Source organism: Cheilinus undulatus, linkage group 16 (assembly GCF_018320785.1).
Source record: "Cheilinus undulatus linkage group 16, ASM1832078v1, whole genome shotgun sequence".
In the NCBI taxonomy this organism is placed as follows: domain Eukaryota; kingdom Metazoa; phylum Chordata; class Actinopteri; order Labriformes; family Labridae; genus Cheilinus; species Cheilinus undulatus.
In genome coordinates, this window is record NC_054880.1 from 8,528,982 (window position 1) to 8,601,070 (window position 72,089).

The 72,089-nt window shown below is 39.5% G+C and overlaps 2 protein-coding genes across 4 annotated transcripts in view; both read left to right on the top strand.

Moving 5' to 3' along the window:
• Window positions 1-160, top strand: part of LOC121523225 (coiled-coil domain-containing protein 106-like) — a 4,685-nt gene extending 4,525 nt beyond the window's left edge. For all 3 annotated transcript variants that reach the window (XM_041808015.1, XM_041808013.1, XM_041808014.1), the window contains exon 8: window positions 1-160. This exon is cut by the window's left edge and continues 646 nt beyond it. The gene's annotated coding sequence lies outside the window, so the exon portion shown is untranslated.
• Window positions 161-4,992: 4,832 nt separating this feature from the next.
• Window positions 4,993-54,903, top strand: LOC121523986 (CCR4-NOT transcription complex subunit 3-like). Its single transcript, XM_041809120.1, has 19 exons — window positions 4,993-5,127; window positions 11,486-11,548; window positions 18,249-18,316; window positions 18,614-18,688; window positions 20,617-20,706; window positions 25,177-25,305; window positions 27,296-27,391; window positions 30,360-30,488; window positions 31,918-32,008; window positions 32,257-32,390; window positions 33,279-33,335; window positions 33,553-34,540; window positions 36,693-36,798; window positions 37,060-37,207; window positions 39,309-39,405; window positions 39,642-39,843; window positions 45,380-45,512; window positions 45,700-45,825; window positions 48,450-54,903. The coding sequence occupies exons 2-19, from the start codon at window positions 11,524-11,526 to the stop codon at window positions 48,546-48,548; spliced, it is 2,793 nt and encodes a 930-aa protein (XP_041665054.1). The 5' UTR covers window positions 4,993-5,127; window positions 11,486-11,523; the 3' UTR covers window positions 48,549-54,903.
• The last annotated feature ends 17,186 nt before the right edge of the window (window positions 54,904-72,089 follow it).

Genomic DNA, 72,089 nt, shown 5'->3' on the forward strand with positions numbered 1-72,089 from the left:
AAAAAAAGTGTCTTTGTTCTAAAATCTCTGGGTTGTGCAGTACAATGAAGTTATCGAGATTATTGTTTGTGTTGATGTTGAAGACTTCTGATTTGTTAAAAAAAAAAAAAGTTGGACATTTCACTTCAAACTGGAAATTAAATTAGTTTGAATCTCTAAATATTGTGCATTTTTTTCTGCCAGAGGTTTTATGTTTTACGTCGTCATCATTCCAGGCCGTTCTTGTGAACGTAATATCCCAACACAGCTTTGAGGGATTTTCTTCAAACTTTGGACTATTGTCCACTCTGACTCTGATTAGATTTTAACGATACAAGGTTAAAGGTCAGAGTGATGCCAAATCTTGTGAGCACACTATATATTAAGGATGCATTTTTTGTCAAATTTGGCTCAAACCTAAAGGTAGGTAGGTAATTCGATAGATTTTGGAGGTCACTAGCTGATGTGTCAATTTGACCCCGTCCACTTTAGCACCTCTGCACTGTTTTATTTTTACCTTGTGGAGGCAGCTAGAAGCCAGAAGGTTGTGATTTCTTTGTGTATTTAAGCAACTGTGAAAAACCATCATAGAGCATGTACTAATACTAGCGCAGTGGTTCCCAAACTTTTCCTGTGGGGCCCATCTTTAATAGTTGAAAATATTCTCATGCCCCCCTTACCCCTCACCATACAGATCAACATATAAAAGAATGTACAGGAAATACTCTGTCAGCCACGAAATTTGCTAAGAAATTTCCTTTTTTATTAGAATTTACTACAAAAAATGTAACCTCAAAATTTTGTAGCAAAAACAGCGACCATCCCCACACACAGGGATTTAAAAATCTGACTGAAGATGAACAATTCCCAGAAAATAATGAAAACTTAATAAACATCTTTAAACTGTATACTCTCAATCCTGCATATTTTCACTGACTATCGTGGGCTTATTTGGTGCTAAAGATCTTCTTGAGTCTTGGGTGCAGCTGTGACTCAGTTAAATTTTATTACTCAGCATTGTTTTTGTCTTGATTGAGGCAACAGCAGATAAACCTTCACAGGTAGGATGATTGTAGAGAGCTGTCAGGGCTCTTCTGCCTAGCAGGGGTACTCCCTTTCCACTCCTTTCCATAATGTGGACTATATCTTAGACTTGAACTGCCACTGCATTGTTGATTTGCAACGGCCCACTTTGGGAACCACAGTGTGTTCATTCAGGAGCACTTTTATGAATTTTCTCTGCACAGCAGCTTGCAGACTGTGGCGCCATCCAGTGGTATAGAGACATCATGAACATGATGCTTTGATACAGTGAGGTTGTTACTGGCAGGACTATGAAGGACTATGTATGAAAACCCAAGCTTACAAAGATAAAATGGACTTTAAGGGGATAAAAGATCCTGAAAGAAATATGATAGGAAACTGTAAAGTAAAACATTGTATACCTGATTATTCTGAGACAAAAGTGTTTTTTCCTTCTAAGAAAGGTTTCACAGAGGTAGGGTTCGTCTTTATTTTAAAGGTTTTAGCAATCAAGTCTATCAAGCCTTAAAATGTGAGGAAAACAGAACTTCCGGATGTTTGATGGATTAAACTTCTTGTCTTGTCTGATTAAAAATAATAATACTGTTAAAAATGGATTGCAATGCATCTTTAAAAACTGCACCAATCACATGTGTTAAACCAGGAGTTCCCTACCTTTCAGCTCAAGATCCCTAAAAAAACACTCTTGGAGACAGGGAACCCCCCACTGTCTCTGATGGTGGTTAAAACATGATATTATGCAGAGCCATGCACACTTGCGAATAGGCCTTTCCCATCACTGACATAAGAAAAACACAAACCTTAATTTTATTTTACGAATGGTAGTAATTTATTGTAGGAAAGGCTAGAAGCAGAATAAAATTAATTGCCATAATGAGATCATAGCACCGGGCAGACTAAGCAATTGTAATAACAGTGATGTCTGCACATCGTGCAAGAGCAGCAGACCTTTGCAGCATTGCTGTAAAATGAAAACTTGCTTTTACACAGCACCTTCATATGAACAGAAATTTATATCCTAATTTTATGTTAATATTTTAACAATAAAGGGTTGAATATACCCACAAAATCATTGTACATATTTCTTTGTTTTTAGGTAGGCATCTCGCAACCCCCAACTTTGGGAACCACTGCTCTAAACTGGTTAAATAGTCATTTTTAGCTTTGTGAACACTGACGAAACAGTTTGGAACATTTTGTCCTTAAAGAGAAACCACAGAGCACATATGTGCAACTGCAGACAGTGCAGCTGAACTGGGGCTCATGCTGTTATTAAGGCCAGTGATGCAAAGAGGCTCCGTCAGTTGGAAAGTGGCAGCGCTGCAGTGCTCCTACTGTGTGTTTGTGGTTGTGTCATTCATGATAGATGATGGAGTTTGCACCAAATGTATGGCATGCTGTCCTCCATAATGTGCAGGCATGTGAATGCTTTTCTTCATGACTGTTTAATCTCAATCAATGCTGGCAAGTGTAGCTGCCTAGTGCAGTGCTTTTGAATGTTTGGTAGTTAAATTCAACCAGGCTGAGACAGGCTGTTGGATCACAGACTGTTTTTGATGACATTTTATGAGATTTTTCTGCATGCTGACGTTTATCACCTGTCGTGGGTTTGTCTAGAATGGTATTGTGTGAGTGTTTCTGCGAGCATGCATTTTTTTGTTTAAGGCAAGGGAGGGCCCATGAAATATATTTTCTCCAGGGCCTGGCTCAAAAATTGTTACGCCACTGGCAGGGCAGCTCAGAGAGCGTGATCTGCAGAAACCACTGAGGAGAGTCTGGGTCAGTGGATCAGTCATCAGCACAGAAACCTTTACACTCTGATCAATAAGTGGCCATTTTCATCGATCACAATAACATCTGCCTGACGGGGTCAAATACAAAGATGTGACTTTCACAAATCATAATGAGGGTCAGAGACTGCAGGTTCAAAACCAAAACGACTGACACTGAAACCTCTCCTAAATGACTCTATTATTTCTCATGATAATGCTGATGACGTGTCTCTACGGACAGACGGACAGAGTCTATCTTTGTTTGTTTCTAACATTAATCATGATTAAATGAAAAGAACTGCATGAATAAGATATTAACATACAGCTAGAACTACAAACACCTACTCCAAAAAGGTTTAATGTTGGTGAAAGGTAAATTAAAACCTTTAAATCAAATCAAATCATTTTCAGCCTTAAAGGTACAGTGTGTAAAAATGGGACTATCAACATCTAACAGTCAATTCTGGAGTGTGATGCTCATTTCTCTGGTGATAACTGTGGGAACCAGTGAAGTTTAAAAATCAATACACGTTTAACTGTTATTTGGTTCCTTCTATGGTGCCATAGAAACAGGCAAAATGCAAAAATCCAAGATGGCAGCTTCCTTGGAGGGGACCCTCCCTATGTATGAATAAAAGGCTTATTCTGAGTTAATGTAAAACATAAATTTAAAAAATGTGTCATCAGATGTCAACACTAATTTAGATCAATCTACTTATAAATGTTATGTTTCATTTTAACCAAGCTTGTTTAGCTAAATGCTAATAGGCTAAATATGCTGATAACAGCACAAAGACAAGATACATAATGTTCCAAAAACGTTGGCACAGGGGCAAGAAAAGACGGGGAGAGTTGAGGAATGCTCAGAAAACACCTGGAACATTGCACAAGTGAGTAGGTTAACTGATACCAGGTGGTCATGATGATTGGATATAACAGGAGCATTCCTGAAAGGCTCAGCTGTTCACAGTCAACAATGGCACAAGGCTCTTTGTTAAAGACTGCATGGGCAAATAGTCCAACAGTTTTTGAACAATGCTCAACAACATGCAGTTACAAGAAATATAGAGTATTCACCATCTACTGTCTAAAATGTCAGCAAAAGATTCAGAGAATCTGAAGAAATCTCTGCACAAAAGGGGCAAGACTGAAAATCAATACTGAATGCTTGTGACCTTCCACCCCTTAGATGGCACTACATTAAAACCTGTCATCATTCTGAGATGGGTACTACAATGATGGCTCGGGAACGTTTAAAAATTTGAAAAGCATCAGTGATGGTCTGGGGGTGTATTAGTGCCCATGGCATGGGTCACTTGCACACCTGTGGAGACACCGTTAATACTGAGAGGTACATGCAGGTTTTGGATCAACAAATGCTCCCATCCCGATGACAGCTTTTTCAGGGACTCCTCTGCTTATTTCAACAAGACATCAAGCCACACTCTACACAAGTTATAACAGCATGGCTCCACAATAAATGAGTTAGAGAGCTAGACTGGCCTGCATATGAGTCCAGGACTGTGTGCCATTAAAAATGTATGGTGCAATATGAAGTGCAAATTATGGCAATGGAAACCCCTACGCACTGTTGTGCAACTTAAATTTTTTCCAAGAAAGAATGGGAAGAATTGCACTTTCAGTACTTCAACAATTAATGTCTTCAGGGTGTCGTTAGAGGAAAAGGTGATGTAGCACAGTGGTAAATATATGCTCCTGTCCCAACTTTTTTGGAGGATGTTGCCAGTATCAAATCCAGAACCTTTGTATTTTTCTCCAAAAGCACTAAATTTTTTCAGTTTGAACAATAAATATCTCATCTTTTTGTTGTATTCGAGGTTGAAAAGTATTTTAAAATCCCTTCATTCCGTTTTATTCACATTTTACACCGCGTCCCAACTTTTCTGCAATGGGGTGGGGGTTGTATTTGCCTGATTAAAATGAAGCAGATGTGAACTCAATTTCCCATAATTCTCTACGGACAGAGACGACAAAACCCAGTTTGCTCTTTCACCTTTCGCATCAGTCCAATCAAAACGGGAGTTATACAGGAAGTTGTAAAACAAGACCCTCTTGACTGACAATATACTTTAACGAATGGAAGTACGTGAGCGGCCTCGGTGGGCCAATCACAGACGAGGTGGGCGGGCCTAGTGTCCAACAGGGCATCGGAGGAGGAGGTGTTCCTGGTAGCCATCTTGGATGTGCGGAGTGATTGTTTAGCGAGAAGAATTGACATTTTTAAAAGAAAAAATAGCTTGTGTACATATAAATAGAAGATTTTAAGGACTGAGGCGACCGTGGAAAGGAATCGGAACCCGGAAAAATCCAGGTAAATTAAATAGCAGACCCAGAGGTGATGAATTTTGGTGCTTTCCCCCCTTTCTCTCTTTGGCTCTCTCCCCTTTCCAAATTGTGTCTCCCACATCAAATAGCTGAGCCGGTGGGAAGCTGAGGCTCTCTGCTCTGACATCCCAACAACTTGTAGTCCGTGTGTTAGCTCTGAATTCAGGAAAACACAACTTTGTGTGCAGATACGCCGCTGGAGCTGGAGTTTGGAGTTTGTTTTGAGTGTATCTGCTCGGATGTTGGCAGCACTTAGGATGCCGTTATTGTTTATAAACATCCCGGGTTGCCCTCTCGTGTCCATCGGTTCTCTAAAACAGCATGGATGTTCCGCTTAGCAGGTCTATAAACTGTTTAAAATGTATAAATTTGACTTTGGTTTGTCTCAAAAGAGAGAAAAGTCGCTCCAGTTGGTCCAGACTAAGGTTGTCAAAAATGTTCAATTCTTCGGTACTGGTCGATGCGATTAATCGGTGCAATATCAGTAATTTTACTTATCAGAAGTATCGATAAGTTTAACAGCTTTTAAAACTTACATCTAATCAGTGTGGCAGATGTGTTGGAGAGGGGTGAATCCCTAAAGATTTCCGGTCAGCACCTATCAAATATGGGCCTACTGACACATTTCAGTACTGAGGTTGTCAACATGTATGCAGCCTGGACAGTCAGCGTGTAGTTCTTGCATTTTCCCCCTGTACCATAGTCTGTTATTTTCCTGTGAAGCTGAAACACACTGTGAAAATGGGGCTGCACAGTTTCTGATCACTGTGATTATACCGGACAATATCGCGATTTGTGATTGCAATCAACAAAAAATCCATAAATGTTTTATAGGGATGAGTATCGAAGCCTGATACAGATATGATACAGGTACCAGTACATCCAGTATCGACCAGACTGACTTACAGCACAGATAATGATGCTTCATTTTGGTACCCCTCCACCTCAAAGCAAGCCCCCACTCCAAATGAAAGGCTAAATTACAGTATGAAATGTTTGTACTTAATTTGCACTCACTTTATTTCAACAGAGCATGAACTTTTATTTATTTTGCTGCCTGGAGTAATGTTGCTGCTCTGCTCGTGTTTGGCATCATGACATTGACCGACACATTAACTTTTTAGGTTTTCTCTGAATGCATGCAAACATTGCTCGATCCTCTTACAGAAGTTAAACCCATATCCTTTTCTTATCACATGTTCAACAGGCATCCTTTTAAAATTTCTCTGAATCATTTCTGATATCTAGAAAGCTTTTATTCACCCGCTGACTTTCAATACCCTCTTTTCCCTGAAAAGTATTGATCCAGGCACTGTTTGGGCATAAAAGGATTGATTTTGCCCCAAATCAGAAAAAAACAAATGATACCAAACCCCTAATGGTATCATGAGTCTGCAGAGAATAAAGATAGTTATGAAGTGTGTCTATTAGGTGTCATAGAAAATACAAAACCCGAAGATCTTATAGTACTGCTTTCAAAGTAACTGAATATCTAAAGAAAATGTAAAACTTTTTTTCAAAGGTACTTCTACAAAGTGCAATAGTGGCACTGTTGTAAACTTAAAGGTCTTTCTACAGGCATTTTTGTAATCATGTCAAGTACTACTTAATACAAAAACAATTGCAGCCTTTTATGCAATTATTAAATTATAACCTGACATCACGATTGCAGTTAGATTAATTGTGCAGCACTATCATGAACTGACCAATACGGACATGTAGTATCACAGCAGTATGAATGTGACAACATCTGTGGAAGGAACTGGTTTACATTGGGGCCTGCATACTTACATTTTGGGCCAGTGTTGGATTATACAGTAGTAAGGAAGAGCACTGGTTTTAAAGAGGCAGACTTGGCTTTGGAGGAGACTGCGCTGAAAATGGACATAAAAAAGCTGAAGTGTTTGAGGAGGTGACGAGTCACTTCTGAATGCACATTAGAGCATGATTGACATTTCTAGCTGCAGTTGTGTTAGACAATCATTAGCCTTCATTGAGCTACAACAATGCTGGAGACAATGTTTGGGATTTGATGCTGTCGCAGACTTTCACAGAGTACGCTGAGTTTTATTTTGGTGATGTTTACAGTGACATAATGACATAGCTGGCAGTCAGTTCTTAAATTAAACCAGCTCTGAACCAGCTCCAGCTCTAGCACTGGAACTGGCCTGGTGGAAAAAGGATAGATGGTGGAAATGCACCGTGAGAACATCTTTAGTGTTTAATTAGCAACCAGGGCATAGACTATTAGAGACATAAATGTAATTTTTTTTGTCTTTTTGATACTCCAAAAGAACTCCAAAAGAGAAGACTTCTGAGTTTAAATGGACCACGGAGCTTTCTATGTCTTTCTTGGCAGCTATTGGTCAGAACCAGGATTGAAGCGTTTAAGTTTGTTATGCTTCAGTACTTTTAAATCCTATTGTTCATTAAATAATCAAACATGCAGTATTGCAAAGTGTTGACATTTGGACAGCCTAGGATGGTGGTTCTCAACTGGGTGACACGCAGGACCCACCATCAGCTCCTCAAGGAGAATTGCAACTCAAATTTTGGAGATTTTTTTTAGATCAATCAGATGTATTCAATAAAAACTAGTAGAGCTTGGGCCTAAGATAGTACAAAAGGTGTAACAAAACACTGAAACAAGACAAAACGTACATGTTTTATAGAGTCTCATGGAAAATTTGGCACAATTTTTTTCCTAGGCACGCATCCGCAACCCACTTTTGGGTCCTGACCCACCAGTTGGACTAGTACATACATTTTTGGTTGTGTTGGTATCAAAACACATATTGACCAGATATTGTCTGATCAATAACGGTGTGTTAGTAGGATTATGGGTTTCAGTTGTGTGTATGTTTGCACCTTCAGGCTGATTCTTGCTGTTTAATATTCAGGTGAGCTCTGTGCCAGGCTTTGCTGTGCACATGTGCGTATCAGTTTCATTTCTCTACTCAGCCATGAGGAAATGTCATTAAGTTGATATTTTGTTTCAGAGAGCTCAAGTATTAAGTTGTCAAAACAGAAGACAAAAACTACTGTCAAGACACAAAAAGGAGCTTAATCCACAGATTTTGGGCTGAATATTGTAATTCAATTTAACACAGCTTCCGAAAATTAATTCATCCCAGTGGTATAGAGCACTTCAACACCAAAATAATGAGAACACAGTTATTTCGGCTGACTTTGACCAGGCATGCAGTAATTCCATGGCCAGTTTCTTAATTATTTAGTCGGGTCGATTTCTGACCAAAGACAGACATTGAAGTGGTGTTTACATTTCTTTTTATTCAAGTCTGTTAATATTTAAGGTTGGCAAAATGTGCGATACTAATATTCTTTTTGATACGGCATGTTTTAAAACAAGCAGTCTCTGTCATTTTAATAATTAATGGTATTTAACAGTACTGAAGCTTTTTTAACGGCAGCAGATCTTCAGCGGTATTGTTAACCAAAAGCTTCTACAAGGATGGATGTTTGCAGTTTGGACGTTGTGCAGGAGTTTGGTTGCAATTTTGATTAAAATAAATGAGATCATCCATATTGAGCGCTTGTAGCTTCTATTTTTGTAGCTCTGAATGTCAAATAGATATCACTCACATTTCTTTTCTATTGTTGTTAAAAGTTACAGAATAATGACATCCCTACAAGCACTACAAGCCTCTAATCCAGACTCAACTACTGGCTCTTTACACATGATAACAGACATTTCTATGGTGGCCCTAAAGTTCAAAACACTGCAACTAGAATTCAGTTGAAGTAGACATCTTTCATGCCATGTACAGTTGTTTATCTAATGTCTCTAACTGAATTATTTTTGGAGTGAATCGTACCATTTTATGACATCATATTAAATGTAGTAAAGTCTTATCCAAATCAAAAGGTAAATAATTTAATCTGGGAAGCACTATAATGGAGCAGTAATAAAATGAATATTAAATTAAATGAATATAAAAAGAAGAAAACAGGCATGTATATTTGAAGCAGTTATTCTAGTGTAAAAATCACATTATGTTGTAGTCTGAACCCTAGCTTTAGGAGTCACATGCATGCTATTATAAAACTTACAAAGCATATAAAATGATGCTTTAACAACCAAACAGAGGAAGGAGCAGCGAGTAGAGAAAACAAAAACACGCCCAGACATGCCCGTTGTTGAACACAGAAAGGGAGAGGGGCTATGTTATAGCTCATTTCCAACTCTTATTCTGGATAAGTGACTTCATTTATTAATAAGTCACTGTGTTTTATTATGATTTAGCCTTTCTTTTTTATCTACACATTTCCTCTGGTTATTAGACTGGCACTTCATTCATAAAACCTTGAAAAGTAGAACATTTAACAATGCTGATCTAGTCTGTTAAAGGGCTCTAGGATGTTTTCTTTATTTTATTGTGATGTAAACAAAAGAAGAAAACTCTACCGAAACAAATCACAGCACAGATTTCAGTGCTTCAGTTACTCCTTGAACTTCGACACAACCCCCTGTCAGGCCAAATGAAAGTAAAATATTGACTTTCTGTGATTTATATGGACTCACTTTATTTCAGAAGAGCATGGTTTGATTGTTTTTCTGTCCAGAATAACGCCTCTACTCTGCTCGTGTTTTTTCCTGGGGACACAGTAACACTGACTTAAAGGGGACATATTATGCAAAGATCACTTTTTCAGGCTTTTCTAACAAAAATGTGTGCTCTTGGCCTGTCCACAATTCCCTCAAGTACCAGAAAAATACATTCCCTCCACCCCTCTCTTTCTCCACCTTTCAAAAAAAGGTGTGCTGAAACAAGCCGTTCTCAGACTTTCCCCTTATGATGTCATGTGGGGAGTTAGGCCCCCCCCCCCCCGGGTCCGGTTGGCCCTCCCTACTTGGAAGAAAGTCCAGCCTTCATCCTGAGATCAGGAGAGCTACATCCATTAAGCCACATCCATTTCCAGAGAGGGGTGTGGTCAGGGGCGGAGTCAGACAGCTCAGTGAAACTTAAAGCTACAGACACAGAAACAGCTCAATCTGAGCAGGGCTGAAACAGAGGAGTTTTTAGACATGCAAAAATCCAATACTGGAATGTTTTTTCGGCAAAAGACTTCACAGGCATGTTTTGGGGACCTCTGAGACCAATATACACTTGTCTTAAAGGGGTAAAATATGTCCCCTTTAACAGACATAGCAAAGACAGGAATCCAGGGAATTAAAGATGAACTTCAAAAACTGGAGAAAACAGAGTCAAACAAGAAATCAGAGCAAACTGCATCAAATAATTGTGTATTTCAAGCAGCTTCTCTGATCAAAACATACAGGGATACAAACATACTCAGATTAATCACAACATAAACCAGACTGGTGGAGGTCGGGGCCACTTTTTAACTGCTTTTCTCACACATTAAGTTATAATCCTACATAAAAAGAAAGCAGGGGCAACCTGTAAAGTAAATGAATCTTGTGGAGCTATGGCTTGATAGAAATGGGTGTGAAATTTATGAACATAGAGCCTGTCAAGTTTTACAACAATCACTGCAGACAGAGAGCTCATCAACAGTTTTATAACTGCTTTAGGAGAAGCAGGGGTGGAAAGAGTACCAAAATGTTGTTGCCATCAGAAAGAGCAGCACAGAAACGGCTCAGTTTAGACTTTGCTAAACACAGACAAAATTGTCATACAGTAGGACAGTTTTCCTCTGGAATAGTAGCAGGGAATAGCTGCTATGATTCCCCAAAAGTCATTTTTGTTATTGTTTTGATTGGGAGCCCCCTGGAGGAGTGATTTACGCACTGTGCATTTAAATACAGTTGAAATACATTCAAACAATAACCATAAATGCTATAGCAGCCATTCTTTTTACAAGAGAAAGCTAAAGCTGGTGTTGTTTACAGCATGAAGTTCCACTCTTGTATGTGATTTCATTACATCTGGTTATGGAAAACAGGGAAATTTGGCTTTCCTGAACTGTCTAAGGGTAAAAACTACATCTTCATGTTTAAAAGAATCCAAATTAAAAACTAGAACCGTTCAGAATGCTAACTCTTATGACTATGTAGACTGTATTATAACATAAAAGGGCGAATTATCCAAGAAATGTCGACCTATAAGCAAAAATAACCACCAGATAACCACCTGAATTATGGTTCTTCCTCTCTGTCTTTAATTCCTCCCTTTTCAGTTCTTGTCTTTATTGTTTCTGCAGCATTTTTGCTTGAATTCCTTATTTTACACTGTGCCTTCTGTGCAGAATCTGTGGCTAAGAAGTGACTATTAAAGCTGTGTTTTTAAAGTAATCTATCCATGTTTAAATGCACTTATTAACGCATAAATTAACATATTTCCATCTGTGTTTCCCTGCAGTGAAAGAAGGCATGAAGACATCATCTTAGTCATTAGTCATGGCCGATAAAAGGAAACTTCAAGGTGAGATCTCTGACTGTGTGCGTCTGTGTGTGCCATCAAACATCCGAGTTGATGTAAGTAAGCAGAAGGATTTGTTGTGGTTTGATCTGCTGCCAGGTGGGTGAGGTTTACAGCAAATGATATAATAGAGGGAGACTCAGAATCACAGTGGAGCTTCAGCGTTAGTGTTTGATTTCTGCTGCTGTGATTGGAAACTCCCCTGATGGCTTCTTTGAGATAAACTCCTCCCATCAGTCTCTCTGAGAAGGTTCAAACAAAAGTCGAAAAGCTGACTTCCTTTAGTGCATTATGCCATGTGATGTAAAATTAGAGGAAAAAGTAGTGCTGCACTGCTTGTAAACAAAAGTCACGTGCAGTCACGAGTATCTTGTTTGCTATAATCCTGCCAGGTTTTGGGTTTTTGGTTTCAAAGGGAGTCAAACATAAATCAGGTTTTCATTTCTGTAGCTTCAGCTCAAACATGATGGATTAACCCGAGCTCTATCTGTCTCTTTCTGCGCCTCTGTTGGGTTTTAAGTACTTTGCAGTGTTGCTTTTTTGGCTGTTTTATGCAGTAAGATTGGATTATATTCTTAGCTTCAACAAAGTGCTGCATAGTGAGAGCAGAAGTGGACAGAAACTAGCTTTTTTAGTGTACAATGAGAGGCTCATCATATGTTCTTAACCTCTAAAAAGCCAGAGCTAAGGTTGAAAAAGTCAAGTTTAAATTCTTAATTTCTATTTTAGATTCTTGATACAAATCTAGAATAGCTACACACCAGTCTGACTTGTATGACAAGTGTTCGGATTTAGGTTTTTAGTTTGTTTTTAGTCCAAAGTGTTGACCAAACTTGTTTCAGCCTGTGATATTTGCAAAGCAACCTGGCATACAGCAGGAAGGAAGTGCCACTTTTAAACAGCTTTTCTCCCTCATTAATTACAACTCATCCATGAAACAAACAGTGGTTTACTTTTAAGTAAACGCACCTTATGGAATACAGTTTTTGTTAAAAGACCACTCCCATTAAAAAAAAAAAGGTGGGGAGAGCTAAGCAGCATGTCTCACCTTGACTTTCTAGTGGGGCCACACCTTTCAGGAGTTCAGGGGTGGAGTTGTGCATTGCAGGACAGCCTGTGCATTGGAACAAGCAGGTATTGGCAGAGGATGATCGTGAGAGAAAACTGAGCAGTCAGCACACAAAAATGCACCTATAGGGTCTTTAATTTTGGGGTAGTTGCAGCACACTGACCATGATTAATGCATTAGCATGTAACTTTTGTTTGCATCGTAAGCTGAGGACACTACAATGTTAAAGTGTCATTTTGGAGACGCTTTTGTCCAAAGTGATTCAAGAATAAGTACAGGGTGCTGCCATGCAGTGTTAAAGACAATGCACACAATTTATAAAGGATTGCAAAAGAAATTGCATCAGTGCAAGCGCTGTTCAAACATGTTTGATTTGCTCTGCCCCTTTGTTCTGTCATCAGAGTTCCTCATTGCACTACTTTTCATCAAATAAATCTGATAAGATGAATTTGAGTCACCATGTCTCGATATGAGTTAGTGGTAGGTCCTAGACTGATGACCAACTTGAGACCAGTAAAGAACCACTAATGCAGGCTACTCTTGTGCTACATAAGGTGCAAACAAATGATAATTATAACTAGGGATTAGAGCTGGGTGATTTATCAAAAAATAATAGAAACCAACATTTAGAGCCTATAACCGACATAAACCTGCTGTCAGTTATTTAATTTTTTTCCGTTGTAATTCTCTCTCTTCTAATGTACCACCCCCTTGAAAACAAACTACTGGCTAAGTAGTCATGTGATAGGTAGCCAGGTGTTGCAAGGCATGTAGCCTGCTGGAAACCCAAGAAAAGAAGCACTAGTCGTACGCTCATCCCCATCCAGTCCACTAAAACTCAAACACGGAGCTGACTGTGTAATGTGACCAGCACAGTTATTTTCCACCTTTTATACAACAGCATAAAACTAATTTACGTTGTTAACAAGAAATACAAGTTGTTTATTTTCCACTTTGCTTGGAAAATTTGACTTTGTACAAAAAGATTTTCAGATCAACAGAGGAGGAGGTTGAGGGTCAATCATAATCGAGGTAAAGAGTTCAATTGATCATGATGTTGATTTTTGCCATAATCGCCCAGCCCTACTGGGGGTGCACAATAATGTTTTTTTTTCCAATATGCCAATTTTTCCAAACTGATTTGGATGATTTAAATATATTTACACCTGTTTTTATAGTAAAGAAAACATATCTCCACTCTCCTGTGCAGAGAGGCTGAGTCAAGCAGAGCTGAGAGGAGTGGGGAAGTAGACAGTCTGGTGATTCATTCAAAATGTTCAGGGATCAGAGTGGACCTCCCTGAACGTGTGGCACACTAGTAAACCACCTGAAATGATATTCAGTTTTTTAAGTTAATATCTGCTGATGCTAATATCATGCAGGTGATATTATGCTGACTAAGAAAGTCAAAAACAGGTCTTCCAATCTTTCACATGTCAATATTAGGGTGTATTTATATATTTGTATTTATATTTATCAGTTTAACCAGGATATCAGGAGGTATTAGCCCTTTTGAAAAACATCAGCTATGGGCTAATAATGCAGGCATAAACCAATGTCAGTAGCAGATGTTTATCTGTCATGTTGGATCAAATAGTGGTCAAACATTAGAGAAAGTTATGCCCCCACAGAAGTAAGGAAGAAAACATCAGCATCAGCCCTCTCTGGTTACAGATTAGAAACCTGATTTCAGCCCTGACCATCAAACAGACTGATAAGTGGTCGACTCAATCATTAATTTTTTAAAATTTGTGTAGACATTTCTGGTCAAAATTCTTGGTATCAACAAAGCTCTGGATTTTTGCTGCTACTGCTCCACATGCAAGGCAGATAGTAATATAATTCTTGTTGTAGGAGGATTTGTTTGTGTTTTTTCCACAGTTGTCTTTGGTGAATGTGATCCTGACTTCTCTCAGAGGTGACTGTGCGTCCAAATGTATCAGCTGTCATCTGTGTTAAAATCTGACACACTTTTCACTGTCAGCAGAGCGTTTTCCAGACTCCTCTGCTGCTCGTCTCGTCTCCTCTCTGACTTTTATTTTAAATTTTAAAGAGTCTGCCTGTCGGTGAAGCTGAAGCTGACTGATTAGCGGAACAGCTCTCAGGACTCTGATGTTAATGCATCCTAAGCTTTAGAGAGCCGTGTAACCTGATCCAGACCTTTGTGTAAAGACAGAAAAACCTCGAGGCTTCGTCTCTCTCAAACTTCACTCTCAGTCCTTTCGCTTCTTTTCAACTGACGTGAATCACCTCAGGATGAAAACACAGACTCTGACAGGACTCACGATCCCCTGTCGTCGTCTCTTCTTGTGCGCTTTTGTGACTCCTCCAACTTAAACACTGTCATATTAAAAACAAAACACAGACACATACATGTATCCTCCTCTGAAATCTCTCCGCTAAAAAGATCAAACATAAGCCCAAATGCAGCTCTGTCAAAATGTAATGTATTATTACCGAGGAGGTAGACTTTCATCTAAAAATAACACACCCGCAGCAGAATCTTCACATCAAGGCAGTTTAAGGTCAGACTCAAACTACGGTGTGTTCATACGACTCAGTCAGAGCCGCTGTGTGTTCTTGGATACTCACAGCGCGACATGGTTTCTCTCAAGGCCCTGCTTCTGCGTCAGAATCAGCACCATCAAAAAGAAAAAATCTAGAAGAAAAAGGTCTAAATCTAAAGAGCAGCTGCTTTTCCTTTAATCAGATTTTTGATGCCTTGTATTTCAAATGTCATAACGCCCATAAATTTAAATTCAACAAGATTTCAGTAGTCCAGTCACGTTGTATTCATTTAGTTTGCCATGAATCTGATTGTAACAATAATTCAAACAGGCACAGGTTCTTCTTTGACCTCCTTGTTGTCATCTTCATCTTTATTTTTCTTCCCCATCCTCTTTTTCTTCTTCTCATTTGTCTCTTTATCATTTCAGTATTCTTTAGCTCCAATTTTTTTTTTTTCATTCAGAAGAGTTACGGACAGTTTTCATCTTTTTAAAGTCACATTTGAAGACACGGTATGACTTTATCTTCCGCTAGCAGTCGTTTTACCAACTAGACTTTAAGCACAACATAATAACAGCTAGCATAAGTTAGCTGACAAGGCTTTAATCTGCTGAGAGGATACCTGGGGCATGGGATGGTCATCAGGAGGCCAGACCAGTACAGCACCCAGCAAAGGGCTGAAATTATAGTGAATTTTACTGCAAAATATTAAGATAAGAATAATACAGGGGGCTGCATCACAGGCTCTCTCTATCTCTCTCCATAATGCTCTATTCAGGCAGCATGACGTGATCACTGAACAGCCTGCCATTGGTTGAGAAACTCATACAAAGGGTAAACAATATTGCGATTAGCATTCAAGCTAATGGTAATTAGGGCTGAACGATTTGTGAGAATAGTCTTATTGCATTTTTTTCCCAATATTGCCACTGCAATTTAATATGCAATTATTTTTGGATTCTTCAAATTATGTATTGCTCAAAAAAGCAATAATTCATTCTTTATTATTTCCAGAACAATGTTAGATAAATTAAACTGGGATCAAAGATTTGATGAAGTGATCTCATTGCGATTTTGGCTCATATAGTGTATTTTATATCAGTTGCTATTCTGAGGGGGTTAATAATTTTTTGAAAAGGATAAGTAAGATTTTTGTAAAGTATTCTAAAATAGGCATTTAAATGTATGCATAATGTGTAGAGCAAACAAATACATACCGAGAAAAAATGTCACAAAGCCTCCAAACTTTGCTTCGTCTTTGCTGCTTTGAAAACGGTAGCCTGGGGGTGCAGGTGGCAGGGTGGTTAAGGCACGCCCCATGTACGCGGACAGCGCGGGCTCGAATCCAGCCTGAGGCCCTGTACAGCATGTCTCTCCCCTGCTCTTGTCCCTGTTTCTGAATCTGTCCACTGTCCTCCTCTATCAAATGAAGGCACAAAAAATGCCCAAAATAACCTTTTAAAAAAAAGAAAGAAAGAAAACAGTAGCTTGTGCATGCCGTGTTTTCTGCCAGCAAAGAAGAATTGATGTCAGGTTTATAGTGCGAACATTTAGCAAGGCTAAATGAAGTAAAATGTAAAGTTAAATAAAACTGTATCGGATTTGTGCGTTAAATTGTGTACTTGTCGATACTAATACCTGCATTTTAAGCGATGTCAGACAAATATCTAATACTGGTATCGGAATGGGAACAACTCTTCTTTAAGGGCTCTAGTTTTGGTCTAAAATAGATATTTACATATCAGTATTGGATTGAATGTCTAATACTGGCATATCGGATATTGGCATCCCTTAGATCAGCCTATATGGACTGTTATTGTTGGTTCTATGTACAGATACGTTTGTTGAGTTCGAGGCTAGACCAGCAGACCTACATTAGTTGTAGTATTTTCTTTCTAAAGTTTGTTTCTTTGTTTATCCTTAAATTTCAAAATGTGGTCCTGGGTGCCAAGTATGCAATGAGCTGGATCAGGCCCAGGCCAGCAAGCCAGGTCCCCATAGAGGCACAGCTGACGCCCCTGTATCCAACAGCTGAAGTTTGGGAAATTTAAACACAACTGCTTCACGTCTGATAAGGATGCCGGAGCAAGTCAGAGCAGCAGAAACAACAATAGCAGAAGTCAGAGTATTAACCATTGCATCAGTGTCTCCCAGCATTGTTATTCAAGCATGTTGTCTAATAGATATTGACCAATCTTTTCTATCCTTAGATACCACCCTACTGTTGTACATTGTCTTCTCCTTTTTGTCCTCCTGCTGCTCCTCCTTTTTCTTCTTATTGCTTCATCCTTTTTACACTCCTTTGTTTATGTCTCCTTCCTTTTCTCCCTCATCTTCTATTTTTTTGTCTGTCTTCGTTTTTTTGGGATCCTCTCCTGCTTAACCGCTACCTTTTTTTGTCCTCACAGTCATTCTCTCTTTGTCCTTGTTATGCTGATGATGGAGTTTGTATTTGTATACGGAAAACAGAGAAATAGTAGATTTATGTGTGCCCTCCCTGGGTTTCTGTTCAGTAATGCTTTGTTGCATCTTAGGTCAAAACTGAAACTTCTTTCATTAAATGAACTTAAATGGTTGAAATTTTTCTAAAACTCGGGGTCACTATTTCTCCTTAAAGAGCTGGCGGTTAGTCCTGAGGCTAAACCAGTGGAGAACCACTGATTTGAACAACACTATAAATAAAGCATTAACTTAAGGGCTGCTGTAGTTTTCCCCAGGTGTACCAAATAAAGTGGCAGCTGAGACTAAGTGTGTGCTATCAGAGGAGTTGTGCTTATGTGTTACCTCTCCTTTCCTACAATAATGCACCTTTTATAACATGCATATTTCATGAGATGTCAGACACAGCTTGTAAACGCCCTGCTGTTATACACCATGTTGTTTTTTTAGTGTGTGATATAAAAGGAAGTATAATAGTGGTGTGTTTTAAAGAAGTGGGTCCTCTATGTTAAAACGTAACTTTAACAACAAAACCCTCTGTTTTCAGAGCACAAAGTGACTCTTAATCCTGTGTTTGTACTTGAAATAATTTGTCAATCTGCATTAAAGTGGCTCTGCCTGTTTTAACATGCTTGTATCGACTCAGGTAATGAGTGCACTCTCCTCTGCTCCTCCCGTCCCCTTTAGGTGAAATAGATCGATGTCTGAAAAAAGTAGCGGAGGGCGTGGAACAGTTTGAAGATATCTGGCAAAAGGTAAGAAAGAGTCCTCATTTGGAGCTCAGTTAGAGGTTATTCTCATGGGTTTATTGTTTATTGCAAATCCTCTCTAGTAAAAATGCTCTGGGCTTTTGGGAGTATAAAAACTTTATTTCTCTTAGCATTTTCACAGATGTCCTCAGTTTTTGACAAAAATATTAATCAATTATTGCAGCTCTAACTTCTTAAGATACCTTTATGTATAGGTGAAGTATGCATGTTAAAGTCTTCTAGGAAGGATTTCATCACTTTGCTCAAGAATATTTTTAATTTCTTCTCCCTTTTTCTCTGCAGCTTCACAATGCAGCCAACGCAAATCAGAAGGAGAAATATGAAGCAGACCTCAAGAAAGAGATTAAAAAGCTACAGGTAAAAAACAGAAGAATGCACAGAGATATTGAGACCTGCCTCTCTCTCTCTATCTGTTTCAATATCACACTCAAAAACAAAATCACCATCTGTGTCAGCTGGAGGTCCTAGAATTGGAACATTTTCTACTCGTTTATTTCTTTTATGTTTTGTTCTTTTTATGTCTTTAGAAAGTCATTCCTGCTATGTTTATGGTGGTTTAGGACATCATCTGGCAGTTTACAAGGGACAAAATTCCACAAAAGTTGAGAATTCTGATCTCCTCGCTCTGTGGGAGTTTGTGCAGTTGTGCAACCAAAATATCAAACATGCCAGAAATTAACTCGGGAGAAGCTGGTTGGGACGTAGACAGGTCATGGGCGGCCGTCAAAATGACACACAATCTGCCTGAAAGTTGGTGCAACTTCCAAGTTAGGTGTGAACTCAATATTTTTGTCTAAATCCTGAATCAGAGGACAGTGTATGCCCGGCTTGACACTAGGCCCAGTTGCCCTGTACCGTCCTGAACCACAATTGTCAGCCCTCCCCAGCCCCTTGCTGGCCTGCCCTCATGTTGCTCCAAGCCCAAGTGGGCCTAAACACAGAGACATTATGTTGTAATATGACAGGCAGTGATGGCTGAATGTTTCATTTCATTAGAACAGCATGACATTGTTTTTCTTTTAGCAATGTGCGAAACATTTTGGATTAAAAAAATGGACTCAGGCCTTTAGGGCTGACTTAGACCAGGCCCAGCTATCCTGTACCATGCTGAAGCACCATTGCCCTCCCCTCAGTCTCCTGCAGGCCTGAGCATGCCTGCCTGTTGCACATACATCATCACACTGTAATTTGACACACATATAGCTTTGTTTACATGAAGCACAGCCTCAGAGTCAGCACAATGGAAAACAACACAGAAATGTCAGCTTTACTGACTTTGCATCTTATTTTGAGTCGCTTTGGTCTGAAGCAGCTCTAATGTGCTCCTGGATTTCTCTGCTATGCAAGGCGGTGTATTGATACCTATCAGTTATACCTCACATCCATCTTGCATATTGTACTTGTGCATGAGCAACCCTACTGTCCTGAAGTCCACCTCTTCCATCCTTGCCAGAGCCAAGAAAGTGTGCCTGAGCACAGTACAGAGCCAAACAAACTGGACTTTTGTTGTGTAAACATGCCTGGGCATCACCTAGTGTGAATTGACCTTGCCTCTTTCACCTGTGCTCTGCAATCCTGAACATTTCCTGACATTGTCCAGGTAGATGATAACAGCTAAATCTGCTCACACCATCTTTATCCAGCCTTTCCCTGCAACCTGGGTTAAAAGTTGGTTTGAAGCAGGATGGAATGATGTGCAAATGCAAATTTTAGGACCTTAATTTCCTGATTTTGTCCAGAAAATGCCAGAAATTAATTTATGAAATTGTTTAGGTGGAAAAAATTCTGTTTGCATGTCAAGTCAAAGACAAAAATGTACTTTCACACACAAATTTCCACAATTGTACCCTGTTACTTTGCCAAGTATTATATATTTCTACCAGGTGTAATTAGCCAATCAAATTAGACTTAAAAAGTCAACTGTAAGGGTTGATATCTTTGATTTTTGACCCTGAAAATTAATGAAATCTGAGACATTGATTGTTCTGTGATGCTATACTGCTTTAACTGCTTATAAATAGACCTGTGTTGGTGTATGTGTTTGCGTGTGGAGTATTAAATTTCATCAGTCAGCCAGAGAGATTTTTATCTGTGAGCTTATTCTGGTTGTTACCATGAAAACCAAACTCCAAGCCAAGCCTGTTTGCTTCGTACAGACGCCAAGTTCAACATCCATGACTCGACATGTGGTCACTGATGAAGCTTTATCTCTCCCTCCCTCTCTACTTCGCTGTCTTTCTCTCTCTCCTCTTCCTCTCCTCCTTCTTCTTCTCCTGGTCCCTCAGCGTCTTCGAGACCAGATCAAGACGTGGGTGGCATCCAACGAGATCAAAGACAAAAGGCAGCTAGTAGAGAACCGCAAACTCATAGAAACGGTGAGTAGGAGCCAAACAGAGGAGAGGTAACGTTCATTATAACACTCCCTGCAGGACTCCAGTTTGCTCTGGAGGATTGTGTTTGAGTTAAACTCTGGAAAGTGTTGAAAAAGTCTAAAAAATGGATTTTGCAAACTCCAGGTCTCATAGAGGATTGAATTTTATTTTGTTTAGGCAGTTTCACAGATTTATCAGGCAGCAGGGACACATAGATTACCACACTTTACACTGTTCTGGTAAAAATAAAATCCGTGTGAAATGTCCTTTTTCCTCTAGGTAGTTCTGTTTTAACCTAAAACAAAGGAAAAATGTAACTGAAGAGCTGTTCTTCTGCTTGCCTCTTTCTTCTATCATGGCCAAGGAGCTTACATTTTTTAAAGGATTAGAAAGAGCAAACACTGGAAAAAAAAACACTTTTTTAGCACCCTGAAAAAGAAGCAGATGAAGACAAGAGTGGATTTGAACTATCTAAACACATAAAGAACTGCATGGATGCAGATATTTTAAAGCTTATTGTTCACAATGTCAAATTGAGTCCCTAAATCCCCCACAGGCACCGAGCATCAAGCTGTAAAAATGTTTTAAAGAAAGACTTAAAAAGGGACACTCATGACTTTATCATCGGATTCTTTTGGCAACAAAAGGTACAGTTCTTACTGATTTTTGATCATATCAATATCATATATATCAATATTGATAGCTCTTACTGTCAGCTATCGATTTTGGCAGATGTGTTGATTTCTGCTGATTTACAGCCAATAAACTGGCCGTAAAAAAGCAGAACCAAAAAAAAGCCTGTCCATGGCTCTATTCGCATGGGATTAGTATTACCTAGTGACCTCTGGTAATTTGTGATAATCACACGGGACATCTGTGTTTTTAATCCCTTGCAAATCGACCGTGTCTGTTATTTGGAGTGTAAAAATTCAAGTGCAGATTACCCTCTATACTTCAGTACATAATTATGTCCACGGGTAAGACTAATCCCATGCGAATCGCATCTCTGTAATTTAGGGTGGTAGGTATGTGTTTTTTATGGTCGGTGATGCTTTCTCTGCCCCCTTTTTTCTGTTTGAAAAAATAATAGTCGCTGCAAAGGAGATTGTCTACTGAATTTTGACACATATGGGCTACTACAGGGCTTTTCTTTCAGTTCGTTTCACTTTATGTTGACAAATGACTTCATTTTGCCTGATTTATTAATTAAACTGTACTTTCCAAGAGCACTTGTGCACACCACTGCTCTCTTAATATTCACAGGGCTTCTGCTCTGCCTCTGACAGCTTCTCTTTTACCTTGCCTGATCTTATATCAGTATTGTTTCCTATGAAACAAGTCTCCTCTGAAAAATATATAATTGTGGTAAAAACTGTGACAGAGCCAAAGGTTTGTTTCTGGTTATAAAATGACTGGACAAAAAAGATACCAGTGGGCTGCAGGGTGGGAAATTAACAACTGTCACCAGCCAATTTAGGGAATTCGCTCAACTTACTGACCACTGGGGCAGGTAAATATAGCCTATAGTAGCCTGACCCAAAAGAGTTATTTTGTTAGAGTAAACGGCATAAATTAAACCTCTTTTTTCTGCTTGCTCTATCTGCTTTCATGAGCAAAGCTGAGCATCATATAAGAGTAATTCTGTTGTGCAGCGGGTGTATCTGCTAAAGATGTGATTGAGGTATTATTTTGTTGAAAGTCAGAGAAAAAATAAAGCCTGCATTTGGACTGCAGTACATTTGCAAAGAATATTAAGTACTAGTGGGTTTAAAACTTCTGATAAAGGAAAATACATGAGTTTACACCCTACTTTATCATCTTTGTAGGAAGTACAGCAAGTGTTTGCAGGGTCAAGTCAAACTGATCAAAAAATGCAGATAAAAATGAGCAATGACTGGGATTATTTTTGCAACAGCTCCCTCTTATTGAATCGCCTATAACTTGAATACTGTAAGACTTGTTATTGATGTTATACTTCATTAAATAATGCTGCTTGTTAGTATAGAGTGTTTGGTAAAAAATATTTATAGCTGGTAGATATTTGAATGTGAAAGTTAAATTCCAACTCTGATAGGCTGTTAGACATTCAAGATCAATGATGCTTCCCCTACTCTGGGTCTTATCTGTCCGTCACAATTCAAGCTAGAGAGAGGGGAGATGTGTGCGCTGCAGGCACAGAGCAAGGGGACCAATGCTTGTATGTCTGCATCAGTTAAAGACACAACAACAAGCATTAATGAGCTTAGGATAGCTTAGCCAAGCAGTAAGTTACAAAGGGTTATAAAATCAATCATGTTGAAGGCTAAGGCTTCCCTTCATGACCATTACATTTCCAAAGATGTTGCAGCATACTGAACCGGGTCTCACCCAAAACAGCTGATGTTTTCAGTGGGTTTTGTGTCTTCATAGTGTTGTATGAAGCAGCAAAGACCTCCACAGTCCTTTCCTGTTCATCAGCGTAGAATGGGAGCAACTTTGTGTGCATGAGAAGCATGTAAAAAGTCCACTTAGTACCGTATAATGCCAGCACAAGACAGTTATGTCTGCTGTGGCCATGAAAACGTGACACACCTGTGGCATAAAACAGAGGAGAAACTGACAAACTCTGGGACACTGCAAGTCCAAAACTCAGCTTTCCCTGTCTACAAATGAATGCATAAGTTTCTAGAGCTCTTCACCCTGGATGGAGTTGGCATTTTCAGTGACCTAAAACACCATTTGTTTGTGTACAAAAGGTCAAAACACACAGAAATGCCTCCAGTTTGTAGAGCAGCCGCCTACATGTGGACTAGGTGAGAAGGTCATGATCTTTCACTGAGGTCCTGAAATGGGATCAGATGAGAACAACTGACTTTGAGAGAGTTTTTTTCTTGCCTGGATTTGGAGATCAGGACCAGATTGTCCAGGTAACTTTTATCCTGGTTCTCAAAGTAAAGTTTGATAGCTCATTTATAGTCTTGAGTTTAATGCGTTATGTTTCAAGTTGAAGATGGTTTATGGAAGTGATTCAGTAACTTCTCAGAACTAAAAGGAAATAAAATAAGCAGCTCTGACGTGAAAACCATTCATAAAAAAACTCAAACATCATTGATATAAAATGTTGTCAAGTTGCAGAAAAAGCAAAATAATTTCTCAGATCAGCCCTTGGAATGAGAAATTGCTCTCTAGAGGAGCTTGATTTGTCTTTCTTCACAGAGAGCAGGGCATCATGGGAGCCGGTCCGATGTCTAACACCTGCTCTTTAGCGTAGCCTCCCCGCCCGTCAGCCTTTGATGAGGGTTATTGAGATGGACTGAATGTGAGCCACCTGCCTGCACAATGAGCCACGAGAGTGACTCTCCAGCTCCCTCTGATCCTGATGAGCTGGTTTTTTATCCCCGAGCTGCTCTTCAGCGCTTCCTCTGGGTTTTCATGGTCGACCTGAAATTATACGTTCAGTCTCAGAAATCCTGCAGGAAACATCTGTGGTTTGTGAGAAGCAGCTCATCTCGGCCAAAACATGAAAAAGAAACATCACAGATTTGGTTAGAGCCTCGTCCTTGAGGCTTTTGGTATGCCTGAATACTGTTCTGGTGTTGAAATTGCACTTTATTTTTATACATGTGGGAACAAACTGCTACAACCTTCAGTAACAGACGGCAGGTAGCATTGTCCTGACTTTAAAATAATATTCAGTGCCTCTCTAAGTGCAGGATTTCCCTTTATTTTCCTCCTATTTTTAGGGTAATATATTTTTTAACTTAAATGCAGGTTTTAACAGGACGTTATCAAATTCCTTCACTTAATTTATTCACCCAACCCCATTAATACTTTTTTTGGCTTAATGGACAAAACAGGAAATAAAGTTAAAATAGAGCTGTGATTTTCAGACATTTTTAGCTCAAGGCACACCCTATTCATTTCCATGCAAAATCATATCTTTAGTTGTAGTTTGAAGCATGATTGAAGCCCAGTGCACACTTAGACATGCCTCACTCCACCATATAGAGACAACTAAATTACATAAATAAATGCTAAAATGTATGCTTTTGCATTTTAGCCAAACTAGCCCTATTTCTCCAAAGTGGAATCAGTTCATCCTTGAGTCAGGGTGGACGTTTCTGCCAAGTTTGATAAAAATCCATGAGAGCATTCTGGAGGTTTTGCATTCACAAAAATTGCCCAGGGTGATGGTCAACCTTAAACCAGGATGCTTCCAGCCTCAGCTAGCGCTAACACAGACATGGCATATGGCATAAAAATACCATAAAAACATAAGTAATACCAAAAAAGTACGAGGTACATTCCCTGATATAAAACCGTTGAGAGGAGTCAGTCAGTACCACATAGTGCAAAAGCACCCTTATTTTATTAAAACAGTCAACTAGTTTTATTCTCTTGGCTCTAGCTTTATCGGTCCATCTGTTTATATCTCTTCTTACTTTTCTTTTTAACATTTTTGTCTATGTCATTTACTTTTTTGTGTGTTTGCAGCAAATGGAGCGGTTCAAAGTGGTGGAGAGGGAAACAAAGACGAAAGCGTACTCTAAAGAAGGGCTCGGTCTGGCTCAGAAGGTCGACCCAGCTCAGAGGGAAAAGGAGGAGGTCGGCACGTGGTTAACGGTGAGCTCCACTTTAACACGACCTTAAAAACAGTGTCAGCTTTATTTAGAGGCTTAAGCTCCACAAAGGAAACGTTTCTTTTGGCTTTGGGGCTGTGTGTGATAGCGCCAACATGTTTCCTACCATCTGATTTACTCTAATCATGCAAACATATGCCATTTCACTCATAAGGTTCTGTTTTCCAGTCAGTCATTTATTGATTGACTGATAAACAGTCTACATTTATAGATGTAGAATTTTGAAAGATATATTTTAGGGCTTTTTATGCCTTTATTTAATGGGACAGGGATTAGGGAATTGGGTAAGACATGCTGGAAAGAAGCCACAGGCCGAACTTGAGCCCAGGCTGCCTGCATGCATGCAGTGCAACCGTACTGCTCAGCCATCTGCACCCCACAGATGTAAAATGTTTAAAAAGTATAACCTTCTTAAAGTTAAACATCAGGTAGAGCACATTTATATACAGTTAGAAAAAGTAGAGTATTTTGTAAATTTGTCTAGAACTGGAATTTCAAAGTGCATGTGAATATGTTAGTGAGGGGTGTTTTTCTCCTCAAAATAACACAATATAAGTCTCACAGGCTGCAAGATCTGTGTGTGTCTGCTAGTCCAGGAGAAAAATGAGTTAAATAAAATTGCAAAGTTAAACAAAAAACAGAATTTTTCATGTTATAATGTCTTCTTAATAATTCTTGAATTTTTAGTTTGCATGTCAGTTAGACATTTCACTCCTCTTGCTGGGAATAAAACAGGCTGTAGATGCTGTGATAATGAAATATTTAACCGAGTTGTGATTGACAAAACTGTTCATTTAATATTCAGGCCTTTTCTTACTACTCTGGTGTTAGCTTCTTAGCTAAATTTTGGCTGTGCTGTCTCAGCAGGCTAGGTTTTTATGCTGCCATTTTACTTAACCTCGAAAGTGTTCAGACATTAGGTTCACATAACTTTATTCTTGAGGTGGAGAACTGCAAGATACTTTGGTGATGCTCCGATCCACCTAGCTACCTAGCAGGCGCCTACCTTTGACTTAAGTCCTGTGGAAAGGTTGTTGCAAGTCTAGCAAGACTGAATGCACCAAGCTAGAGTATGCATAACAAGCAGCAGAGTCTGGATAAACGTTAAAACCGGGCAACTGACTGATCGATGTTGCCTTTTTACTTCTCTAGAGCGATGCTTTCAGATCTAAAACATCAGCATTGGTTTTCAGTTCAGATGAGGTTGTCTTTATTACAGCTCACACCACTAATTCAACTGAAATCATTCTAAACTGATTTCTCTGAGTCGGACAAACACATGATGTTTGCCTGACTCAGATAATGCGTTTGGAGATCAGTTGCTGCACAAATGCTAAGCACAGCAGAAGACACATCGAACCAGAAGGGTCACAATATCTATAAAGCGTCTTTTCACGATCTACCATTGCAGAGTCGGACATGCTTATGTCAATAAAATGATTCTCCCACTGTGATTACATACTGGGACAGAGACAGCTGTCCAGTTAAACTGTAGCTGAGCTGTAACTATACCTCAACTACACTATGCATGAAAATGCCCAGTGTGCCACTAACAAGTGGGTTTCAAACAATACAAACTGGACATTTTACAGCTGAAAATACTAAATGAGATTGCTTCTTCTCTGACTTGATCATCCTTTTTTTCCTAAACTCTGTTGTTGGATTTGAACCAACCCAGTAGCTCTGAATATTTCAGATTACTTCAGAACAACTGGAGCTCTTCTTATTTCCTTCCTTGTAGGACAGCTGCAAACTCAAGAGCGATGAGTCACAGTTTAATTTGTGCCATCCTATCTGGTGTTGCGTTTCACATCAAACCAATTTGAAATTGTTTGCCCTTATAAAGCCACTTAACTCCACTTGAAAAAGCTCCTCAATAGCAGAGTTATCACAGTTAACATCATAAATAAGGTTATGTCTAGTAAATTTGTCATCTGTACTTAATCTCCTCTCTTTCTCTCTTTCTTCCACAGAATACGATAGACACGTTAAACATGCAGGTGGACCAGTTTGAGAGCGAAGTGGAGTCTCTTTCAGTCCAGACGAGAAAAAAGAAAGGAGACAAGGAGGTCAGTGTGTTCTCATCTCTCATCCTTTCACTCTCTTTTATTCTCTCAGCCTGCTTTATTCCTCCTGATTCTCCTTCTCTGGTTGTATCTGACATACAGCTCGCTCGCTCAGTCCTTCAGCCTCTAATCTCACTCTCTCGTCTTCGGTGCAGAGGTCATATAGTGCGTCCTCCATTTATCTTCTGTGTCTGACTGGACGATGATGACCTTGCTGACCACTTCTTTTACTCTCTCTCTCTCTCTCATTCTCCCTTTAAAGCCCTCTCCAGAGGCCTCATTTAGAGAAAACCTCTTTGACTTTATCCTCGATGAGCAGACATTTTTTTCAGAGAACCAGAGGACAAGCAAGTCCAGCCATCGTACCGCAAACTTACTTGCAGTTTCAGGGAAATTACTTTAGACTCACCGGTTACCCCGTCTGCATGCCTAAATGCATCAGTTGCTGCCTTGTGATTTTCTGTTTAGCTATTCTCATTAATGAGCACTTGAACAGGTGTACCTTGTTAAGTGTCAGGTAAGTTTAAATCTCAAATGAGGACTTTTAGAATATAAAATGAGCAGAAATGCATTTGTCTAATGAAGTTATCTAGGCTGTAAGTGTTGCTGGAGCTTTCTGCTTCCTTCAGTACTTTGTTCCTCCTCCATGCACCTTGAAAGTCAGTAAAGTTGTGCCAGAAATATCTACTAAATGACATAAATCTGGACAGTAGTTTGGCATTTGCTACATTTTTATAATAACTTTCTTAGTTTTGCTGGAATATTTCACTCCTTCAGGGCCCAAAAGTAGCTTTAAAATTACTAATGTTAATATTTTTGCACTTTAAATACACTGAGGCAGAAGAGCAAAGGAGCTAAAGCTTGCATTAAATAGTGCCAAACACAGCGGCTCTCTGGGTGAAAAATGAAAAGCTATAAAAATGCCGTGTACTGTGTAGCATACAGATGGCCCAGCATCGTTTTTAGGACAATTTTTTACCTTAACTCACTTAGTTACATCGAAACATTTTAACCGTGAACAGCGCTATATAGCCTAGCTTCTCAAAGCATAAAGAGGGAAGGCTCACTGAAATCTCTGGAGACTAATAGCACTACTATGGCCAAACACCTCATACAACCCAACTTCAAAAAATATGAAATATTCCTTTATCGCATTACCGCCCAACTTAAACTCACATTTACATGCAGTTTCAAAGTCACAAATGAACTGTAATTCCATATTAGCATACTGAGTAAAATACTAAATACAGAAACTAATACCTCAGGTAAACTAATCCAAATATAAAGCTTTTTTAAAGATTTATTATCTGATTTTTCATGTCTTTATGTCATTGAGTCCCAACCTTTTTTTTCTGGAGTCCCCCTTACTTTATCTTAGACCCACATGAACTAAAAAGTTATTGATTACTGTCAAAAATCAACATCAGTTTGAATTGCTCCATAGACAAAACCCAAAGAAAATAGGTTTAATGTACCAAAAGGCATTTGTATAAAATGTCTAAGTAAAGTTTTGCCATGCTCTTATCTAATATACGCCAGTCTAATCTTGACAAGCTCAGAGCACCTGAGCAAACATGATAAAGCAGTTAATAGCAGTTTATACCAAGATCTTTTGATAAGGAAAGCATGCACAGGCCTTTTTTTTAGGTTTTATCATTGAAAGAATTAAAATTGGTGTTGATTTTTGGTGGCGGTGTGTCACTTTTTCTTCTCTCTTGGATCCTGTGAGGGGCTCTGCTTTTCTTAGGTACATGTAGGTGGGGCTCCAAGGAAAAATGGTTTGGAAAAACTGATCTAAAGCGACTGTGAGAAACAAAATGTGGATTTTGGATGATAGTATGGACAGAGTTTGTAGTTTTCATTCCCATTTAGAGTCTGGTACCGCTCCTTAAAAGTTTTAATTTGGATTAAGTTGCTCTAATCCAGTCTTTCTCATAATAAAGAGACAAAAGTAATCTGGATTACCTCATCCTGGGTATCAGAAAGTACATTCTGATCAGGTTCATTCTCAGAGTAAACCTTTTAAATGTCTTAAACGATCCTGATGAATCCTTTAACAACCATCTTAGCCCACACCGTCTCCTTTTGTTCCTCGGTGCTTAGTTTTGGACGTGCCGTCACATTTCCAGTCCAGATTTGTCCATCAGAGCGTGTTTGCACTCAGCACAGAGACCTGCTCATGTCTCCAGCATGTGCTGCTCCACCATTAATATGTTCTCTGATGAAACACATAATTCCGTTCCACTCTGCTGCCTCCTCTAATGCAGCCCAACAACATGCATCTAAAGTGTTCCTAACAGCCTCAGTGTTTTTTCTAATCACATCAGTCCAGCCAAGCATGCAGAAACACGTGTGTGCCTCTGTGTTCAGAACATTAACACCAAAAACAGAGGTCTGTTTAGAGATGAGTGTTGTCCAGAAATAAACTGGAACACCTTTAAAACTAGAAAAGTGAAATAAACAACAATGAAACATAAAAGGAACAGCCTGTAAGTGCTTTACATGATCTATGAATTAACGGTGTGGAAGAAGAATTAAATATTGACATCAGAGGCGCTGCTGTGACTGTGTTGCATGATGCATAAAACCATAAAGTGCACATGTAGCTGCTGCTGAACATTTCATGTGTTTCATCACTCCTGTGTGTTTTATTTTAAAGTTTTATCAGGCTTTTTCTACAGGTATTAACAGGTTTTCCATCAAAATGTTTTTCTCTGCCATTTCAGTCAGTTAAATATTTAAATTGTTTGTGTTTTGCATTGAAGAAATATGTCTACCGCTTCCCTGGATTATAAATATTCTCCTTTAATGCTACAGCCTCTAGAATTAAGGTCAAAAACTTGCTTTAGCTGTAGATATTCAATAATCAGACATGCTTTTTCATCTGATTTTACTGAATTAAAATAAAAACCTTGTAAATCCAAACATAAAACAGGCTTTAAAGTTTCCTATTTCTTGTGTTGTCGTGCAGAAGCAGGACCGGATCGAGGAACTAAAGAAGTTCATCGAGAAACATCGGCACCACATCAGGATGTTGGAGACGATCCTGAGGATGCTGGACAACGACTCGGTGCAGGTCGACGCCATCAGGAAGATCAAGGTTGGATCAAGTTTTATAAAACAACTTTGTCAAAGTGTTCACAGTGTCCTCTTCTTTGATTGATCATAGTGATTGATTAGTATCAGTAGAACATTTTCTGATGTCATAGAAAGTGACATCCGTCCATGCAAATTCTCAAAAAGTTAATTTTCCGCATGAAAATGAAAAAATACACAGTGACGAGCACGCCATGTTGACAGCAGTCCATCCTTCACCGTGCAGGCAAAGCTGCTGGCTCAGAGACAGCAACATTGTCCTTGACATAAAAATTTCCTTTCCTTTCCTATGCAATCACCATTTCAGACCCAGTGACCAGAAACAAACCTGAACTGGGTCTGGTCCAAAAGGGTTTTGTGCCTTCAGAGCAAAAGGGGAAAGTAACTCATTACATTTATTCAAATTGCTGTAGTTTTTTGGGGCACATGGGCTTTCCGAGTACTATGAAATCAATACTCTCGCTTTTCTCGGGGGTCACAATCTTGTACTTGGGCAGTGTTTTTATCTGTTAGTTGTGTTTGGGTGTTTCCTGTTGTACGGTGATCCCTGCCAGGATTCTTTTGCTCATTGTTTCTGCAGGATTTTTGTTGTTTTTGATGTGAGACACATCAGCACCATGAGGGAAGTTACCCACTGAGTTGGAGTTCCCGCACTTCAGGTGCTTAAAAAGACACTTGAAGCTTACTTTTCATGAGTATGACTTGCTATGAGGTTTACTCTCTGCTTTGTTCTTGCCAGAGGAGACCCACCTTGTCACAGATTTCCAAGAGTCACTGGAGCTCTGCCATATTGTAAATATTTAAGGCTTTAGAGTTCTGTTTATCTATATGTAGTGTGGGCCAGTTTATGCACTTTAAAAGTCTTAAATTCAACTCTATATCAGTTTAATTAACACAGTCAATTTTGCTGTGTATATTATTTCATTATAGAGATGTGACTCTACCTGAACAACCTGGTTGGAGATCTGTTCTCTTGTTGTTTTTTGTCAATGAAGAAATATGATATTTTACTGTACAACTCCTTAGTAGTGACTCAGAACTCGCACTTAAGTAAGTTTTAACCAGAGTAACTGTACTTTCTCTTGAGTTCATTATTACTACAAATATACATCGACTAAAGATACCATAACAAGTGTTAAAGAGCTTTTTTTCATGGATAAGAACATAGTGTGCCTTGAGATTTTGAACCACTGGTGAAGATAATGGTTAGATGGATGGATTTCCCGCAGTTTTCAAAGTTGGATTCTTCCAGCCCCCTTAAGTTTGTTCAACACTCTTGGCTACAAAGAGCTTAACTAACAGAAAATAAGTATATAAATTTTCCCCTTGTGGGACTAATAAAGGAATATCTTATCTTATATAACCCCATGATGTATAAATGTGAAGTATTAATTATTGCAACCCACTATTTTCATATTTCTTATTTTTTAAAGGATGATGTGGAGTATTATCTCGACTCGTCGCAAGATCCAGACTTCGAGGAGAACGAGTTTCTTTACGATGATCTGGACCTGGAAGACATCCGTAAGTACAGGCAGAATTACAAGCTCAGTTTATTTAATCAACAAAATTACATAGAAAAGAAAAGGTGACAAGGATTGGTTTGCATGATGTTAAACAATTTATGCCTAAATCGAAATGTGAAAGGATTAAAGTGGAATTTCTCTTTTTAGACAAACTTTTTACAACCCCCTAAAGTGGTGGTTTAAGAGCTGTTTAATTATGTACACCATCATTAAACTCTCCTCCCTCGTTGTCTCCGCTCCCTGCAGCTCAGACGCTGGTCGCCACCTCCCCGCCGGGACACTCGCACTTGGAGGATGAGATCTTCCAGCACTCTAGCAGCACACCCACCTCCACCACCTCGTCCTCGCCCATCCCCCCCTCGCCTGCTACTTGCACTACGGTAGAAGAAATATATCTGTACCCATATATGTATATATTCTGTTTGTTTCACCATTTACATCAACAACTTTGACTTGGAACTTGAGAGCCTGAAAGTGTTTATAATGGCTGTTTTTAGTCAAAAATCCAGGACCAAAATCAGCACTTATGGGTAAAAATTCGATATTTAAAACAGTGTAAATCTTTAAGTTTCCCCCCTTTTTTATCTGCCATTGTATTCCCTGAAATGCAGGAATGAATTATCTTTAAAGTCAGGTCAATATCTAACAAAAGAACATGGGATAATGGCCTTTTTATCTGCCACTGTACTGCTGTGTTATCCTCTCTAATTGTTCTACTCTATTGTCAGATTATCTCTGAATCGTCTTTCTTCCACCCACAGTCAGCATGTAGTTATTACAGGTTTAATGTGCCTGAATAGAGGGCGGGGTATTATTTAAACTGATGACATGGAGTTCAACTTCAGCATGAAAGAGAATGTAAAGGAGAGGGATGAGCGCTGCAGTGATTTATGGGAAAGATGAGGGGTTAACTTTTAATTATCCAGGAACATTCATGGATATTATTTCACTGTAGAGGAAGTGAGAGCATCAGTGAACCCGACTTAAGCTCAGTCCTTCAAACAAGCTCCTGATCTGAAGCAGCAAACTTCTGGTCTGCAGCTCTTTAGTCAAACAGAAGGTTTTGAGTCCTGAATAATGTCAGAAAACCCTGGGGAGACTAATATGTCTGCTATCAAAACAGTTGTTGTCTGCATCCTACGTTTTTATGCATCGAAATGTTTTCATGTCCACTGATAGATGTGGTTTCTTAACTATGGGCTGCTGTGACATTGTTGCTTTCTTTTAAAGGATTAATCAAGTGTCCATCTATTTATCTTTGTTTCCAGGAGAACTCAGAAGATGACAAGAAAAGGGGACGTTCGACGGACAGTGAAGTCAGTCAGGTGAGTCTAGAGATGTACTCGGGTAACATTCTTTTATATAAAAGTATATTTTTCCTTTGAATTTGATGGATTTTTTTTTTATCACGATCAAATGCAAATTATTAACTAATCTTCCGGAAACAAAGGTACATGATTTTTTCTTATTTTTTTATTTGTGTTTCTAACAGAATTAAACTTTATGGATAAGCAGGTAAAAGACTTTCTTCTTCTCTTTCAGTCGCCTGTGAAGAATGGAAATCCTTCGTCTTCGTTATCTTCCTCCTCCTCTTCCTCCTCGTCCTCGTCCTCCTCTTCCTCCTCTGTCTTGGGTCTAACCTCATCATCACTGGTCTCTATGGCGACCATGGCTGGGGGTGGAAGCAGCGGCTCTGGGGGCAGCAGTCACCACGTGAACTCTGGGGGTCTCCTTTCCAACACCTCCGCCGGCAGCTACAGCAACGCCACCCAGCAGCCCCCCCACCCATCAGCACAGCAGCAGCAGGCCAAAAACTCCATCACCTCCTCCTCCTCCGCTCCTCTAACCAACTCCACCTCTGCCACCAACAGCTACCCTGCCTCCTCCGCCTCCTCTCCGCCCAACACCAGCACACAGGGACTCCTGTCCTCGAACTCCCAGCCCCCGGCACTCTCTGGGGTCCCGCAGACCTCCAACAGTCTGGGTCTAAGTCTGGGTCTGGCTCTGGGGAAAGGCGGCATGTCGGGCTCCATCACCACCAGCCCCATGTCCGCAGGTCTCGGCCTGTCAGGGATGCCGGCGTCTCTGAGCACCATGGCGAGCCTCCTGTCAAGCTCCACCCCCGCACCCTACGCTCAGGCAGCCGCCGCGGGCACGCTCAGTTCAGGCCTGCCAGGGTCTTTAGGTGGCGTCAGCACCACAACGACCAACAACAGTGGCCTGGGCTCCATCGGCAGCGGGAGCATCACAGTCGGCGGGCCGACGTCTTCGACAGGAGGTCTGCTGGGAGCGGCGCCTGGCTTGAACAGCATCAGCTCGGGGATTCTGGGCCTGGGCTCGGGACAGTCAGGGATCCAGGGGTCTTCTCTGGTGTCGCTTAGCCCTGTTGGAGGTTTAGCACCCGGTAGTGGAGTAGGAGTGATCGGGAGTAACGGAGGCAGCTCAGGATCAACGGGGAGCGGAGTAGTGGGAGGGAACTCGTCGCTCTCCATCAGGCCGCCGAGCCAACAGAAGCAGAACGGCAGCACCAGTGAGTATCAGAGGAGGAGCGAAAGTCTGTCAGTGCGTTTACATGCACGGCTAGGTAACAGTTGTCAATAAAATAGGCCGTTTACTATGTGCATTATCCGTATAGCACCATTCATGTAGAAAAATATGCAGCCAAAAAGTGCTTCACAAAAGAATTGATAAACGGTCACCTCTGTACAAACTTCCCTCTGTTAAATGGATCCCCCTCACACTGCATTTCCGGTGAGTTAAGACCAACACTGCTCATCTGCCCACCTCTGTAGACCAACCAGTACTACTTCTTGTTTTCTTGCTCTATTCAATAAAAACAGCTCCTCAAAAGGTGTGTTTACCAAACAATAAAACAATTTTTTGTTTTTTTCATTCATAAATTTCTCAATAAAGGGGCGTAATGCACTGAAAAATGCACTTCTGGGTCCCAAAGCTGCCCCAGGACATCGTGCCCTCTAGTGTCACTTCCATATTAAGTGCCCTTTTCAGTTCATTTCTCCCTAATTATAAGAATTTATGAAAGAAAGCAAAACTTGTGTTTTCTGTTTAGTACTTCTATGAGGTGCATTTTTATTGTAGAGAGTCCTCATCTCAAAACAGGAAGTTAACAGCGAAGATGGGCGGAGCTCAGACATGACTCCAGCCGCGGGCAATGAAATCATCGCAACAAAGGCTCGTAGATTTACATGACAACGGCCGAGAATTGAAATTAATAGTAGAATTTCACTGAAAAATGATCTTAAAAGTGACGTATTTTTACAGAAAATAAAATGACCAATTGATAAAAAGAAAGTTTTGTGACTTAAGTGGAAAAATAGTAGAACTTTCTGTGTGTATTATCACTTACTTTTGCATTAAGATGATGGTCTCATGTCCTGTAATCTTCATAGGGGTTAAAAGGTTCTTTGTTTTGAATTTTTAACAAGTTCTTATAGATGAAATACTTTGGTTAAAACAAAAAAAAGCCTAAAGAGTGTCACAGTGCATTGTGGGATAGAATGAGTGCACTATCTAGTGAATAGGGCTGAACAATTTGGGAAAATAATCTAATTGCGATTTTTTTAAATACTTTTTTTATCCAATATTGCAAATGCGATTCAATATGCGATTATTTCTTAAGTTCCTCATCTCATGTATTTTCCAACAACAATAATCAATAATTCATTCTATGCTATAACCAACACTATACTAGATTAAACAAGGCCTGGACAATTTAAAAAATATCTAATTGTGATGATTTTGACTCATTTTGCAAATTGGATATTAACTGTTGTATTAAAGGGAATGATAATTTTAATGTAACTCTCATATTTCACAAGAAAAACATACAAAAATGAAGAAAATAGGATTTTTTGGTACACTATTCTAAAAATATGCCACTGGAATGATTGCATGATATGTAATGCATTATGTCTCTGCTGCAAAAAAAAAAAAAAAACTCATAAACTGGTATTTGTCACAGATTTCAGGTAAAAGAAATATTGCATTGTCTGTGATCTGAAAATTGCAGTAGGCCATATTGCGATTTAATCAAACTTGCGATCAATTGCCCAGCCCTACTAGTGAATAGGGAGTGATTTTGGACACAGAATGTTATTGTTTTGGTTGAGAGCCCCCTGGTGGTGGAATTTTGTTACAATTTGCGCTTAAAATTGGTAAATATACAAGTGTACCATCAGGTAAAGATGGATACCTCGGGTGGCACACACTCAAGGAGCGCCACTTTGATCCCTGAACGTTTTAAATTAAGGCCTAAACATAAAACAACCACCAGTCTGCATCCCTGAATACAACCCTATAGTCAAATGGTATACCAAACACAGCCCACTTCTAAATTTGACATTTTTAAACCTGTGTCCAGAAAAACAGCAGGGTTAGGAGTTACAGAAATTATGTTTGGAAGTACTTAAATGTCTCTTAAAATGTCTAGGCTCTCTCCTAATATGTAAGGTCTTCAATTTTCTCACAAAAATGCTGCACAAGCTTAAAACACATTATCAAAGAAGACATAAATGAGTAAGATTAACAAAAGAACTTAAAAGATAAGAGTAAAATTTAGTTTCATACTCTGAAAAGTGTCTTAAACTACACCTCCAAACTGTAAAATGATTACAACAAAAAGACTTCCACATTTATTTTTCTTTGTTGTCTTATTGTAACAGGTTACAGTGCCGTGGTAGCAGACAGCACAACAGACTCCGCCCTCAACAGTGCCAGCCAATCACAAAGCAGCCAACCCTCATCTCTGACCTCCATAGCCAATCAGCCGTGAGTATCACTGAGCATGTGTGAGGATCATATAAGAAGTACTTGATGATTTATCTGGCTAGCTTTTAGCCTGATGAGTAAATCCTGAATGCCTCGTCCTGGTAAACTTAATTTTGTAGGAAATGTTGCAATCCCATGAGTCTTCAGTTACTGTGTAATTAACTATCAAACATCTGAGTATCCAACAAAGAGCAACTTTAAAACATCACTAGCATAATATTTCCTAAGGTGCCTTCTTTCTCCCCATCTCCTCTCTCCCAGTAAGGACACTGGTCCCAGTTTACTCGGCTCTCTAAGTTTGTCATCCAGTTCACCGTCTCCGGCTTTCTACAGCGAGGCCAAAACGGCGAGCGGAGGCAGCCTGCTGAACGGTCCACTGTCCTACTCACAGCCATCCGACAGCATCAAGGTGAGAATATTACGACAAAGACACGAGGATACTCCGACAAACACTGACAGCAGGAGTTTAAACCAAACCTCACTATCATGATTGGACCCTCTTAATGATCTGATCAGTATTTTTTTCATCTTTTAGCTGTTAGCTTGCTCTGCTCTCAAACACACTTTCAAAAACTAAGGCTCAAACACAAAAGAGGCAGGTTAACATTTAGAGAAAGGACAGCAACATGGAATCCAAACGTTGCACTAGCCACAGGCTCCGCTCTCTACTCCACTAAATCCTCCCTCCCCCTACCTTCCTGAGTACAGATTGCACTCAGGTGTGCAGCATTTAGAGGCAGGAGGGAGTCAGGGGTCTGTTCTGAAAGCCTATAAATGACTCCGTAGGTCCTTTCCTATCTACTTTTCCTTAACCCCAATAAAAAAACGTCACAGAGTCAGGAAAGGCAGAAGTAAGACAGGAAAAGAGAACCACAGTGAAAAAGGAATCTAGCTGCTCTTACACTAAACAAATGTTATGGATGTGACATAGATTTACTGTTGAAAGAAAAACAATTTACCATAGATGAATTACAAAATGTGCATCTTTTGTCCGGTGCGTCCTCTGTGTTGTTTGATATGAAACATGAAAATGTCGATGATGAATATTAGCTCATTAACTTTTTATAAACATCTCCATATGATGATACCTGGAGGGTTTTAAATCTCTTAATTTGAACTTTATTGATAAGTAAACCTACTCTGATAAATCATTTTTTAAATTTCTATTTTGCTGTATTTATGTAGTAGATTATCTTGTTTTTTCTCTCTCTATCTTTAATTCCTTTTTGATCCTAAGAGGTTTAAATATTTTAAAGTCTACCCTGGTTCAGCTGTCTCACAGCACACTGTGATGAGCTGAAAATAAAGATTCACCTTTACAAATAAAACATTTCTTTATCTTATTGTTTTTAACATTGCTGGAAAAACATCAATTCCTAATGCTCATGCATCAGCCATAATATAAAGTCATCCAAGTTTCCAACTGTTACAGTGATACATTGAACCTTTTATCCTACAGTAGTGATAAAAATGCAATTTATCGGTTATTTGGAGGTTTGGTAAAAAAAAAAAAAAAAGATTAAAAGTCATTCATGCTCACCCTCCTCCCCTCTTGTATTTATCCAAATGAATCATGCTTGTTTGAATGAAGACTATTTCTGTGAAAATGACATTATTATGCTCATTTTGGTCTGTTGTTTTAATCAAAGGTTTAAATAAACGACCGAAAGGGGTGTCACTTTAAATAAGGTTGGCAAAGATTTGTCGGCCATTTTTTCTTCTCCCCTTTTATAAAGGATGGTCCAGTTTTTCTTATGCTAAAGGAGATAATAAAGGAAGCAATGAAGCTCATTTCCATGTCTTTTGGAGAATTTGAACAGACTTCATCATGTCCAGCACTGAAACACTTAAAAGACATTTCCCTCAGTTAGAAACCTTGGTTAGCAAAAAGGACTATTCAAACGGACCCAGAGAGAGCAGGGCTGTACTTACCTCATATGGTTCCTTCTTAATTAATAAAAAAAAAACTATATTTATGTCCCAGATAGAAGCTAAGGAATGGCCATTTTTCTGAGTTTAATCCCAGTTTGAATCAACATTTAATGTGCTTATTTATATCGGGCTGGAAGAGCATAACCTGAGCTACAGTGGCTGCTAGTGGAAGGAGGTTGCATTACAGTTTAGACAGAACATTTAACCAGGACTGTGGGCCTGAGTGATAAAATTATAAGGGATCAATTCAACTGATTTGTAATTCTGGTGCCAACTACAGAAGGTGTTAACTATAATAAGTCAGCAGTCTAATCATCCCTAGTATTTGAAGGTATACTGTATAACCCAAATAGGATGCTGTAGGATGAAAACAGCTCAGAACGTTTTTCATTTAGGCCTGAAATTTCTTGTTAGACGCTTGAATTCAGGTCAGAGCATCTTGGAGAAGGTTAAAGGGAACAAACAGCCCCAGAAAAGTAAATTTCATGATTCTCACTGGAGCAGGAATTAGAATTTTTTTCGGTGCAATGTCTAGAAGAATCTGTTGGCCCATGAGTATCTTTGTCTGTCCTCATCAGCCACAGGAGCCTCTGAGCAGCCTCAAGTCCATGGCCGAGCGAGCAGCACTCAGCTCAGGGATGGAGGGAGACGTGCCCTCCCTGCACCTCACCCCAGGTAAGAAAAGAAATGGAGGGTTGTCTCTGAGCAGAAATAGAAAAGCTGTTTTAATGGAACAAAATGTCATCTCACCTCCCACTCTGCCTCCTCTGAACAAAAAACCTGCTGATGATACGATCAGGCCTGACTCAGCTTCTCTCTTTGTCTCTCTGACTTCACATCCTGAATCCCTCCCTTTCTCCCCCTCATTTTCCTCCCCCATCACCCTCTCTCCTTCCTCTCTCTCTCCTCAGACATCTTCCCCAGCAGCACCACGGCGCCCTCGGGCCCACCGTCAGCACCTCAGCCCTCACTGTCAGAGGTCAGCATCCCCCCGTCGTTGGGGGTCTGCCCACTGGGGCCGGTCCCCCTATCCAAAGACCAGCTCTACCAACAGGCCATGGAGGAGGCGGCGTGGACACACATGCCACACCCGTCCGACTCCGAGAGGATCAGGTGCAGTCATGTTTTCTTTTTGTGTTCTTTCTGCATCACATGCATCGACACGCCCCCAGGCAGGCGCAGTCATAATCAGGATTTTTTTGTTTGATTTTTATGTTTCCAAAGATTTTTTATCTTTGAACCCTCATTGAGCTGCACTGCAGGTGCTACAGAGCAAAAGCTACGTGTTCCTTCGTTGTCTATCGTGTTTTACATGTCCCTGACTGTTTTTCTCTAAACTTCATGCACTTCAGTAAACTACTAAATCATTTCCTTGATGGAAGTCGAAATCAAGTCGCTGTTGTGATATGTGGAAGTTTTCAGCCTGTAGCACCACACTACGCTTTGACGTAATATCTCCAGGTATCTGCAGAGAAGCTCAGATTTCCCACTCTGATGATAAATCGTAGAGACCAGGCAGATTGTCTTTATGAAGTATTTACATGCAGACAAACTGTACAGCAGTTTTAAGTGTTTTGTCACTTTAAAACCATTGCTGGAAGTTCCTGCATCTTTGCAACAGAGCTGACAAAGTTCAGTGCTTGGTTTTGTTTCATCTTTGTTTAAACTCGTGGTTAAACCACCTCCCTCTGAACATAAGCCATGTGCATAAACTGCTCGTCATCGTTGTAGTCAGGCTAAAAATGTACTTGCTGTTAACCATGCATATGCATCACAGCCTGCACCAGTTTGACATGCTTGCTGTGCAAGAAATTAACGCGCACGGATACAAAATGCAGTGTACACATCCGTGGTAGATGTAGAGGTGGAGGAGGAGGAGGAGGTGTGACCATCATCTACAAATGCAGTCAGCTTAAAGTCACTAGTTAACACCAATCAAATCAAAGCACTGGGATCGCCACATCTGTGCACAGAGGAAAATGTGGTTAAAACTAAGTGCAGCTGGTGTGGGTCTAACATCACGTTAACCTCCCTGAGTGTCCCCATGTTTGTAGTTTACATCCCACACATCAGGTAGTTGTTTACAGCCTGAGCTGTCTTGTACCCTTTTGAGGTATCCTTCAGTTGTATAAACTATGCATACACTAGTACAAATAGCAAGTATCTGTCCAGCTTACATTTGCAATACACACAAGTCTCTGTCCTGTGGACTGGCCTGTTTGTCACCATCACCTGATCTAGTTACTAGAGTCAGGATCATCTCTGTGTGGAAGAACATTGTACAACATTTGGTTTCATACCAGAAATACATGACATACTCTATATTTACAATCAGATATGTCTTGTGGGTGGGGAACCGTAAGGGTAGCCTGGTATAGACTCTGTCATAAGGACAAATAGTAAATTGGAAAGCAAGCTTGTTGAAGAAGAGAGCAAAAGAAATACTGATATTTACTCACTTTGGTTCAGGCTGTTATCTTATTCACTATGTTAACTGTTCTGGTTATCATTTGTAGTCTGAGCTGTATTGACCAGTCATAGTATTCTTGTGATTTGTCTATAAAAAAAACATTGGCACCAAAGTGCAGCTAATAAGCCACTAGAAGTCAAACAAGAAAGTGTTTACCTGTCGCCTCAAAAACCGCTGTATCCACGAAGCGTGAGCCCATTTAATCCACTGAGCTGCAGGTAGATGGGTGGATACGAAGAACAACATTGCTGGCATCTTAAAAAGTGATTTTAAATCATCCATGGTGGCAGGATGGACTTTTTAGCTGGGTTAAAACAGAAACAATCTTCGCTCAGGTCAGGATCCATGTGGTTGCCATGGTAGCTTCTTCTTCTTTCTCCTCCTTGAGAGGTGTGTAAACCAGCTACATGCGTACCCCCACCTGCTGACGTAATTTAAAATCAGCCCCCATCATTTAGCATTGAAAGCTGCCGCTTCACTGTGTACAGGTACATAGTGATGCTCTCCAGATGTTGGGTGTTTAGCATCATTAGGTCATAGTCTCACATTTAAAAATAAAAATAAACATTAGTATACTGTTACAAACCTTTTGAGTGCTGATTTGGACTTAAAAAGCTCTTCATTGGGGCGCAGGTGGCTGAGTGGTTAAGGTGCGCCCCATGTACACAGTCGGCCTGGTTTCGACTCCGGCCTGAGGCTCTTTAACGCAGGTCTCTCCCCGCTCTCATCCCCGTTTCCGACTCTGTCTGCTAACCTCCTCTATCAAATAAAGGCACAAAAATGCCCTAAATAAACCTTAAAAAAAAAAAAAAAAAAAAAAAAGCTCCTAATTGTCTCTTAATGAACAATAAAGAGATTTGTAATTATTTTAAAAGGGGATTCTGAAAATTCTTCTTGATGTAAATCTGCCAGATAAAAGCAAATAAAATCTATTTCATCTGACTGTGCTCGTCTAATCCTAAAATACATGCAAACATTTAAAGACAAAAGAAGCTGAAACTGTAATCTGAGTCAACAGGCGCATATTAAAATTCTTGGGTATTTGTTTAATTGTCATTGTTCACTGTTAGGACATTTCAGTGAAGATTTAAAAAAGCCTGTAGCAGCTTTCTCCTCTATCCTGCTTAAATCAAAGATCCACAGAACAAATCAGCCGCAGAACAAGGAGATTTAATACAAGAAGACCAGAGCGTTATGACAGTCACGTCACTGTGTTTGATGTGTAATCAGTGCTTTTTAAACTGCGTGCACGCTCACAGACTCACACAGATCAGGCACAATTAGAGACCAGATTATTCTGGCTCTGTATCTGCCGTGCTGTCAGCCCACACAGGTACTATTGACATTTAAATCCAAACACTCAAACCCTCTCCAAGCTCAGTACCTGTTGTTGTGTTTCACAGCTAGAAGAGGAGAGAGAGACACACGCAGACACGCTCTCCAACACAGGCGTTCACACATACAGCTCAGAGGGATTTATTTTATTCTGTTGAAATAGCGATACAAAGTAAAAACCTCATTTATATCACAGCTCACAAATAAAAGATCATCCTGTATGATGAAGAGAACGCTATCCTTCAGGCCTGAAGATGGACAGGACTACCTCCTGGATGTTATGTGCCTCCAAATTAAGAAAAACCCTGAAACATGGTTAAAAATGCCTTAAAACACAACTCCAATTCCCAAAAACTTGGGGTGCTGTGTAGAATGTAAATAGAAACAGAATGCAGTGATTTCAAATGTCAAAAACCTAACAATAGATCATTAACAACATATCAGATGTTGAAAGTTAGACATTTTACCATTATTTATGCTCATGATATTAACTCATCTTGAATTTGATGGCAGTAACACTCAAAAAAGTTGGGACATGGGCCATGTTTACCTTCATGTTGTATCCCCTTTTCTTTTAACAACAGTCTGCAAACGTCTTGAAAATGACAAAATCTCTCTCTGGAGTTTTGGGGGAGGAGTGTTGTTCCATTCTTGTCTGACATAGGATTCTAGCTGCTCAATAGTCCGTTGGCCTCGTTGGATTTTTCCTTTTATGCCAAATGTTTTCTATTGGTGAAAGGTCTGGACTGAAGGCAGGCCTGGATGGGAGCATAGATTGCTCTAAAACATCTCAGCATTGATAGTGTCTTTCCAGATGTGTAAGCTGCCTTCGCCATAAGCACTAATGCAACCCCATACCATCAGAGATCAAGGCTGATCAACTGTGACCTGACAACAAGCTGGATGGTCCCTCTCCTCTTTAGTCTGCAGGACACAAAATTGTTTTTTTTTTTCGAAAAATAATTACAAATTTAGATTTATCCTGCCACAGAACAGTTTTTCATTTTGCCTCAGTCCTTTTTTGGTCCAGAGAGACAGCCACTTTCCTGATCGTATTCACACATGGCTTCTTCTTTGCCTGATACAGCTTTAACTTGCATTTGTGGATGGCACAGTGAACTATGTTGACAGACAGTGATTTCTGGAAGTGTCCATGAGCCCATACAGTGATTACAGTGTTTTTAATGCAGTGCCACCTGAGGACCTGAAGCTCAAAAGCATCCAATATTAACCTTCAGCTTTGTTTTTCTTAGCTTGAACACAGAGATTTCTTCAGATTCTCTGAATCTTTGATGAAATTATGGACTGTAGATGGTGGGATATTCAAAGTCTTCACAATTTAAAAATTTAGGAAGGTTTTCAGAATTTTTCCACAATTCATAGACATGGGATTTCGCAGATTAGTGAACCTCTGCCCCTCATAATACTGCAACAAGCGAGTAACTATCCTGGAAACACTTAAGAATAAAAGTACCGGATGAATACGTGAGTCGTCTCACCACGGAACAAACTGATTGGGCTTTTTACTTTGAAAATCCCAGTGGCGGTTCACCGTACCTGTCATATCAGCCTGGAATGAACTGACAGACGAGGTAGACAAACACACAGGAGCAGAGATCTGACTGCAGCTCTGAGCAGAGAAGTCTTTCAATCTCTTGAGTTCTGAGCGAACATTCAGCGGCTCCAGACTGATCTACGCTCACATTCATGTTTTGAAGAAGGAAGTCACTGACCACAGGACACTGAGAAACACAATTTGCGTACGACCAGACTTACAAACACGTTTGATATTATCATAATGCCACGACTGAAGAAAGACTGCCTTAAAACTGCTAAAATCGAGTCTTATAACCACTAACACCTAACAACTGAGACAACGGGGGCGAGCTGTGACTTTAGCAAGACTCCAATGATTTTTACTCTGACTTTGGAATTTTATCTGCAACCTTGAAATTAAGGGAAAACTAGTAAGGTTTAAGGACGCCTTAGTTGCAAAATGCTCCTCTGTCTTTTTTTCATTAGAAACACTTACTCTTTCAGCCTTTTGCTACCCTGTCCCTACTTTTTGAGATGCCATCAAATTCTAAATGAGCTAATATCTTTTCATGAAATGGCAAAATGTCTCAGTTTCAACATCTGATAATGTTGTTTATATTCTACAGGGAATAAAATATGGGCTTATGAGATTTGCAAATCAGTCTGTTTTAATTTACATTTTACACCATGCCACAACTTTTTTGGAATTTGGGTTGTATTTGTTGGTCATTTTCAGGCAAATTACTGGTGCATATGTGTCAATAGGAGCAATTACTGGATAAAATAGCTCAAGTTGGTCATCATGGGCACTTTAAAGGTTGAAATGACTTTGAACAAAAGCTGCGACGTGACATGAAAATAAACAAAAACATGACAACAAAGCTTGGTTTTTATTTTAAGCTCAATCACTGTGATATTTCTGCTGACAGCCACATACATGAGGACCGTGTTAGTCAGACTCTTAAACCCACCACAAGTGTTTATCAGTCTCTAACTATCCGCCTGTTAGAGAGACGTGAGGAGTATTTTTAGTTCACTCTGACCTTGTAAACAAATGTAACTGCCGGATGGAAACAGAATCGACAAACTGGGACTAAAAATAAATGGTTTACAGATAGAATTGTGTGCAGAGAGATTGAGTCTTTTTCTACAATCACTTTTTCACTGATGGGTGAGAGGTTTGAGCCAGAAAGTTGTTAAAAACATTTTTGTTTGGTCCTGTTGATCGTTTTTGGTGTCTACTTCAGAATAGAGGCTGCTTTGGGTTCTTATCGCCCACTAACCATCCGTCTGTGTGGGTTTTTACAGGCAGTACCTGATGAGGAACCCATGCCCCACCTTGCCTTTCCACCACCAGGTGCCCCCGCCTCACTCCGACACTGTGGAGTTTTACCAGAGGCTTTCCACAGAAACCCTCTTCTTCATCTTTTACTACCTGGAGGTAAATTTTGACAATCATGTCTCTAAATCTGCATATTTGAAGATGTATCAGGATTCAAAAGACAAAAAGTAAAAATCTCCCCTCATACATGATTCAGATTAATCTCTTCCACATTACTTATTTCTTATTCTCTGCTGCCTGTCATCTATTTTTAATTTTCTATTTTCTCTCCTCCTCCTCTGTGCAGGGCACTAAGGCCCAGTATCTGGCAGCCAAAGCCCTGAAGAAACAGTCCTGGAGGTTTCACACAAAATACATGATGTGGTTTCAGAGACACGAAGAACCCAAGACCATCACTGATGAGTTTGAGCAGGTCAGCTCCACGTCTGTTTTCACATCCACTGGAGATGGTTTTTAAAATCCATCCAAACTCTTCAGAGTTGTATCACTTTTGGCATTTTAACCTTTTCCAATAAAGCAGCAGAAGATATCCACTTTCTTCATGTACAGCTCAAACGTTGCCTTTGAATTCTGGTGTTCATTCTTGATTACTTTGTGTGCCCCTCATGCAACAAAAATACAGTAAAACCACAGACTGTTGTCCCTATGTCTGATGGGTACCGATCATTTTCATCCACAAATACTACCTTAAATTCTTTTCATAGTGACCAAGCATTACTAGATTGTAGTTTTTGGTAGGGTAACCCTTTAAAATAACTATGCAATATTAAGCATTAAATCCCCATCTATAAAACATTAACTAATCTATAAGCCAGTTTATGGCCACTGGAGACTTTAACCTACCATGCGTCTCAGCATTTATTGACCCACTCTTTGATTTTGCATGGTCTTCCGTTTCTAGGCTGCATGTCTAGGGGTTGATTTTATACACCTGTGGCAACAGGTCTGATTGAAACACCTGAATTCAATAATTAACAGCAACTTTTGTGCATATAGTGTGACAAATGCTTTATTGATGCATTAGTAAAGCAATAGTAACCGTTAGTAGCAGCCATGGCTCTTACACTCACTCTCTGCACGAAGACAACAAGTCAAGCCCGGCCACTGAAAGGAGAGATCTGATTGGTCAATTTTACTGTCATCTCAAAATATTCAGGCATTGAATGATGTTACCCAGACCCTCTGAAATTTTGTAACGGGCAAACCAATCAGAGCTGAAAGAAATGCTTTATCCTGCCTAGCAACAGAAATGGAATAAAACTCTTCTCAGATGAAATACAGTTTTTCTTTAGTTAACTCTTTAGATGCTAACATAAAATAAAAATGCATGTTTTAAGGGGTTAATTTTTTCAGAAACTTTTTGTTTAGGTGTTGATTGTGAAATAAGAAAAAAAATTCCCCAATGACTCATCAAATATTATGTTTTTTTAATACTTTGGCTTGGACTGGGTAATATGGTTAAAAATTTAAATCTCAATTTTTTTCACACCAAACTCGATTTTAATTGATTTTTTGCTGTCAAATTAAAAAGAAACTACTAGAACAGTTTTTTTTATTTTTATCAGCAATATGTAACAACATTGAACTGAATGTTCCTTTAAAGGACAAAGTGGGGGCTGTAAACTTGTCTTTAAAAGTGCACTGTGGAGGTTATTTACATGAACACTGACACTACATCAAAGTTTTATCTGGTAAAGAAAAAGTAATGCAAACGTCTCTCCTTGATCTATGCAAGCAAACAAGACCATCAGAGGAGTATTGATTAGTAAAGGATTCGAAGTGAATAATATCATTAAAACTGAGCAGGATGTTTTTCTTTGTTTGTGATCACTGTGGTTACACATCAATCAATCAATCAATCAATCAATAAATCAGTTTTTTTTTTTGTATGGCACTTTCCATACAAAAACTGTATTAGAAAGTGCCTTACACACAGACAAAATAAAAAAAGAAAATACATGACTCCACACTACCCCACACCATCCCTGTCCCCTTTTCCCCACCCTGTAATCCAAACACAACATTGGCATATATATCATAAAGCGCTTGGAGTAGTCAGACAAGTAGAAAAGTGCTATACATGCTCAAGTCCATTTAAAAAAAGAATAAACTAAAATGAAATGAAAACAGAAGAAAAAGATACTAAAATAAGAATAAAAGCGCTAAAAATAGCTCAGTAAATTGTATAAAATAAGTCTTGAACACATAAAGAGAACTTGGTAAATTATGATACGAGGATAATATACTGAAAGACAGTCCTGACATTAAACTAGACAGAGATAAATGCTAAAACACTTAAACAAATTAAGTTAATCATCTAAAATTTAGTTAAAGGCCAGACTAAAAAGGGAGCACTATATAAGAAAACGGTGTTTTTTTTATTTACAGGATTGCCAGAATTAACATAAAATTAAAGCTTCTAACAGTAGCTTTTACTTTTGGTATCACTGCAGTAAAGTTTAACAGAAATTCTCGATTTTCATTTTTCGAAATCTTGATTTTCCAAAACACCCGGTTCATCAATTTAATCAATTTATTTCCCAGCTCTAACTTGGACCCTCTCAGGGCCTATAAGGTCCTAACAGTTCCCCAAATATACCTTGGTTTATGCAGTTTATGCTTAAAGTTACGTAGTTATTTTACTTTTGCAGTTTAAGTGTGTACTAACTGGTCAGCTTTTATCATTATTCCAGCCAAAAAAAAACAGAAATTATTTTAACTTTTTACATAAATGCATACAAGAATAAAACCAACCAAAAGGTGATGCTGAAGCTTCTATTTTTTTTTCCATACTCAGTGTATTTGGCAAAAGAAAAAACAAAACGGAAGTTTAAAGCATTTAATTCTACATAAATTAGAATATATCAAAACCTCAATCTGTAGTATAACTGTGCTCCTTTTTTACCTGAAGTGTTTTGGGAGTAGCTTAAAAAAGTTTTGTCAGGGTCTCTTCATACCTGGCTTGTTTGGTTCTGTTAAAAAACTCTTTTGAGTCTTCCTTACCCACCCAGGTATTTTTTTGTCTTTCTTTTTCAGGGAACATATATTTACTTTGACTATGAGAAATGGGGCCAACGGAAGAAGGAAGGCTTCACATTTGAGTACCGGTACCTTGAAGACCGAGACCTCCAGTGACCTGCAGCCAGAAAGACTCGACTAAAACACGGACAAACAAACGGCTGAAGGAGGACAGAGAGCAACAATTGAAGAAGAGTGGTCCACCTGCTGACATTCCTGGATTTAATCTCAGCTCTTTGGGGGACGGAGACGTCCGGAAAGGAAGGGGGGGGGGGCAAACGGCTTTATAAGGACACATTTAGAGCCCTCCTCTCCTCCGACTCTCCAACCCTCCTCCTCCTCCTCCTGTCCTCCATCATCAGGCCTTTTCTTCTCCTGAACTGGAACTCTCTTTACTACGACACTTTGGCAGATAAGACACAAAAATCACACCTGACTATCATGTGCTTTCCCCTCTGTGTTATCTCATTATGTTGGCTTTAAAACGTTTGCATATGTAGCCCATTAAGAACCAAAGAGAATTGGTTAATCATACAGTACAGGCTATGTTAGGGAAACCTCACCAAACAAGTATACACACTAAATCTGTAGTATCAGAGCTGCAACTTCTTCCTGAGTTGTTTGATGGAGCAGAGATGCAGCAGCAGGGCAGAAATCACACAGCTTAACTCAAATCTAACTCAAAAATCAGCATCTAGAAGAGCAACCTGTGACCTGCAGCGTCAGCCATAAGGAGTCGTTTTGGACATGCACTTAGTTGCCAGTATATTCTATAAACCTGTTGCATGTTCAGTCTGAAAAACCTCATTTTACTCTATTTTTGACATTAAACATGTTGCAGAAGTGGTGCAGAATGCTGTGCAGCATGCTCTCCTCTAGCCCGTGTCTCAAAGATTTCATCCAATCAGCAGCAACTTTTTTTCAATAAAGTAGGGCACTTTTGCATAAAAACACATTTTTCTGTTAAATTGATCAATATTTTAAGTTATAAAAAGTTGAATTATTACATTGTAGTAACAGACAATGTAGGATTTGGTGCTAAAACATTGACTTTCACTTTCATTTTTCTTTCGTTTACATTTATGAATCTCTAGATTGAATTAGTAAGAGTTAAATTATGTAAAGCCCCCTTTTTGGGGTAAAATGTAAAAAGCAATAAAGTTTGGCATTAGAGCAGCATCTAAACCAGCTGGCCTGGTAGCCAAACACCAATAAAAATGTCATCAAATCATGAGAAACAGTTGTTCAAACATGCATCAACAAACACAGAATATTCTGTGATTTAGGGTAACTTGTGTTGGATTCACTGATGTTTGCCTAGAGTCTACAAGGGGGTTTCATACCAACACAAAATCATCCAAAAACAGAATTGGCTCTGCTCCAGGTCATGAAACATGTTCTTATTCTTCTACATCTTATAATATGAGTTAGAAATTGACTCCCAGTAATGTTTCTCCTGCTCTTCTGCTGCTATAAGGGCTTGTTGATCTCCAAACAAACCAACCCTTTGACCATTAAACCTTCCTCTGCTGTAATCCAGCCTTACCACACTAGACGAAAACACAAACCCAGCAGCTAAGTGTTGGTTGTAGGTGGCACCACAGACCCCTCTAGCACTTAACTATCTTCAGAGGTCCTGCAGCTGTTGTTTTTTTGTGGTTATTTTGTGAATTCAACTGGCTGCTGTGGTCTAAAAATATCCCGCCCTGCCTACTCCCATCCAGCCACGATGGAGGAGTGTGACAACACAGCCGGTGAGGTGTTGGTAGTAACTGTCTTACCTGGTGGGCAGCGTTATATCATCATTTGGAAACTGTTTGAGGTGAAAAAGATCATACTTCCAAAATTAGAATCTATTTCAGGTTTAAGTTAAAGGTCTTTGGCTTATCTGTTCACATTATGAATGATCAGCTCACCCACATCACATTGACAAAGAAAAACACAGTCCAGCAGTGTTCCTTACTTTTCATTGGTGGTATCTTGTCATATATTAAAAATGTTCATCAAGCACAGGCAAGGAAAGTTGTTGTTACTTTCCTTCTTTAATGTTCCAGGCTACAAGCACTAAAAACATTATTATTATTATTTCACTGCTTTATCAGCACTCACCTCCAAAATAATTATATCGCTGAAATTCAGAGGGATTTTAGGCTGTATTTCAGGGGTAAAATGACATATTTGATAACTCTTTGAGTACCAGTCAATTACAGCTACTGTCAGTATTCAGCTAAGTTAGCATTCAAGGCTAACATTCCAAGTTGATAATATTAATGTGGTAATGTTGGTGTTCAACCATGTTAGCCTTGAAGGCTAGCATTATAAGATTGCAACACAGTTAGCTATAATAATTTTCCTATAATAGGAACAAAAGTTTAAATTAAAGGCTAACATTGCAGATAATAACATGGTTTGCTAGTATCAGTTTCCTATAATAATGTGCTACTCTATTAAACAATGCATTCAATTATTTTTGTATGCAAAAATGTTAGCATTCAAGGTCAACATGACGGCACTGTTGGCTAGTAAACTTTCGGTTCCCTATGAGAATGTGTTGCTCTTTAGTACAACTGATGTTGGAGTGCACCATGTCAGCATTGAGAAAAGTTAGCAAGGTTTAAAATGTGAGACAACACAGCTAGTATCAATTTTCTAGCATATGTTGTTCTATACTAAAACTACAATAGGTGTTTAACCATGTTAGCATTTAGAAAAATTAGCAATAGGGCTAACATTATGAAATAACAACATAGTTAGCTAGCATCAGTTTCCTTGGATCTACTCTATAGAACATCAAATATTGGCATTTAGACGTGTTAGCAAAGTTAGCATCCAAGGCTAGCATTTTAACAGCAACAACAAGATAAGCTAGTACTGGATCAGTTTCCTTTGATAATGTGCTTCTCTACAGAACAACTAGTGATGGCGTTTAACTATGTTAGCAATCAGGAAAGTTACAAGATAACAACACAGCAGGTATCAGTTTCCTTTTATAATGTCACTATAGAAAACTAGTTCTGGCATTCAACCATGTTAGCATTCAGAAAAGTTAGCATCAAAGGCTAATTTTACAAGATAACAGCACAGTTAGCTAGTATTAATACCCTATAATATAGTGCTACTCTATAAAAGCACAAATGTTGGTGTTTAACCATATTAGCATCCTACAAAGGTAGTGTTTATGGCTTACAATCCAATGTTATTGCACCGTCAGTTTCTGTGATACTAGCTGCTCTATAAAACAATAAATCCTGACAGCATTGATCAAAGTTAGCATCAGAAAGTTCTCTAGTATCAGTTCCTTATTCTTTGTGCTATGGAGAAGCAAATACTGGCATTTAACAATGTAAGTATTCAAGTAAGTTAACATTCAAGGCTAACATTGGAAGATAACAACATAGTTAACTAGTATCAGTTTCCTAGGATGATGTACTACTCTATAGAACAAATAATGAAATAATGGCGTTGAAACATGTTAGAAATTAGCAGAATTAGTGCCAAGGCTGGCATTACAAAATAAAAACAACATTAGCTGGTAATGAATTGGTTTCCTTTGATAATGTGCTACTTTGTAGAACAACTAGTGTGTAAATCTACCAAATGGTTAACGTTAGCCTTAGACCGTACTAGCATTTAAGGTTGAATATCCAAGCTAACCCAATAAGCAAGAAAAACATGTACTATACTATTTAGTGGTACATTTCAAACTGCTAATAATGGGCATGTTCTACTACATTTGCATTCATGGCTGATAATCCAAGCTAACATTAGCTTAGAAGTAAATGTATTTTTCATAAAAGTTTGGAAAGACTAGAAAATGGCTAGCCATAGCATTTTATTCTGGCTATAATTGCTTGCTAACAACACAAGTAGCTAGACAATGTTTATTCCTGTTTTGTGTAAAACAATCAATGGCTAATGCTAGCTTTAACCACACCGTTATTTAAGGCCTGAATTCCTAGAGTAAGGGTTCCTGCCTTTTGCTAATGTTAGTTAGCAAACTGTTATGTTAGAGAGGGGTTTCTTTTTAATGCCAAAGTTTACTATCAGCTCATTGCTACATTCTTAGCAAATGTAAATATTCAAGGTATTAGTTGAATGGCAACATTAGAGTTTCTTCCTGGCTAGCATTACCGAAAAGGGAATTTCCATCTGACAAGTGGTTCTGTAAGCTAGCTAAATACAACTGTTAGCTAGAATCAGTCAATCAATAATAAAAGCAGATTTACAGAACTTTCTGCACTAATTAATCAAATTGGCAAAAAGCAAATTGGAAGTTGTTGACCATTTAATTGTATAACAGTTGAAATCTTTTTTTTTTTTTTTTTTTTTTTTTTTTAATTTCATAGCCAGCAATAATGTTAGCCAACTAAATAAGTACTCCAACCAGAATTGGTGTAAAACCAACTGTAGCCAAAAATTTTGTGTCACCTTGTTTTGAAAGCTTCAGTCATGCTTTGAGTAACATTTGCTTGCAAGTATCTTTTTGATTTGCAACATAATTCAATTTGAAAATGTAAAATCCTAGACACACTCGATTACTTAGCATTGTTCAGTAGGAAAGTCATAAAGTCTTAACCCAAAGTCATATTTGCAGGCTATAAATAATACTTGCTAAAGCTGGTTGAATGCTAATGTTAGCAGTTGTTACATAAATCTGTACAACCAATAGTCAAAGATGATATTTTACCCTGAAATATAGCCTAATTTCCCTCTCGATTTCCTCTACTTCTGTCTGTTCTGTCGCTTTTTTAAAAAACTTTATTGAACAATTTGTCTTTAATTGCCAGTACTGCAGACAAGTTGTAAGCATTAGTGCATGATACGAGAAAAATTAGCCTATAATTTGATATATAACATAATTTAAGTAAAACAGTTGGGACAAGTAAAATGCATCAGTGTTGAAAGATTGGAAAAACACTAATTTAAAAAAATATTTTTTTTTTTGTCCTTTTTATCATGCAAAAGTTTAAATTCCCTTTATTGACTATATTAAAAAAAGATTGCTTACTTAACCGTATTTACTGATACCGAGCTTAAACAACACCATTACTGCTTTTAAAACTATTTATAAGTTATCAGATGTTCTTCATCCCTCCCTTTGACAGTTTATCAGTGCAAAGTTTTCATTCTCCTCTACTTTTTTCATTTTCATTCATGCTAGAATATCAACAAATTGCAGATGTGGCTCCAACTTTGACTTCATGCTAACATCGAGTATTTTGGCTTGGTTTGGGTGCTGGTATCTGTTTCTGGTTTTGGTATTTGTGCATCCCTACTACCGCCTCAAGGTTATGTTTGTAAAGTTAGCATCTCTGTAGAACACTTTCTGCTGTAGACACCAGCCAGAGAAAGTATATATGTCTTTAAAAGCAGATAAATCTGCATGATAAGATGCCACTACATGATACAGTGCTGTTCTGGGTGAGCTGAACACTTTAAACTTTACGCTCCAGCAGCTAACCCTGTGAGCGTCGTGGGTGGCGGATGTTACCAGCAGCTGGATGGACATTTTGTTAGTCTCCCACCAGCCTTCCTCCCTCCTCCTCCTCCTCCTCCTCCTCTCTCTGTGCTGAAGAGTACAAACTGAGCAACACCAGCACCACTGCTGCCCACACCTCCTCTGTCCTCCAGCTCTGTGCTGCTCCATGTTTACACACTGAAGGCTTCACAACAAACTCACACTGCCCAGTTGTTACCACCAACAAATCAAGCTCCTGGACACACGGCAGCTTGTTTTCTTTCTCCTCCTGTTTTTCTTTTTTTTTTGTGTGTGTGGTTTCTGTTCCCCTCTCTCTTCATGCCAGGTAGATATTTCCTTTATTTCTCAGGAAGTATTTGATAGATAATTTTATGAGGAAATGTATCCGCCAGCAGCTCCTGTCGCCGCAGCACAACAAAATAATCCTCCCTGAAAGATTCGTACCAAAATTTGTAGCCCCTTTCTCTACCTACCCGTGGCCCTCCCCATTTCACAAAAGGCTTTTTTAAAAACTCAAATATCGTCCTCCAACGTTTGGAGCAGCGCCTGGATGAGAGACCATCTTTATATTTTGTATTTGTTGGATTAATCGTAGTGAGATTGTATATTATTTGTTAATTTTTCCAGAGACAGGGAAAGCATTTAAAAAAAAGATGAGAGCTGTTCTTTCTGAAGATCAGTGACTTCTCACCAGGAGTGTGGGGTGTTTTTATAGCCAAACAGACACACTGACCGACAAACAACTCTACACTTATTCACTTGACTGACAGTCCTGCTTTTAACCTTTTTGTTTACTTTTTTTTGCCAAGCAGAAGAGAGGAGAGGTCAATCCAAGAGCCCAAATGTGAATCTCTCTCTTCCTCCTTGACAAGTGTTGTATAAACTGTCATACTTCAAACCTCTCCTTTATTTTTGTTTATTTTGTTTGTTGTTGTCGTCAGACAGCATGGAATAATGACACTTGCAAAGTGGCGCTGAAAAAGTAAATAATGACATAACCATGAATAAAGGATTGTAAAATATTAATAAAAGAATTACTTTTCAGAAAACTACCCTTTTGCTGATGTGTCTTTTTTTGTGTATTTCAAATCCAATTACAGTCATGGAAAGTCAAAATACAGTAATGAGGGGCACAAGCACCAAATGCTTGCAAGACCCTATTGTAATCATGGGCACTTTTTTATTATGATGTCTGAGCCTCATCTGCTTGGGCAGGTCGTTCCAAAGTCGAGGGGTCCTGATAGCAAATGCCCAATCTCCTTTAGATTTTAGTCTCAACTTTGGAACGACCAGGAACCCCCCTGCTGGAGAATGAAAGGCTCATATGGGGTCAGCATACACAAATGTAACCGGGGGCTGGACCCCTAAGCGCTTGGATAATTGATGAGTACGATTTCTGACCTTGATTCATTTAACTGTAAAAAAAAATCCTTGTGCCTTCCAGTATTTGATATCTTAAAACAGCAGCTAGGCTAGTAGGATCACCAGGTCCCAGCTGGAGGTACATCTGTGTGTCATCAGCATAAAAATGGAAAGGGAGATTATGACTCTAAATGATAAAACCTAAAGGGATCATGTGAATAGAAAAAAAAGTGGGCCCAAATTAGAACCTTGTGGTACACCACAGGACACCCACTTCTTCCCTCTCTCGCCCATTATGTGGCATTAGACATGCAGCGATTTGCATAAAAATTGGCACACACCTGAAAATCTGAAAAAATCCGAGGTTTGTATAGGTTTCAAAAATGGCCCTCAGGAATTGCCTCAATAGCGCCACCTTTCGTGCTCTTACCGAACACTGTCAGAAGGCAGTTTGACCTGGATTTCTGATATTTGGCGTATAGATGCAACTTGAGGAGAGCTACAAAAAACTCATTTGGACCAATTTTCTATCTCAAACAGGAAAGCTGCCATTTGAATAGATTTGCAAATATTGGGGTGTTTTTGGGCTGTTTCAGAGGTTCTGATTTCATCAGATCGACTTGTACTTTGGCAAGATTCTAGAAGAGACCTTGATGATAAAACCTTGATGCCTGGCTGTGGCAAGCCCTCAAATTTGCATATTTTTTGACAAACATGAAGTTGTTTTTAACTGGCCAAATGGTGTGCCAAAATGGCTCAGTGGCACACCATTTTAAAAGTTGCTACCCTGGAGCATGTGCAACCTAGGATTATGAATTTATCAGGCATGTGTGAAATACAAGCAGCAATCTCCGGTCCTGACAAATGAAGTTTTTGCAAAGGTGCAAAAAATTGGAATATGGCAAGTGTCCACTTGAGGCTGGCTGCAGGAACACCAGAAATCACATACACAACACATGTTAAAAAGCACTTTTTTACACTAGAAATAAACTGGTTTACAGCCTGGTTCAAACCAAAACCAAACTGTACCACAATTGTTTCGATTATATTTAGGAAAAACCTCACTGCGCACTGATGGGCGCATCTCATTGACAGATAGCTTGACAGGCAGACGCCACCTCAGTCATCAAGAAGGCTAGCCTGTAGTGATAGCTTAGCTGACACGAAGTTGAGCTCAGTGGGCGGGCTCTTGTCTGCCATTAGGTTGATCCAAAATTCACTTGAGACAGTGATTTCAATATGAAAGCTGCCACTGATTGGCTTCAAAAACTGTTTGAGTTCACCTATTGTAATCAAACGGCTGACGTTACACTGGCTTTGTCCAATTCTTTTTACAGTCCATGGTTAAATACCAGGACCAACAAAAAGCCTCGTACATGCTACCATTAAATATCTGTCAAAGTGCCATTGTTAAGCCCTATTATAACCTGCCTGGCATGATTCATAAGGTAACTTTGGTTTTGGCACTGTGTGGTCTCACTTCAACTTTTGTTTAAGAGACATGGCAGTTCATAGCTCCTGTGTTTGACGGGCATCACAGCTCTAGCCTATTTTGCAGCATGAGAGCCCGTTTAGTGCTGCTTGCAGCCATTGTTAGATATTAAGTTCTCACCTCTAATATCCGATATCTGAGTCCTTGGTGTAACAGGAAGTCATAAACACAAAATTTAAACCAAATTAGACTCCTACCAGAAGCGAAATGAATTATAGATAAGATGATGTAAGGGATAATGTACAGTGGGAGGACAGGACATAAATTAAATACACCCTCACAAATGATGCAGCCTTGAAGGGGTTTATCTTCACTGTAAAGACCCTCAAGCTACACATTAGTCTGTGTTTAACACAGCTACATAATAAATAAGCCTGATGGAATAAAACAGATTAAGTTAAATGGAGTCCCACAAGGTCCTGTATAGTACAGTTCAGTGTTTAAGATACTTTGAACAACTATCAGCTGCCCCTGGCACTACACAGTGCTAGAGGCAATACACATGGTGTTTAGAAGCAGTCAGCAACAAAACAAGTCATCAACATGAGACCATACATCTTCTTCAACAGCACACTTTGCACCAAAGTACCAAGTGGTTGGTCATTCACAAAGAGCTGGGCCTAGAACTTTCAGAAGTAGAGCGGGATGATGTGAGGAAACTCATACTGCCACTGCAGACAACAGAGAAGAGTCTGAGTGCATAGAGTCCCTGAAAGGTCTTTAGCATTCTCTTGAAAGCAGAGAGGGACTCTGTGGGTCAAAAGCTTCCCCCAAGTTTAAGCAGAGACCTGTCTTGACCCTCCTCCACCCCAGCCACCTCCATTACATCTCATTGGTGTTCATTTCCAGCTCCTTCGTGTGTCCCCTCATCGCCATCTCCAAGTCATCTCAACAGTGTCAGGTCAAGCTCCTCAGAGGTCCATTCCTCATCTTTTCTTACTCCTTCCATCACCACCACCTGTGACTAAACTCTGTATGGGGGTATCGTATCCTGTTGTTGGTCTCACTTCCATTTCAAGTTCATATCATCAATCATCATTAAACTCATATAAAGTCTCTCCTGACTGAAATTGCAAGTTGGATCATTTATTCCACCACTGGGGAACAATAGAGAAGAGTCAAGCCTGTGACTTTGGGCCCTGATGTGAAGGAAGTACTATTTTGTAAGCAATGTGTATTAAATTTGATGCAAGCCGTACCTGTAAACCAGTGGGGTGATGTGGGCTCTCTTGGGCTGGTTGAAGACCAAATGTCTAGTGTTGAGTTGCAGTAGTCAGTGTGTGATGTTACAAGAGCCTGTACCAGCAGCAGTGTTTCTGGCTCTGTCATGTAGGGTCTTCTGATGTTACAGAGGACAAATTGGCATAACTGAGCAATCAAGTCGACATGAACCTTTAAGGTAAGCTGGTTATTGGTCATAAGACAAAGTGGCCATGAGGTTATTTGATATAAGCTGGATATTGATCTGCGGTTGTTTGTAATGACTGGCTGGGATGATATTGCAATTAATTTAGCTTCTAAAATGTACCTCTATGCAGATGACACCATTCTGTATGCTACAGGACAAGTCTGGTTGCATCATTTTTGCTTTACAAAATTTGAGTTCTCTGCTCTGTTAACGTCAGGCTCCCCCTGTAAATAGTCTCTCTTTTATTTTGACAAGCCTTTGATGCTTTGAGCCGAAGAGTTTCGACTCCTTGTTTGCACAAGTAAGCGCATAAAATTTCAAACACAGGTATGGAAATTGTTAATAAACAACTATTTCCATCAGACAAGCTCTATGAGGGAGGACAGTGAAAGAAAATTAAGGAGATCTTCTTGTTTGACACTCCTGATGTGTTGTCATCTCCCTCTTTCCTTGTTCCTTGTCCGTCTTTATTCAAGTGACGAGAGGGAAATGGGTTAATCAGAATTCTTTGTGATTTTTTTTTTCTCTTTTTCTATGAGAAAGATGGCTTGGAATCTTTCTGAAACCACAGAATTAAAACTTATGTGTTTGTTGTTCTTTATAAGGACGTACTACATGAATGTCTTCTTATTTGTTTAGTCTACTAACAGCCAAAACTGTCTGTCGAGGCAACCTTAGATCATGGGGAAACCCTTTTTGTCAGTCCTGAGTCTCTTGGTGAAAGTGCCTCAGAATTAATGTGCTAATGCATGTAAAGTGGTTCTCTTAATAAATGAGTCACTCATAACCTTGAGATATAACATTTGTTTGTTGAACTGTTTTCTTTTGGGATGTTTTAAGCAGCTTTCTTGTCCAGGCCTCCCTTGTGAAAGAGATTTTCTAAAATCTGACAAAAAATATTCCTGATAAAATAAAGATGAAAAAGCCAGATGTGACAGTCGTCCTCTGTCTTTAACCCCTCTGAGACCCCACATGCAAACGTGAAACACTTTACAGCCCCATTACCACCACACCTGTCACCTTGGCAGCGTGAATCTTAAAGTGAGTGTAGAGCGGGGAGCACAGAGTGGTATTCTTCACCTTTTATACATGTAAGAGTGCATTATGTGTGAGTGTATGGAACAATAAAGCTTTAATGAAGTTTTAGTGGGAGAGGGGAGCTTCATAGAGCCTGTCAGGTTGTCAGGGAAAGCCATTAGCTGGAGCTGTGCTTGCTCCGTGGATGATGTTTTGATCCTTTTATTGGTTTAGTTGATGCTCATTGGCTGAGTTCTGGGCCCAAGGGTCACCTCTCAGCACAGGTGGAAGGCAAAACATTTACTTGAATATTAAACAATTGGGAATATCCTGAATTATGCATTTCCATACCACCTGCTGGTTTTAGAGTGCAGTGAAAAAGTACTTACACCTCCATGTGTTTTTTTTTTTCTTAAGATTTAAAAAAAACAACACATTATGCCACGATCTCAAGAAACCCAAGAACGGATGAGAAACAATGTCATCAACATCATGAAAGGGTTACAAACCATTCCAAGCAAACCATGGTGAGAGCCACTATCCACAAATGGAAAAGACTTGAAACAGTGGTGGACCTTCCTTGGAGTGACCGGCCTACCAAAATGACCCAAGAGCGTATCAACAACCTATCCAGGAGATCCCGAAAGAACCCAGAACAACATCTAAAGACCTGCAGGCCTCACTTGACTCAGTTAAGGTCAGTGTTCACGATTCAACATTAAGAAGGAGAATACGCAAAAACGGAATCCATGGGAGAGTTCAAAGGCCAAAACCACTGCCTGATTTGGCTTGGCTCCTGGAAAACCCAGAGAAAGGGCCCTTCCCAGTTGCCTCATTATGGCCTCTTTTTTACCCATTTTTACCACTCTTTAAAAAACTTTTTCTTCCCATTTTTGGCACTTTTAACCCATTTTTGCTGCCTTTAAAGTCCCATTTAGCCACCTTTTTCATCCATTTTTGCCACTTTTTGAACACTTTTCTGCTTGTTTTCAACCTATTGTTGTCTCAATGGGCCATACTTTTAGCCCCTTTTCACCACTTTTTTAAATACTTTTTTTGAACTCATTTTAACCATATTTTTACTGTTTATTATGCATGTTTTCACCACTTTCTCCCTTTTTTTTAAGCCTGTTATCCAATTTTGGATAACAGATAAAATGTCTGCTACTTTTGAAATCCCCCTTCATCACCTTTTCTGTACATTTTTGCCACTCTTAACTCAGTTATTTTCTTCTTTTCAAGAAAATAATTTTTACTTTTTTTGAGATAATTGTCTGGAATGTCAATGAAGTTTGACTAATTTGCTTGAAATGTTAGGATGATTTTCTGTTAAAATATTTTGGGGAATTTGGAAAATATCAAGTATGTCACGAAAATGTAGGGGATATGTTTGCATATTTTAGAAAGTTTAATTCAAAGATTTGGGGACATCACACTTATTTACATATCCATTTTAAATTTAGGAAATTTATTTGTAATTTTTTTTTTTGGAACTGGATTAAAATTTGGTGTTGTTCTTTGAATTTTCAGAAATTTTTAATTGAAATTTCAGAGGATTTGGACAATTTAGTGTTTCTGTAAGTTTCAAGGAATTTTGAGATATTTTTTCTTGGATTTATTGAGAAATTTAAGGGAAAATTTGCTTTGATATTTGGGGAATTTGCTTTAAAATTTTTAGGAATCTGCATGGATTTCTTTGGGGGACATTTTTATTGGAAATTTTAGGCTTTAAAAAGGTTTAATTTAAAGATTTGACAAATATTTGAAGAAAGTCTGGAAGTAATTTTAATGGGTTACTTTAAAATAATATTTAAGAACTTTTTCAGGTTATTTATTTTAAATTTGGGGGAATTTGTTTGGATTTTGGAAAGGAAATTTCCACAAAAATTCCTGTTCAAAGACAAGGCTAATGCTTTAACTTATCACTACTTACCAAAAATGAGTGTGAGAAACTAAAAATGGTTTACAAGTTAAAGCTCCGGCCTCAGGAGGTTAAGAATGGTTATTATTCAGGTACAAAAAAAAAAAATATGGTCATCACAGCTTTACTTTATGATGGACCGTGATTTTGCTGACCTCCATGGGCCCCAGAAAGCTCTCCCTTTGTGAGATGAAATCATTGTTTAAAAGCTGCCTTTTGTATTTACTCGGGTTACTTTAAAGCTTAAAAAAGTCTTAAGTCAGGGACATGATCTTGCTTTAGCTTAAAGAAAATTTAAATGAACAATCAAACAGTCAAACATGTTTTTCTTGTCTACAGAGCAGCTCTTTTCAGCCACCCTCTTACAGGCTTCACCATGGCGGTCGTTTCCTTCCACCTGCATCACCACCACACAGTCACAGTTTCCCCCTCGCTCTCCTCACCTCTGGGCTACCACCGCCCCACTTATTTACCCTGTCTCTGCTTTCATGTGCATGTTGTTTACTCCTCTTACTGTTTTACCTTGTTTAAACCGCACAGAACAACATATGGAGATGTTGCAGCCATATGTTGGTGTTTGGCTGCAGAGATGCTCACTCTCTCTCTTTCTGTTTCTTGGATGACTGGCTGCTTGTATGCTGCATCATAACATGACTTAACCCAGGTCACCGCCTGCAGACGTTTCCCTGTTTCCTTTTCCTTTTTTGGGGTGGGGGTATGAGACCGCTGGCATGGTTTTTTTCAATCCTGTAAGTGTATGTGAATGTGCAAGCAGGGTCAAATAACAGGCCAGTGAGGATACAAAAACTTGATTTCCAGAAGATGCACGCTTGTTTGACTCTGTAAATCTGAGGCAACGTGTACAATCAGGTGCAAATCTTGTTTAGTGTTTAATGTTCTAAGTTAAAAAAGCAGAAGCTTTAAAGCTTGAGAGATCCAGATTTTTGTCCCTCTTTTTCACTATTAATTTTAAAGAAATTACAGTTTGTTCTCTTTGTCCAGGCTGGTGATGGCCAGGGCTGGAGCCATTACATTTTGATTGGAATTTTCTCCAAACTTTGCACAAATGTCCACCCTGACTCCAGGATGAACTGACTGCATTTTGCAAGAACAAGGTGAAGGACAAAAACCACCAAAGCGCTTCTCTTTGGCTGACACACCCCCACAATCATCAGGGAAGGCAAATCTGGCCAGAAATCGAGCATAGAATAGTGTAGTGTGTGACCAGCCTTCAGCAAATAATGTGGCATGCACCAGTGACAGTAGCTCATGTTTATCAGTTCAGTTAGGAACACTCTTGTCAAACATTTAACCATTTTATTGCAGACTAGATATACACTTTTACTTGGCAGAGGGGGCTATGATAATGCATACTCAAGGCAATAGAATTAGTTCAAAAGCAATTCATCCATAGCAGCATGAATCTGAATATAAAGGTGCAACAGCTTTGTAAAGGAGGTGGCTGGGGTGGAGGAAGTGAAGTTTTGCCAGCAGCATTTTGGTGCATCAGCACTGATGCAAGCAGGGATTACTGAGGAGAGCATCAAATTAAAAATGGACCACCATGTTGAGAGAAAAAGCTATGATTGGCTGTGGGAGGTGATAATTGGGATCAGCTGACCATCAGCTGGTCATGTCTGGGTGTATAGCTACTATGTCCTGCATGAACTAACACTAGACTTAATTTATGTCAGATAAATGTCATTCAAGAAACTTTTGTAACCCACTGATATGTCAGTTGGAGGCATGAGTGTAGCACGGGGGTGGGGGTACTCGATTACCTGGGCCCACCATAAGAGGGGGACCCTTGAGAAACCTGGAATAAAAAGTATGTTTCATAGATTTTTTAAAATTTTCTTATTTGTAAATAGTGTCATTACTGTATCAAAAGCAACTTAGTGTCAATAGGCATGAGAAAACAAGAAGCAATAAATAAAACTGACTGGCTGGTGTTCTTATTCAAACATGACAGAGCCTGGCGTATAGCTATTTTAGCAAGTACATCAGTGTAAGATGCATAAAGTAGAAGTGGAGAAATACATTATACAGTATTGTAAGCTTTTTACCTCCGCCAAGGAGGTCATGTGATCGGGTGGGTTTGTTCGTTTGTTAGTTTGCTAGCAACATAACTCAAAAAGTCATGGACGGATTTTGATGAAATTTTCAGGAAATGTCAGAAATGGCATAAGGAAGAATTGATTAGATTTTGGGACTGATCCAGATCACCATCTGGATCCAGGAAATTTTAAGGATTCTTTACTATTGGGACATATGGCTAATGGCGGAAGTCTGAGCTGTTACCACTTTACACCAGAGATGGTGAACATGAGTAACTTCAATCCCAGCAGCATGTTTTTGGTGTATTTCTATTCAAAGTTTAGGAGTTTATAGAGTTTGAAAGACGCAGACCCAGTTGAGGAGACAAGTCGGAGCGTAACAGAGAGAAAGACAGCGAATTGTAGCGAGAATACTCACAATGATGGAGAGGAAAAGAGGAATATTCCCCCTCTACCATGACTTCCAGACGTCTGGTGAGACCATGGATGTTTCCACCATGACAGTCCACATGTGGCGAAGCCAATGCTTTGCCTGACCGTGTCTCCACCCCACCCCAGTAAATGGCGAATTAGATTTGGGAGTGATCCGGATCACTGTCTGGATCCAGGAATGTTTTTAAAGGATTCTTCATTATTGGGAGATAGAGCTGATGGCGGAGGTCTGCGCTCTCTGAGTGCTTATCTAATGTTTTATTTCTTTTATTCAAATGTATTTAACCAGAAAAACCTCAGTGAGATCAATAATCTAATTTACAAGAGTGTCCTGGCCCACCTCACAGCTTGCCAGCTAAGGGGGGCCCTGTTTAACCTTCTCCCTGGGGCCCAAAATTCCCAGCTATGCCCCTGGTCAGCGGAGGTCTCCTCTTGGGTAAAACTCATAGTTTTCATGGAAGGAAAAATGTTGGCAATGTGGGAGTCAAACACCACAGAAGGGATGTTAAAACATTTGAATCAGCAATCAGGTAAACTGTTGCAAATGAATTCACGACTGTCCAGTTGGTTTGTTAACGAAGTCCATAGTTAAATCGGGCAGTCAAAACTAAACAGTTGAGGCATTATAATTCAAAACTTTGGATGCATCTAAAAGTTTTGACTCAAACATGCCTTCATCAGGAGGTAATAGAGAATAAAAACAAGTTGACAGCTCCAACAGCAGCCAACTTTGAGAGAGAGTTCATAAAACCACCCCCTTCTTGTTTAATTCAGATATAAAACACAACAGAGAATATTCATGCTAATATATACAGAAGATCAGGGAGTGTAGTTACCACTGAAACCTCATTACAATCACAAAATGTGTTAACTTGACCACAAGGCCGGCTGGCAACCAAACCTGACTGCATAACTAATGAAGAGTTAAAGATATGCATAAAAAATCAGATAAAACCGCACACTGAGAATCTTACTGGTACAGCATGCATAAAAGTGTACCCAGAAACAATGAATAACTGCAGGTAAATGGCTGAATTGTTATTTTACGCACAGTTTTCGTATCAAGCCTGGTTCTTTTAGTTGATTTGTTGCTGTAAGAATCCACAGAGAGAAGTTTTTCATGGTGCAGTGTCCCTACTGTTTGTCCATGTTCTTTCTATGTTCATACGTGCATGCTTGTTTGTGCGTCCATGTGTTAGCTCATGTGTAGGAGTGACGCACTCTCTGCTGGCCAGAGGACACTTTGACTCATCCCTGTCTGTTGACTGTACCGAGGTCTGGCAGGTCGACCACTGAGAGCAACGACACAAACTTACCTACCCCCCTACCTACACCCACCCACCATCCTGCCTCCCTCCTGCCCTGGAGGAAGTGATGTAAAGGCAGGAGAAAAACACACACAAAGACCTCATTTTCCTCCTTCTTAAACTGAATGACTTTACTGTACTTAAAAAAAAACCACTAACCACCTTTAGGACAACATGAAAAAAGTGATTCTTTAAGATGATTTAAGTTGTCTTAAAAGGTGAACAAAAACTAAAAATATCCAAAGAACTCTCGTTTTATCTCCATCTCTTTGGCGTGCATACCTTCCAGCAGCATGCTAGCCTTGGAGCAGACGCCATCTTTCCCCTGACCTACATTCTAGCGTCTTGACGTTTATGCGTTCATACATGTAACTATAGAAACAAGCTTTGGAGGTGGTGTTGTTTTCGGAGCAGACACTGGAAAATCGCCCTGAGAAAGTTTTCTCAGCCTTGCTATCATTCTCTGAAGAGCCTGAAGCTCTGCACAGCTGCTCAGAGCCAAAACCACAGCTCCACGGATCCTCCAGTGTCGTCTCTCTGAGGTTTAAAAGCAGCTTCAGCTTCATGAAACAAGTCAAATCAAGAGCCGATGATGGAGGGAGAGAAGTGTAGGATGTGACACAGGTCTGCATGTCAGACTGTCTGGTGTTATTCCAGCGTCTGATTGGTGAAAGCAGCCTGTAGGAAAAGTAAACTAAGTCTCAATCACAAAACATCACGTCAGAGTAGAAGAGCTGTCCAACAATATCCAATAAAATGACAAAACTCAACATCCAAAAAGAAGCAGCTTGTACAAGAACGTTTATTTTGCTCTGGTTTTATCGATGTGCACATGCTCATATCTTGCTTATGATGGGCTGTCCTATACTTCTAAGGATTTTTTCAAGCTTTACAAAAATACCAGTGAAGGCTCAGTGATTAACTCATTACCTTCAGGAGTTGATAGTTAATGGTGACTGGGACTGAGGAGCGCCCTTTGTCTTTGAGAGCAACATCTCTAAAACTCTTGAAAGGGCTTTCTGAAATGTTGCAAAATCAGACCTGGTGCCACAGGTGTAAAAAATCAACACCTAGCCATGCAGTCTCCAGTTCTGATACTTAATGGGTCGTTCTGAAGAGACTTCAAGTGTGGTACTGTGTTGGATGCCACCTTTGCAATAATATATCCCTGTTGGATATTCCCCACTCAGCTGTAAGTTATATTATTACAAAGTGGAAGCATTTAGGAACAGCAGCAACTCATCCACAAATTAGAAAGTCATTCCTGCTGATGTCATGATGATTAGAGATGCTATCTGACAGTTTACAAAGGAAAAAATGTCGCTAAGTTGAGGATTCTGCTCGTGGTTGTGCTCACTGTGGGGAGTGTGTAGAGTCGTATGGTCTAAATATCAAATATGTCAGAAACCCATCCGCTGGTCAGGCCGTAGTCGGATTGTGGTCAGCTGTTGTGTCCCCGTGTACACAGTAGGGGTGGGAGAAAAAAATCAATACAGCATAGAATTGTGATATTTTGTCTGGTGATATATCGTATCGTCTCATCCACCAAGTATTGATTTTTTAAAATTAATTGCTAATATGAACTGAAGTCTATGATAATGGAAAAATGAAATAAACTGTTTGGACAATTGTTTGTCCAGTGAGGTTGGCAGAGGGGGACGGTCATAGAGAAATTTAGTACAACAGACACGGCAGCACCAGGGGATGGACATTAGGAATGCAAGCAGGGCATGGATGAGATGGACATGACACATGAGGTTAGTATGAAGTGCTACATGAAAATAGAAAAACAACAAAAATGGTGTAGATCACAATATATTGCAATATATGGTATCGCAATACTCACTGTATCACAAAATATTTAAAATCGCAAAAATATCGAATCATGACAATATCATATCGTGGGGACACTAGTGATTTCCACCCAAGTACACAGCATGACAAACAACACACTATCTGAGTGAAAGTCAGCATGACTTCCAAGCGAGTCATATGACTCAAAATTCATGGCTGTATCAGTCGAAATTTGCGCACTGTGTGTCCATGCTGGTTCCAAAACTGAAGAGTGAAATCAATATAAGCACAGAATCTGTGCAGTTGGAACTTCGTGAATGGGTTTTCATGGCTGAGCAGCTGCATGCAAGCCTCACATCACCAACTCCAAAACCATGCATCGGAGGGTGAGGTGTAAAGCTCACAGACACTGGACTGTGCAATAGTGGAAACGTGTTCTGAGGAGTTATGAATCATGCTTTTCTGTTTGGCGGTCAGCTAGGCGAGGCTCAGATCAACCGCAGACTTTGAATCACGCATGGGGCGATGGGTTCACTGTGCAAGATGGTGTGGCGTTCCTGGTATCTAAGCATACGTACGAAAGCCAGAGTGTTTCAGTCCTTGGTCATTCCAGTCTTTCTGTACTCATGTGAGGTCTCAGTGTTGACTGATGGCTCAAGGTGCCCACTGGACTCCTTTGTGACAACTTTTCTTCTGCACATTTTTGGGTATCATTGGCAAGACCGTGCATCTAATGCTGACATGATAAGGGATGGGAAGGGTTCAGCCGCCCAATACAAGAACAGTGGCTGTGCTTTTACAGGCACCTGATCCAGCTCACCACTGGGTTCCAAGGACTCAGTGGGGTGGTCCAGACATCAGAGATGACCACATGCATCGTGGAGGAGGCAGCTGGGAGGATACCTGGAGAGATGGGGCATGGGCCTGGTGCAGGCCTCAATGAGCATCACGAGGCCATAGCAGTACAGGACCAAGGTTGATGCAGCAAAGTGCCCATACCTAGCCTGGCCTGACCACTTTTCTAAGTTCTGTGTAACAATTTAATTTAAGTGCAGGAAAATCAACATTTCCAATGCTTTTTTCATGGCAGCCTACAAACTGGACATCTGGGCATGCTAGTAGCTGGCAAAAACATGTGATTGGCTTGTGGCATTGGAGGGCGTGGCACAATGATAGATGATAGGTTATAAGTTGCTATAATGGGAACTTATCCATACCATCTACAAATATGATCACACCTGGCTAACAGGACAAGGGAGCAGCTTAAATGTCAAAGATTTGGCTTAAAAAAACTGGTAAAACTGTGCAAAACGTCCTTTAAAACCCTTAAAAGAGTATATAGGATTCTGTGCAATGGTAATTATCTTCATCATGATAGAGGTTTATCAGTTATTAGCTCATGTATTATGGGTTACCTCTTTGTATCTTTCAGACAGAGGAGCTCTTTTTTCCCACAATCCCCGTCACACTGAGAAAAGAAATCCTCAGGAGTATTTTACTGATTTCCTGTCCACAGGAGGAGTCGGGGAGGTTGTGGAGGGTTAAAAAAAGGCCAGAGAAAACAAATCAGGTGTCCATTGACGCTGTGTCGTCAGCCGCATGAGACATGAGGGTTTGACCTTCCTCCTTTAACCACAGAGGAGATCCTCCTCCTCTGCTGATGGTCCCGCTGAATCCCCAAGGGGATCATTAAAGGTTCATTTTCTTCAAGAAGAAGCTCACATCACGCTGCCCTCTCTGAATCATATCTGCTCGGCCATATCTGCCTCCTCCACACGCTCTAATTTTGCTCTTGAAAAAAAACTCTCTCTCTCTTTCTGTTCAGCGTTTGTGTTGTTACATTTTCATCCAGAGCTCACAGAGACATCTCTCTCTGTCTTCACTGATGATTATCCACAAGCTGAAGCTCACTGTGTTGTTGTGTGTTTGCCGTGTTAAAGCTCAACAAACACTCATCTCTCTCTCTCTCAGCGCTTCTGAATACTGAATAATTTGCTGCTGATTAGCTGCTCGAGTGTTTTCTGGTGATTAACTTTAGAAGATTTGAGCTCCTCCTCCTCACACGACTCTGCACAAAAATATAAACACAGGAATTAAGAGAGGGCCGGATGCTAATAAAATCTTATTTACATATGTCACATACAGCTCATGAATTAGAGAAACTGTTTGTAGTTAACAGAGGAGACATGGGGGTTCAGGATGTTTGTGACAGTGTTTCTTCTAATTTTCTCAAGACTGGGAGATATGTTTAATTGGTCCGACCTATATTTAACCAGGTTATCTGACTGATAGCTAGATCCTAAGAGCAGAGAGACAGCAGGGTGGTTAAGTTCCTCCAACTGGGCAGTGAAAGGTGTGGGTCACAAAGAAGGGCTGGTGGGTTTTGATCTTGACCCTGTGCCTCCAAAATGTAACTAGATCATCCTCCAGTCATTGTGGAAATTTGAGCAAAGTTTGAAGAAAATCCCTGAATGGGACTTTGAGATAATGCAATCACAGAAGGCCCAATGACCTTAAAGCCTGACCACTAAACTCCCTAATGGAATCGGTTTATTCTACAGGTGTTTCACAGTAAATTAGAATATCTATTAAATGTTCATTTATTTGAGTAGTTAAATTCAAATAGTCAGACTTGTGTATTATATAGATTCATTATACAGAGTGAAAATTTAGTGTTTATTTCTTTTAATTTTGATGATGGATTATAGCTTACAGCTAATAGAAACCCAAAATTCAGGATCTGAAAAAATAAACTATTATGTAAGAAAAATAAAAAAAGATTTTCAACACAGAAAAGTTGACCTTCTGAAATGTATGTTCATTTAAATGCACTCAGTATTTGGTTGGGTCTCCTTTTGTATGAATTACAGCTTCTATGTGGAGTGGCATGGAGGCGATCAGACCGTGGCCCTGTCCACTGTCCTCCTCTATGAATAAAAGGCATTAAAAGCCCCCAAAAATATCTTTAAAATGAGAAAAAGGTCTGTATAGACCCATTTTAGAAATAGTAGGCAAATGTTGCTACAACAGCTTTAGCTAAAGCTAGCAAAGCTTAAGTGTGCCACCAGTTGCATATCTACCACTAAAACAGGTCTAGCTTTAGCAAACATACTATAATCTAATATAGCTAATGTAACTCCAATGCTTTACCTTTGCTACATTAGTTATACAGCTATGTAAACTACGTAGCTTACATTTCTAATGTAGCATCATTAGCTTTAGATATTGCTATCTTAGTTATTACCTCCACCGAGGAGGTTATGTGATCGGGTGGGTTTGTTTGTTTGTTCGTTTGTTAGCAACATAACTCAAAAAGTTGTGGACGGATTTTCATGAAATTTTCAGGAAATGCCAGAAATGGCATAAAGAAGTTAGGAGACTACTATTGGGAGATAGGGCTAATGGTGGTCTGCGCTGTTACCACTTTACACCAGGAGATGGTGGACATGAGTAACTTCAATCCCAGCAGCATTTTGGGTGTGTTTCTATTCAAAGTTTTTGGAGTTTATAGAGTTTGAAAGACACACGCCCGGTCGAGGAGACGAGTTGGAGCGTAACAGAGAGAAAGACAGCGAACTGTAGCGGGAATACAATGCTGGGAGGAATAGAGGAATATTCACCCTCTGCCATGACTTCCAGTCATCCAGTGAGACCATGGGTGAGACTGTCAGTGCATCTGTTGGCACCGGCAGGCAATGCTTCCACCATGACAGTCCACCCATAATGAAGCCAATGCTTTGCCTCACTGTGTTTCTACCCCACCGGGGAGGGAGTAATTAGCGAATGCTGTGGTGGGGGGCTCATGGGGATGGATCAAGGAATTTTTTAAAGGATTCTTCACTATTGGGGGATGGGGCTAACGGTGGAGGTCTGCGTCCTCCGAGTGCATTTCTAGTGTTAGCTATGTATCTGCTTGATCTGTGTGGCTTCATTGGTGTTTATAGATATTGCTACGTAAACTATGTACCTACATAATCTATGTAGCTTGATTAGTTTAAGTTTTTGCTACGTTAGCTATGTACCTACATGACCTACATAGCTTTATTAGCTTCAGATGTTGCTTTGTTTGCTATGTATCTACATTATCTACGTAGCTTCATTAGCTTTAGATTTTGATATATTAGTTACGTACCAACATAATCTAAGTAGCTTTATTCGTTTTAGATTTTGCTATGTTAGCTTTTATCTACATAAGCTACATAACTTCATTAGCTCTTGATTTTGCTGTGTTGTTATGTATCTACACAATCTATGTAGCTTCATTAGCTTTAGCTGTAGCAACATTAGCTGTATTAAAGTGTTTTCATGGAGCTTTTTCCTATGAGCCGATGGTCTACTTGGCTTTATAAACATTTTGTAACCTAACTGGGTTTCTGCAGATCAGGTTTTTGACTTTTAACCTCTGATAGTCCAGCCCTGACCCTAACCAGAAGTTTAATCCAATTTTATTTTAAAAGTTTTAGCATGCTTTTCTATTCTGATAGAAAGGAGAAAGGAGTCTCGCCATAGTGATCTGCAAGGGATGGGGTCGTGGGTGTCTGAGATCTGCAGTCTTCAGGCAGACTATCTTGAAAGATTTGTAGATGAAAGGCCATCTTTAAGAGTAACACAATTTAATTTGATTAATTTTTTTTTTTTTATAAAGAGGTACTTAACTCATTGTCTGCTCCAGTCTGCTGTGCACAAAGGAGATGTTAATTATGAGTTGACATTAAAAAACATTTAGGTTTTTGTACTGACAGGTTAAAAAAACACAGCATCTTACCAGAGTGCCAGCATTTATCCTAATGCATCTGTTTAATGTCTCATAGCTATGGAGGATGAATAGAAACTAAATTTGACTCTGCCTACAGAAGTCAGGGACAAATGTGCAGGCCTGATTGATCTCACTCCTGTTTCTCTGTAATCTCGCCATCTTTTGCAATCAAAATCAACTCTCAGTATTAAATTCAGCCTGACAGCTTTGTTGTTTCATCCCCAGTGGAAGAAAATGACACAAACACTCCCATTCTTGTTTGAATTACTTGACCTTAAAAGATTCATGATCTTCTTTTAAGTTTCCATTCTCGCTGTGGTTCGGGGCCGTCTCTCCTGTCAGTACAATCCGCTGAGAAAAATAGATTCCCTTTAAAGAGTGTGACCTGTGAGCGCCTCATCATTAACTATTCACTGAGCCTATAAATGATAAATGCAGACAAGTGACACCAAAGCTGTGGGAATGATTTTTAAATGGTTGAAATCAAAATCTCCACACGTGCGCTTCAATGTAGAAGCCTGAGACTGAACAGACACTCACCACCTCATGTTTAATTTATTACGCTGCACTGAACTGATGTCCAGCAGAGCATTGATCGCCAGTTTAGTGGAGGTATTGATCTATTGATACTTG

Excerpts from the sequence above, each read along its gene's own strand:
- LOC121523986 (XM_041809120.1), top strand. The coding sequence starts at position 11,524 with ATGGCCGATAAAAGGAAACTTCAAG. Across the intron at positions 36,799-37,059 it reads ACCTCCATAGCCAATCAGCC|TAAGGACACTGGTCCCAGTT; the intron begins GTGAGTATCACT and ends CCTCTCTCCCAG. Across the intron at positions 39,844-45,379 it reads TCCGACTCCGAGAGGATCAG|GCAGTACCTGATGAGGAACC; the intron begins GTGCAGTCATGT and ends GGGTTTTTACAG.